Genomic DNA, 72,089 nt, shown 5'->3' with positions numbered 1-72,089 from the left:
ACCTTGGCTATATGGGCATTAGAGGAAGGACCTAGGAAGCCTGATATCAGTGATTTAAACCCCAACTTGAGAGGACATTTAATTATAAAGAGAGCAGCCAATACATAAAGTGTAGAGGCTACAAAATTGAATGTTGATGTTACTAAGCTGGCACATGAGAGTGCAAAAAAGAAAGCTTCAAAGAGGGTTGAGTTGATGAAGAAATTTGACAAACTTTTTAATGACTATAATGCATCTCAGAAAAAATGTGTGGAGTTGCAAATGAGAGTGCAACTCCTAGAGCAAGGACAAATAAAGGTTTCATATCCTGCCCTTACAGGACCGTCTGAGCTATCAACATCCAAGTCACCACCTATGATCCAAAAAGAAGAAACAACTCAATTAAATATAAGTACTAATATCCCTACCATGGTATTAGTCCCTTACGATGATGATGATGAGCCTGATACTTCAATATCGACTGAACAAAATGAGTCTCAGCTTCAAGAGAAGATTGTTGAATTAGAGAATGAATTAAAAGAATCAGAAAAAAAATCAGCTGAGGAGCTGAAGGATATAGTTAGCTTTGTGCTAACTCATTTAAATGAGAAAATTGAAAGTAGGTTAAACAAGATTCATGCTTTATATTCTTTACTTTTTGATGCTATTCAAAAGTTTAATGATGATAAAGAAGTGGCAATTCCCTTGTTTACAGAGTGGTTACAAAGGGGAAATGAGCTTAGAATGATGTCTATGGCCTCTAAATTTCATACCAAAAGGCCACATACACTCCAACCAACATATTTGTTGGTGAAATCAATGCAGGAATCCCAAATTCTGCCAGAAAATATAGAAAGAAAGATAAGGGAGTTGATGAAAAGTTTTAGTGAATTAGAACAAACTCTTTTTCCAGATATTGAAGATAGAGAAGGGGCAGCTAAGCCTTTGCAGTCTTGGAAATAAGAGGTAGTGAGAGTCATCAACACCTAGGTAGAAATGATTTTTGATGGGATAGATATAAATATGTTGGAAGATGGTATGGATAAGATAATTGCTATAGAGCTATTTTTTGAAACTTTTAAAAGAGAGGAAAACCAAGTAGTCGTTAAGTATATTCCATATAGGGAAAAAGTAGATGAAGTAATTAATTTCAATTGGACATCCGATGAAGACTATGACATGTGGAGTGGCATGTATTTGAATGATGAATAGAAAGCCATAAATTGTTTGAATAACTATTTTTGTTTTCTAGTGCAGATATTTTGCAACCCATAAGATAGGATGGGGGTAATTTTCATCATGAGTTTTGAAGAAGGCGGATGCAAATTTTGATCCAATATAGGCAAGTTCAAGGATGATTATTTTGTATAATTGAATGTGGTTATGCATAGTCATCCTTAGATGATAGGTGTCTCCTTTGGCCCGAGGCTTGTTTTACTCCCTTGTTTTTATGAAAGGGAATTTAGGGCTATGAGACGGGGTTTGGAATTTTGGTCCCTTATATGTTCCAAATTTTTGTTTCCAAATAGAAAAGTCTAGGTGAAACAAAAGGATTGTAAGAGGTCATTTTAGAGAGCAAAAAATAGAAAAGAGTCTTGTATCTATGATTTTTGCAGGTTCTTAAAGGAGTTATGTATGGATTGTATTCTTACAGAGACAATGTAATTAATCAATGAACATATGATTCAAACTCATTTCTCTCCAAAGTATTGTTCTATCATGTTTTGAATGCGTATTATCAAGGAATTTATCATTCATTGCACTATTGTGGTGTATGTAACTTTTTGTTCATGCTTTAGTCTGATAGGTCAATTAAATGCTTGAATAAAATTGCAGAGTGATAGAGGTCTTTATAGGGATTTTGATAAGTAGTTTTGGGTGGGGATTACAAATACGGTATATTGTAAGGTAATATTATCTCTGGTTAAATGTTGTTAGATAAATTCTATCAAAAGTACAATCTAATGCAGTATGAATTCATGTACCCAATGGAATAAGGCACTGATCATAGTTAAATGAATGCCTGGGTATTTATTTACTATTCAAAATCACCACTAGTTTGCTATGACTTGTTGAGTATCAAGATACTTTAATTTAATATGAATTTTATCATGTGTTAGTCGTCTCATGCTCCAAACGGGTTGAGGATCACTGAGGAATTGGCCATTCATGAGCATTCTCCCTTATTGTTGAGTCCTTATATGAGATTATCTACTTTATTTTATGAATTATTTGTGAGTGTGGCGTAAAATAAAAAATAAGCATAGGGATGACCCTCCCTGTTATTTCAGACCCTAAAGCATAGAACGATCTAGCGTCATTTTCATTATTGGTCCAAGTCTGAGGAATATTAAATAGTTGGAAGTACCGGATAGTACCGGATAGAGCTCTAGGTGTGACCTTAGGTACTTTCTTCTAAGCCAGTAACTTGATTGTGACCTTTCTAACCGGTTGCTTCTTTTCTTCCACCTTAGGTTGTTCCGGTTTTTTCCTAACAGCCCTCTTGAAGACTAATGGTGTGTCATCCTTTGACTCAATAACAAGTTCAATATAAACTACCAGATCCTTCCTCTTCCTCCCTTTCTCTGGGACAAAATTGATAAGTGCCTTTATGTCCTTTGAGACCTCCTGTACAAATTTGCTTGCCTTTCCTTCTTGTTTTTCCCTTTTCTTCCAGTTTAACTCTATTTCAACCTCTTGAGTTTTTTGTTGTGCAATTACATAGGGCTTCTCCGCCTTATCAATTTCTGCATCAATCAAAATTTTTGCATAGGCATCAAAGATTAATGCATCTACCTCATAGACCATTTCCTCTATCCAATTCTTTTTGGGCTTGACTGCTTACATGAGAGTCACATCCTTCTTAACCATGAAACATATGTTGGCAGAGTATTTCTTTACTATATTCTCAGGTATTCTTACTCTAGACCTAATAGATTTTTTAAAATCCTTGAAATAACCCGATATATTATCATCTCTTTGACTTCCTATTGCACCAATTCATTGTTTTAATTGTCTTCCTACCGGAATGTCAAAAGCCCATTGTTTCCTACCAGAACTAGGTGTATCATTTAGAAAATATAGCATCAAGCAAACTAACAAATTCCCATACTCAAAGGTACCCTTCTTCTCACCTTTAATATTTCCTAAGTTAATTAATAATTCATCAAGCATCCAACTGCAAATATCTAACTTTACATTTTCTCTCATCATCTTATATGCAGCCAAAATACATGAACTGAAAACAAAATTCAATCAGTTTGACTGAGTTACCTTGTATCTTATAGCCATGTTACTGAACTTGATGTCGGTGTCGGTGATAGTGCTCACCTTCATCAATCTCTTGTTAGATGTCGCGTTGGTGATTTTCCTCACAAAGTCATTTGACACTTTCTTATATGGATGTTGTCCTACCAATGAAAAACTGGTAATCGCCCAGATGGCTTCCTTAGTGATTTTATAAGGTCTATGAATTTCCCATAAACTCTACTCAATACATATATTATTATTTCATCCTCGAAGTCTAGAATATCCATAATGTCTGTAAACCCTAGTTCTTCAATGTGTTGATATGCTAGTGAAAGATACCGGATCTCTCTCAGAACATATCCATGCCGGATAATCCTCTCCAATATCTAGAACATCTTCCAGAACCTCTTCTCGGGACATATGCATCATCTTCATGAATTTTTTCTACCCCTAAGGCATCTGTCTTAGTTACCGGACAAGCTCATTGTCGGTGTAGCAACAGCCTCTTCTGCTGGAGAGGTAACCGAGACATTCCCATCTGATGATTGATCTTCAGTCTTCCTAACCCACCTTTGAGTGTGATCATGCCATATTTCACTAACCTTCTCTTTCCCTTTTTTATTTGATCTTCCATTACTAACCGATGGATTTATGTTTCTATGAAACTTAGCAATATGTCCAACTTCATTGCATGCAAAACATGTAACATTGTTCTTTTGAATCGCTTTGCTAAAACTAGGGAAATTGCTTGACCTGTAATGATTATCCATATGTCCAAATTTTCCACAAGCATAGAATTTTACATTCATTCTACAATCCTCTATCTTATGACCAAACTTATTGCATTTAGAACATTTATTGGGAGCAGAATCAGGGTTCTGATTTGCTCTGTTTCTACATTATCTAGCCATGTGACCAAATCTATTATAAACAAAATATCTACCATTGAATTTATAAGCATTGAATTGTCTTACCAGTGCCTTATGGCTTTGATTATCATTAGCAATATTAGAACTCTGTCAATTCTCAAATCCAAGTCCACTGGAACCTCAAATTTTCCTTTGTGTCTTCAATAACTCATCAAATTGTGCTGAGCTAGTCTTGAATTTTTATTTGTATTCACTTGCAGCAGTTAAATCTTCTCTTAGTATCATCATTCATCTCACAAGATCTTTCTCATTTCTCTGGGATTTTACCAAATCAGTTCTCAACATATCATTTTCATGAATCAACCTACCACATTCTTCAAACTTGTTCTTTAGGGATACAACAAGTTTTTTTTCCTTTTTCTTTCTGTCCTCAATCTCCTTGGAAATTCTCATAGTCAGTTTGCATTTCATTCTTCATAACCATGTTCTCCAAACTTAATTTTTGACATTGTTCCTTAAGTGCATTTTTCTCTTCATCATCCTAATTTTGTAAAAGTTCTTTCCTTCTATCCTGAATAGATGATAGCCTCTCTTGTAGGACAAGAATGAATTCCTTGGCATAATTCAATTCATCTTGTAGCTTTAAGTTCTTCAACCTTTCAGCATCATAATCTTCAAGTGCCATTTCAAGCTGCTTCTCTAAAGCTATATTCAATGATTTTGGTATCATGATCTTCGTCAAGCTATTAAACTTCTTGCAAGGCACAAGGCTCTCATACCAATTGTTGGAAACCAATAACACTGGGAGGAGGGGGGGGGGTGAAACCAATTGAAAGAAGTAATGAAACCAATAAGCGAAACACATAAATGAGAATCATAACACATAGATTTATACGTGGGAAACCTCAAAGAAGAAAATACATGGTGGGATTTGTGACCAACAATATCAATTCACTGGCCATATGAAGAGATATTACAGTATATGAGGGGCATGCACTTTCAGGAAGGCTTACAGCCTAGAGCACACTGCTCAATCACAATAGGAAGCTCACTGACTACATAAAATTTCAGACAACAATATGGAGAAGTGTGAACTTCTAAGATAGCGTCTCCTATGCCAAAATACAGTTCTAGTTTAAGCTCTATCTGTTCCAATCTGAAACCCTAAACCCCTTTACCGGAATAACCCTTACAATAAATTCCTCACATACAAATTTTTTTTGATATATTTTACATCATATTACATTCGCATTATGATCCATTACATCCATATCCTTATTCTATCAAAATGATCTAATCAATCTGCCTTATATACCCTATACAATTTTTTTTGCCTTATGTCGGCTTACAAAGATATATACAATATCAGATTACATGTCGGCTAGATAACATAAATATATAAGTATTAAAATTAATTGATGATGCTGGATCCAAGATATGTCGGCCTCCAATATTGATAACCTTTACTATACCATGTTGGTCTGCATTGCCGGTGACCAAAGAAATATTTTGTCTGTTGGTGCCTATGTAGAGTCTATGAAGTTCCTATTCGTACACCATATGAAGCTGGAACCCAAAATCATGTTGTCATCAATGACAACATAGTGAAACCAACCAATAGAGTGTCAATTGCCAACAAAATTAAAATATCTATTAGTCAAAATTCATTTAAACTAAAACTAAATAGTTCTAAATTAAAATAAATCAATTCTTCATAATAAAAATTAAGTTAATAAAATGAGTCTTCAGACATGTAGTGTCGTGGTTAAAAAACTTCATTGATGAAGCGGCCACCATGGTTTAAATCCGTGCTAGGCCTTTGTGCTCAAAAGCGTTTACCCCTTATTTAAAAAAAAAAGGATAATAAAATGACTTTTTAAAGTAAAAAATTAGTTAGAAATTTAATCTATAGAATAAATATTAAGTATGATTTAGGAATTTTCAATAGCATGTCTCTTCATCATTCAAAATAGTTGACCTCTAATAATAAGGAATTTCATGTATTTCAATTAATTAAATTAATGGTTATTCAAGTATCTCAATTTTATAAAATCTAATGTCTATTATAAATGTTAAATCATTACTTTTACATATAATGTTCATAATATTAGAAATGGGATAGAAGTGTACAAAAAAATAAAGCAAGGAGAAAAATAGAATAGAATAAAAGAAAGACAAATTTTTATTCATCAATCCATATTTTTCATTCATTCTAGTTTGATTACAAGTACCTATTTTTTATGGAGGTCTTAAATGTTTCTAGACTTCATCACATGTAGAAATGTGTTGGAGGTAGCTGAAAGAAACTTCCAAAATTATGAACTTTTCTTTAATGATGCATATATTCTTGCAAAGTGCGTGATATGGAGATAACTATATGGTTGGGGTAGTTGGGATTACTATCTCCAACACTTTCCCTTAATCACAACTACCATGGATATTGTAGCACTCATCATTCTTAGATTCATTTGTCAATTTTTCTTTTGTCTTTAACGATGCCTACAGACTTTCCCAAATTATTTCTTTGCAATGGTCTTTTATCATTTGTTGGGTTCCTTAATTGCTACGAAAATATCCCAAACTCTTTGCTTTCAAGTTGTCAAAAACATCATGAAACTTAATGCATCTTCACAATATGTAAATATCTTGCTAGACAATGATTTCTTTTTACTCAAAACACTAGTTATTGCTTTTGAACATCCAAAACTTTCATGACTCCTATTAGTCTTCACACATGAAAATTTGTAGAACCTTTTGAACACACCTATAATATTTTTCCAATTAAGTGCATAAGTCCATGCACAATCCATTTTTATATAACCTGCCATAGATTCTTTCTTCCATTCTTAATTATTTTTGGTGACCTTCTCTGTTAAAATGAGAACATTGATTTTTGTTAGGAATTGCATGCAGAAAATATCAATTATATGCAAATAAAGATTAAACAAATGAATAAAAAACCACATAAATAATACCAGAGAGGAGACAATTTTAACGTGGTTCGCCCAAACTTGGGCTATGCCCACCAAACAGAGAGTCCAATATTATTATCAAATCAATTTCAACTAGCAATCCCTTGCAACTTAATACTATTGTAAAATTCTACAATTTTTTTTGTAGAAAACCCTAACCCTTAACCATTTTATAAAGACATGTCAATTACAAAATTAGTGTTACAATATTTCAACCAATAGAAAAATAAAAATCAATGCCATTATAAAATAATAAGTCATTCAGGAATGTGGGACACTATCCCACGACCCTGCCCTGTATTGTGATAAGGAGCGTGCCCTACCCTGTATTGTGATAGGGAGCGTGCAAGGGGCATTGCCACTTGACCCTGCCTTGGGGCACTATCCCCAAACCCCCATTAAATAATTTTGGGGGAAACAAAATGATAAAAGTGGGGATATTTTAACCGCCAATATGATTATGCTCTATCACAACAATTTTCTCTCTTTCTTTGGACTAATTTGTTTAAACATGTATCATGTTGAACTCTATTTTCACCTTTTCTATATCCAAGACCTACATATTTTGGCCTTTCTATTGGATGAATGGGCACTTTGATTCCTTCTCCACCTTCATAACCCATTTTATTTATGATTTAGAAACCAACATTGTTTTTAAAATAAGCTTTGTTACCAATAACACAATCTACAACCTTTGTATTTTTAGACATACAGTGCCCCTCAACCTCAATTTTTTTTCCAATAAGAGCTTCACATACATTAATTGATTGATCAAAAGAACAAATTAAATCTTTTGTCCCACATGAGACTTCATAATTAGATGGCTTCAATTTTAAACATTCATTCTCTTTTTTCATCAACTCTAGCTTTTCTTTCAGATTTAGATTTTCCTTTTTAATTTTGTCAAATAACTTTAAATATTTCTCTATAACTTCATTGAATTCTTCTTCCGAATCATTCGTTTTCTCTTTCTTTACTATATCAATTTTTCCCATTGAGATTATATTTACATTGCCTTCACACTAGATTTATAATGTTTTAACAATTTACCTTATTAGGCTAGCTTCTATGATTTAGACAAGACCAATTATCCTCTCTCTTTGATTTTATTTAACCAATCCTTCAACTGAATCTTAATCTTTCCAACTTGATTCTATGGCTTTAACTTTCAAATTCAGAATATCACACGTAGATATCAAAGCAGTGCAGAACATTACAAATCTCTTTTTACGCAAGTCACACAGTTTCTCAATCCTCACATAATAACACAAAATGAAACAAAGAACAACATGGAATTATGAATCGAGAGCACCCTTTCCAATAAAAATTAATAACTAAAACCAAATAAATGACAAGCTTATGGATCATTAAAGGAAGATGTGGTCCTTGTAAGAGAAGATTTATGTTGTTCTATAAAATGGCCAAGGATCAGTGCTCCCTAAAACTACCATAAAAAACACAAAGAAAACAAGTCTGATCCAACAATCTCCATAGTGAACATAGTGAACATTCCTCCGAAATTGGCTCTTATAATTGTCATGTAGCTAATCAAACTCTACCTCCCATTGAAAATATGATCTATATCTGGTCTACACCGCTGGAATCACCTTCAGCAACTTCAACATATCCTATAACTTGGGCGTCTCTTAAACAACTTGTATTAAAAAACAACACTCCTTTAGATTCATCTTACTCTCTAGGCATTCTTTACCATAAGCACTGATATCATTGTTAGAAATGGGATAGAACAAAACACAAAAAGAGAGTAGAATGAAAGAAAGAAGAATTTTTATTCATCAATCCATATTTTTCATTCATTTTGATGTGATTACAAGTGCCTCCTTTTTATGGAGATGTTTCTAGACTTCATCACATCTAGAAATGTGTTGGAGGTAGCTGGAAGAAACTTCCACAATTAAGAACTTGTGTTGGAGATATGCTTTCAAACTGGATTATACGTAGTTGACTACGTGGTTGGGTAGCTGGGATTACTATCTCCAACACATAATTATAATATTAATTTCATATATAATATAGTCTATAATTTTATAATAAATAAGATTATTAAACAATATAGTGAAAATAATTTTTTTTATTGGTAAACCACCAGGCTAGAGAAAATTGTATTAAAATTCAAAATCTTTAATTCACATATTCTAGCTTAGATAGTTCAAAAATTGGAGGCAGACTCCCTAAATACACCAGATTCTTGTGCTAAAGAAGAATCATCAAGAGTGGTCATAAAAAATTTAGAAAAGGAGGCTACCTTCCAATCTCGAAAGTCTAATATTTTAACCAAAACACTTCTAACAGATAAGTTTGAACGTATCAACAAAACATTGACTTTTAGTATCAGATTTAAAATAATCTGATTAAAAATAAATATCATATCTGTTTTTCATGGAGTTCACTCAACCCTAGGTTGAAGCTTCTGCACAACCCCCTTGTAGCGCATTCTTGTTACCAGTAGCAACCCACCCTTCACATTCTAGCTTTGACGGAAGGAGACCATTCAATCTGGCAAAATCAAGAAATTCCTCCTGCCTGTCATCATTATCTAGTTCATCTCCCAGTAGCCTCCAATCAAGAAATCTGACCGCCATTGTAACAAATGCCCTATGACGCCTTAAGGCAGGGCCCTTAAGATCCGAAAGCAAAGGGTAATAGTTAATGGTTTCTCACGGAATAGGAAATCATATCATATCTCTAGGGCAAGGAATTCTAGTGCCAAGAATAACATGATTGAGAACAGTATCTGCATTCTAGTGCCAAGAATAGCATGATTGAGAACAGTATCTAGGCCCTCCAAGACATCGTGCTTGAACAACAGTGACGTTAACGGCAACACCTTTGCCTTTGAAACCTTTTTGTTAGGGAGGGACACTACAAATCTTGAAGAAATGTTGGAATTATGAAATGTTGGAATTATCCCTGAGATATTCCACGACCAAGAATTAAATTGTTAAAATTTCTGCAAAGCAAAACTACAGATCTAGCTAGGGAAGAAAACAAAACTTGCATGAGAAAAAATGAAACTCTATTAATTCATTATGTTTTTACATTATGCAAAAGCATGATTTATAGAAACAAGCCACCGCACAGAAATATGAAATTAGTGGTGAAAGATGCTTAGTTAAGCTTATTGATCTACAGTTTGCATGAAAATAGATCCACTATTCTTGGAGATAATGGAGAGGATCATGCAAGCGGTCCATCATTCACGGAGAGTGAGAGAGGATCATGCAAACTGGATGCAAAACTCATGCTAACATAAATTGACAACCAAGATTACTGACCGCTCTAAGATTCGAAGGAGTCTTTTGAACCTTAAATCCGTGATTTCTCTAAGGAAACTTTTAAACTAATGCACAAGAGGGATATTGGAGTATCCACCGGAAAGGAAGTAATTGGCTCTGGGAAAGCTCTAATTATGAAGGCAAAGGGAGATTCTTCCATTTTTATCACAAAAACCTGTTTGAAAAATTCTCTTTGCAACTAAGAAAACTAGAAGCCGAAAACTTCTAGAGCACACAGAATGACAGCTAGAAGACTAGACAAAGGCTAAAGAAACTTCCCAACATTCTCACACTTTTCAATGCTCATAAATTGTACTGTATAATAAAAACAACATTGGTATGACAATTTAAATTCAGATATAATTATAATCTATAATTTAAAATAAAAAATATTAATTAACATACTCAAAAAGAATTATTAAATTGTTATGTGTTTATAATTGTTTTGTTTGCAGAATATGTTAAATAAATAATGAAAAACAACCTAAAAGAATTGTTGTTTAAAATATATATAGAGACATTGATGTTATGTCTAGAGGACTTCCTAACTGGTAAAGAGAACAACAATGTTTTCTTTTGAGGTATACCATAATTGTTGATAGTATGGTATTCAGGAGCCATTTTTCAAGAGGCAAGCCAAACATATTTTTATACCATCTACAACATTTTTAATATCATTTATTATTTAGAAGAGCTTGCTCACTGGACCCGCTTGATGATCTATCTAGCAGAACCTAATGTAAACAAATTATGAAATGAACAATTATTTAAACACAGCCTAAACACACACAAGAAAAAAAAAGAGGACGAAAATGATGCATGTTTATCATTTGTATATCTAATATCAAGATTCAATACTATTTTACAACAGAAACATCTCTTAGAATATTTGACAACCTTACTAATTAAATGCATTTCAATCTCTACACAATTGAATTTCAAACAAGAAACTTTCCAATGCATAAGAGAAAACGCAGAAACTTCCTTAAATAATTCACACTTTTAATATATAAATACTTGTCTTTATTCTCATATGACATAATTTCGTGATGGGCTCATCATTGTATGCTTGCATTCTTATTCTTCTTATTTTACTTATTGTGTATGCTTTAATATCATTTTGGATAGCATGCATAGTGTTTAACAAACTTGTTAAGTATATCTACCGGTCAGTGTTTAAAGTAGTATTTTTTTTGGTGTCACTGATTCACCCTCCCCTCTCAGTGCTTTATAAGTCTATCATATTTTTATACCATCTACAAAAATTTTAATATAATTTATTTTTTCAAAAGCTTTTTGACGCAACATTAAATTTTGAAGAGCTTGCTCACTCGACCCTCTTGATGATCTATCTAGCAAAACCTGATGTAAAAAAACTACATTGAAAATAATTAACACATTTATATAAATACTTGTTTTTATTGTCATTGCATATAATTTCTTAATTTCAAATCGAATGGCAAGAAAAGGAGTTGTGATGGGCTCGTCATTGTATGCTTGCATTATTATTCTTCTTATTTTTCTTTCACCAATTACAATGTTGGGAGATATATTCATACCATTTTACCTTATCATAAAACCTTTTCCATACATATCCTAGTAGTAGTTTCCATAGCTCTCACAAATTCTTTATACTCAACAATGACAATACAAACACCCAAAAAGAAGAACAAGAACAACAAAAGAACCTACAAATTAAACTATGTCCTTGTTCAACAATAACATGTACCAAGATCTCTAAAGTAAGATCTCATCCACCATAACCAAAGTAAAATGATATTAACATGTAACATTCAAATCAAATGCAAATATGATAGTAATAGATTGAAACCTCTCATACCAAAGTAGATCAATTAAAATAGTAATTCTTGCAACAAGGGAATATGCCATAAGCTACAAATCAAGTTTTTCACTTCTCCAAATAAGTCCTCATTACTACATCCAAATCTCAAGATTAAAACTAGGATAATACAGTACTTATTAGATCCTTCACTTATCAGGTACATAAAAGCTTAGAGTGGCATACAAGATTATCATGTATATAAAACACCATGTAATAAAAGCTTACAATAAATGATAATCCTCTCAAGCTAGGTCCAAAAAGAGTTTGCATCCATTATCAAGGGTATGATCCCTTGTATTTTCAAATAAAATCATCTTAAAATGTATCCAGTTGAACATAGGATCTCCAAAAGCCTTAAATGTTTTATCCACCATAAATAATAGTGAAATTATTAGTATGGTACATATTTACATTGTGCATTAGAAGAGTGTGATCTCATAGCCAAATTTATGTAAGAACATGGTACTTAAAAATATGTTATTCTATTGATATTCTAATTTATTTTAGACGATATTATAATTTATTTTAGATCAAAACATAAGAGAAAATCACATATTTATATATTTTTCACCATTATATTCTCCCTAGATTTAATGTTCCTATGATCTAATATATAAATCCATAAAGAAGTAAAAATAATCATTAACATGAAAAATAATATTTTTCAAACATGGGATAGCTTATTTATTAAAGTTCAAGGTTCATGTGTGTTGGTTAATAGATTTGTCTCCTTCTTGAAATTTTAGTTATTATCTTCTTAAGAAAAATGTCACTCTGTTTTACCCTTTAGAAAGAAACAAAAAATACCAGGGCAACTCCTCATATGATTTACAATGAATTAACTGTACAATTGATTTTTTTTTTCTAAAACTTTTAACCAGAAAGTATTGAAAAGGCTTCAACATTTATCCATCCACACAAATAAATGCCTAAATTTTTCTAAGAAATTAGCAGCTTAACTGAGACTCTCTCATGCCTCATAGGGAAAGGGGGATCAAGCTGATTTACAACATGCAAGTCATCCAACAATCTATATAAATATGAACCAAAAGGAAATGTAGAGATAACTGATTATTAGATTAAATTATGCCCACATAACAACCTAAGAAGAATTATGAATCTCAGAATGCACAGATTTAAAGATGTCTCAACATTCCATTAATAATCAATCATTACTTCATTTTCCACAATTCATATCAAAAACTCTTCTATTGTTTCTAAAATCACAATTTCAGAATCCTTTCAAAAGCAAGATTTTTAGCTTAAATAGCCACCAGGCCATAGTTTTTACATAATTGACAAATAACATTTACTTTCACTTCAGTGAAAGAAACCGTTTAGATGACACAAAAAGATAGCTAAACTAATAGCCGCTGAAAGACCGGCATTTCATTGTAGCATTACTAAGCATCTACCGCAACTGAGGAAGTCACGGGCTTGTCTTGTTTTGTCACGGATCCTCGCCATTCTAGGTGTGCGACCTTCCTAAATATGGAAATAAACTTATACATCTTCCTTTAATCAGGCGGGAAAATATCAATAGGGTTGCATACGCTTCATCATGATTTACTTCAAGTGTGCGAAGTAATGGTGAAAAGAAAAACCTGACACCTTCTTAATTAGCGATCACTTCCGCACAGGAAATTTGATATTTTCATGATTACTTTCCACATTTAGAATTTCAAAAAGCCGAATAAGGGAATATTTCTTCTTCTGGTGTTGCTTTTATTTCCACCAAAAAGCTTTTCCGATTAGTTTGAAAAGAACATATGAACCTTGAACGACTTGAACACGAGGTTCAATGGTTCAAGTTCATTTAAGCAATAAAACAATAACGGTTGGCACATAAACAACACTGGGAATGAGCGACAAAGAAAAGGAATAATTAAAGTGAACCATGAACCTCTTGAACGCTTGAAATTTGGTTCAAAGTTCAAGACCACATATCGACTTAACATAAAAAGAAAGACTCGCGCTTGTCATATAACAATACATTTCTGCGACCCACTAAAAAGACATTTTTGAACATTGAACCCTTCAACCACTTGAACACGAGGTTCAATGGGTTCAAAAATTCAATGACCGAAGACCAAGTGAATGCGTTTGAAAATTTGGTGACGAAGACCTTTTTTCCTTTTAAAACTACGCTTTGAACCTTGAACCCTTTAAACCTTTTGAAAAAAGAGTTCAATGGTTCAAGTACGAAGAGAACAAATGACCCCATGGAAACAAAAGGCACAAAAAATAACTCACAAATTGGAATATATATTTTTTAAAAGGTAAACTTACGGGTGGACTAACAATGTGGAATTAGAATTGATAAATGATAAAGGCCATATGAAAGTATAATGAACAATTATAATATGTAAACATATATTATTTATTTAAAACATTAAAAATTTAAATATTTAATAAATAGGCATTTTATAATATAGTTGGTATATATGTTTAAATATATATTAGTCAAAATTTATTTTAACTAAAAAAAAAATAGTTCTAAAGTAAAATAAATTAATTCTTAATAATAATAATTAAGTTAATAAAATAACTTTTTAAAGGAATAAATTAATTAGAAATTTTATCTATAGAATGAAATATTAAGTATGATTGGGATATTTTGAATATTATGTATCTTCATCATTCAAAATAGTTTACTGCCAAACAAATAATTATTTAAATTCAACCTTAAAAAAAAAAATGAGAACTGATGCATGTTCATCATTTGTATATCTAATATCAAGATTTAATACTATTTTACAACAATAGAAACAATAGAAACATCTCTAGAGTATTTGACAACCTTGCCAATTAAATGTATTTCAATCTCTACACAATTGAATTTCAAACAAAAAAGTTTCCAATGTGTTGAGAGAAAATGAAGAACTTTCCTAAATAATTCACACTTTTAATATATAAATACTTGTCTTCAAACAAGAAAGTTTCCAATATGTTGAGAGAAAATGCATAACTTCCCTAAATAATTCATGCTTTTAATATATAAATACTTGGCTTTATTATCATTGCATATAATTGAGTAATTTCAAAACAAATGGAAGGCAAAGGAGTTGTGATAGGCTCTTCATTGTATGCTTCATTGTATGCTTGTATTCTTATTCTTCTTATTTTTCTTTCACCAATGACAGTGATGGGTGAGATATATTCATACAATTTTTCTTTGTCATAAGTTTGCTTATAAACATCTAATGGGAATGGTCTTAAATGTAATCTTTTTCTTCATGAAATATTTCTTCTTTTAATTGAAATGCAGGGTCTTCAGTCACTGCGCAACCATGTGGCAGTTGTACGGGATGCAGTAAAGACACCATGTCGGATTGTTCACAATGCCTTATCACCCCTACCCAAAAGTGTTGTCAGCAAACTGATAATAGCTTTGTGTGCTGCTCTGCCTGCACATCACCATAAACATTACTATTGTACCCAATCATTCTTCTTTCTTCTATAGGAGGTATTCCTAGTATTTTCTCTCTCTTTATTTAGAGAATAAACATTACTATTGTACCCAATCATTCTTCTTTCTTCTATAGGAGGTATTCTTAGTATTCCTAGTATTTTCTCTATCTTTATTTAGAGAATAAGACACTGAGAAGATATCATGGAATGGAATGATAGAAGATGTGGTCTTATGAATAAATACAAATTGTGCTTTGAGATTATTTGAAATCTTTAAAAAAAATACAAGTATCCTACATGTTAAACTTCTAAATTTAATTTTTATTAAATGATAGTTTTGGATGGAAATAAATTATTTTTACTTGTTGTTTTTATTATGCACATATAAAATATTCTATTAATTTAAATTCTATCCAAAAAAATAGTTTTGGAGGAAAATAAATTATTTTTAATTGTTCATTTTTGATTTGTTTTTATTATGCACATACAAAAATCTTATATTCATGAGATCACTAGTTTCCTTAAATGTCGCAGTTTAACAGTTTCTTTTTTGAATTTAAACTTGTAAGTTGAACTACTACAAAATTCATGGAACCACTCGTTTTAAAATTAAAATCTCAGGAACCTAGCATTATACTTTTCAATAAGTAATTTAAGTAATTTTTTATAATTTTATTTTTAAATTTTTTAAATTGTACATGCTTAATTGATTGTTTTGAAAGTATTTTGGTTTATTATTAAATAGTTTATTAGTTTTGAGATTTAAGTATTATAAATTAAATTTAATTAATTTTTTTATAATTTAAATAATTTCAAGAAATGTTAGAATCTTTAAAATATAATGATATTTATTTTATGTTACTTCAAAATAGATTTGTTAATCTAAAAATTGAATTAAGATGATAGAATTAATAGAATTATAAGATTTGTAGAATTATTTCAGTCATAAAGAATTATAAAGATAGAATGTTATCAAAAGAAAAACAAATCTATTTAAATAGCATATATACCTTAAATTATAATTTAATCTATACCAAATAGATATCCTTCTTGAGGTGCCTATTTTTAATCATTTGTATACCCTAAATTGAAATAGGTGCCTTCAGAATGATACCTCTTTGCGTATTTTATATAGAATAAATTAAAATTTAAGGTATATATGCTAGTGGCAGTGGCACCGCCCAACATGGAAAACATAAAATAAATCAATAAATATGTGTTGTATAGTGTTATGGTCGAGGATAACGTTTTGGTTTTGGTTTAGGATAATCATTAGGGTTAGGGTTATGGTTGTAGTTTAATATTAGGTTTAAACTTATGGTTTGGGTTAGGGTATAGTGAAATGGCTAGAATTATGTTTAGGGTTTATGTCAAAGGTAGGATAAGGGTTAGAATTATAATTGGGGGATGGTTAGGATTAGGATTTGGTTGATAGTTATGTTTTGGATAAGAGTTAAAATCAGTATTATCGTCAAGGTAAAGGTTTACATCATAGTTAGGGTTATGATTAGGTTAGGGTTTAAGGTTAGGATTATGATAATGGTTAGGTTTAGGGCTAGGGTTATGGTTTTTGATAGGGTTTAAGATTAGGTTTAGGCACATAGTTGTAGGGTCTACATTATTGTTTGGATTAGGGTTAGTTTGAGGGTTTGGGTTATGGTTACGTTTAGGGTTATAAGTATGGTTATTATTAGGGTTAGGATTTACATCTTGATTAGGGTTAGGATTAGGGTTAGTATTATAATTTATTCAGGGTTTAATTGTAGTTAGATTTATTATTAGTATTCAAATATGGTTAAGGTTAGGGTTAAGGTTAGGATTAGGATTAGGGTTATGGTTTGGGGTTATTGTTAGGTTTATTATTTACATCATGGTTGGGGTTAAGGTTAGGTTTAGGATTATGGTTAGGGTCATAGTTAGGATTATGGCTAGGGTTAGGGTTTACATATTAGCTAGGGTTAAATTTTTGGTTAGTGTTAGGTTTAGGGTTAGGGTTAGGGTGATGATTAACATTGTTTTTAGGGTTAAGCTTAGGCTTAGGGTTAGGGTGATGACTATGGTTAGGTTAAGGTTTAAGATTAAGATTAGGGTTAAGGTTTAAGATTAGGATTAGGATTATGGATAAGATTACATATAGGTTTTTAGTTATGGATAAGGTTAGGGTTAGGGTTAGATTAGTTTTTAGGGTTAGGGCTAAGGATTATTGTTAGGGTTAGGGTTTATGGTTATGGTTAGGTTAGGGTTAGGGTTTAGAGTTATAGCTAGGATTATGGTAAGGGTTATGGTTTACATCATGGTTGGGGTTGGAGTTAGGTTTATGGTTAGGCTTAGGGTTACAGTTATTGTTAGGATTATAGCTAGGGTTAAGGTTTACATCATGGTTAGGGTAAAGGTCAAGGGTAAGTAGTAGGATTAATGTTAATGTTTATATCATGGTTATGGTTAGAGTTAGGATTTGCATCATGTTAGGGTTAGGGTCTAAGGTCTGTATTATAGTTAGTTTTAGGGTTATAATTATAGTAATGGTTATCATTAAGGTTAGGATTTTCATCATGATTAGGATTAGGGTTTACATCATGGTTTAAATTATGGATAGGTTTAGGGTGTACATCATGGTTAGGGTTAGGTTTAAAGTTATTTTTAGGGAAATGGCCATCGAGCCCTTAGGATGCACCAAGATATTAATACCCTTCATATATTATTACGAGTATGGTAAAGCTTAGGTTTTACATCATGGTTCGGCTTAGGGTTAGGGTTAACATTGGTATTATAGCTAGGGTTATTTTTTACATCATGGTTAGGGTTATGGTAAAGGGTTAGTGTTAGGATTAATGTTAGTGTTTGTAATGGTTTGGATTAGATTTAAGGTTAGTGTTATGGTTAGGATTTACACCATGAATAGGATTATTGTGAGGATAATGGTTAGGTTTAGTGTTAAAATCATGGTCAGCGTTAGGGTTATGTTTTGGGATAGGGTTTAGGATGAGGATTGGGATCAAAGTTAGGGTTTACATAATTTTTTAGGATTAGGGTTAGCTTTAGGGCTTGGGTTATGATTAGGAATGGGGTTATAATTATGGTTATTGTTAGTTTTACGATTTACATCTAGAGTGGGGTTAAGATTAGTATTATAATTTATTTAGGGTTTAATTATGGTTAGAGTTAGAATTAATATTCATTTATAGTGTTATGGTTTAAGGATAAAGCATGGTCTGAGGGTTAGGGTTATATAATAAAGCTTGATTTTAAGGTCAATGTTAAGGTTTAATTAGGGTTGTATTTAGGATAAGGCATCATGAGGGTGAGAGTTAGTATTGAATTAGAATTAGGATCCAATGAGGCTTAGAGAACATATTAAGGTTAGATTAAGGTTTAAGTTATAGGTAGGGTCTATTTCTATGGTTAGAGTTAACTTTAGGGTCTATTTCTAGGGTTAGAATTAAATTCAGGGTTAGGTTATGGTTAGGTTTCATTTATGCTTAGATTAAGGTTGATCTAGTTTATGGTTCAATTAGATCTAGATTACGGATATTGTCAAGGTTAGGATTTGATTATCGTAAGTTTAAAATTATATTTAAGGTTTGTATAAGAGTTCAATTAGGGTTAAGAATTAACTTTATGATTCAATTATGTTAGGGTTACATTTAAATTAGCATTAAAGTTTAATTAGGGTTAGGGTTTGGGATAGAATTCAATTAGGATTAGTGTTCAATAAGTGTTAGGGTTTGGATTAGGTTAAGGTTAAATTAAGGTTATATTAATGTTATAGTTAATATTAAAACAAATGTTGATTATTATATACTTTTCCTATGAATATTTTTTGTTTATTTCAATACTTTTGTGAAATAAATACCTTTAAACTTTGTTTTGATGATAAACTAAAGGCATTTTAAAATAGCTTAAAATTTCTTTTAATTCAAACAATATTATTAATATAAATTTAAAACAAGTTAAAGTTTCACCCTAAGGCTACTTAAGTTAAAATCTTATCTGTTTAACCATTATAAAATAATTTAAAATTTTTAAAATTATTTGAATAATAATAAAAATAACAAACCTTATATCAATACATATTTTATCAATAAATATAGTCAACAAAATAAATTTTAATACAAATTCTAAACTTAAAATAACTATAATATTTTTAAATTGTTAAATAAATGAAGAGTTAGTTAAAGAATAAATTTAAAACAAAAAATTATTTATAAATTGAGATTTTCTAAAAAATAATCAACATTTCTATTTTATTTTCACTTTTTACAAGAAAATCATTTCAAGTTTTAAATATCAATTAGTTTTAATTAATTGAAATTCTAAACTTAAAATAAATATAATATTTTTAAATTGTTAAAAGAATTAAGAGTTAGTTAAAGAATAAATTTAAAACAAAAAATTATATATAAATTGAGATTTTCTAAAAAAAACAATTATCATTTCTATTTTATTTTCACTTTTTACAAGCAAATCATTTCAAGTTCTAAATATCAATTAGTTTTAAAATAAATGATAGTTGGAGTTAATTTAAAAGCAGAATCTAAATATAAATAGAATCTTTCTATATTTTCTATATATATGAAAAAAATTTCTATTCGATTCCCCATTTGCATCCAAATGAATTTAAATTCTAAATTTAAAATAGCTTTTTTTTAATAGTTGTTAAATTGATTTTTTAGATTTATAATCGTGACACTATCATACAAATCATACATACCATTTTTGTTCAATAAAAGATGTCAACAGACAACCTGTTACTTATGACTTTTAGTATTTTTAAATTTATTATAAAATTAATTGTTGATTCATTTAACAACATTTAAAAAAAATATTTTAATTTTAAAATGTGAGCCTCTAAAGTATAAGTTTAATTTTTATTTAAAAATATACTAGCATATATACCTTAAATTTTAATTTATTCTATATAAAGTACGCCGAGAGATATCCTTCTTGAGGCGTCTATTTGACTTTAGAGGATGTAAAATTGATTAAAAATAGGCGCCTGCAGAAGGATATCTCTTGAAATTAAAATTTAAGGTATATATGATAGTGGCAGTGGTGCTACACAACATGGAAAACATAAAATAAATCATTATATTATTATATAGTATCTTTTTATGAAAATAAATCATATTATAATATTATTATGTGGAGATCTATGAAATTTTATATATCTATTTGGACTATTTTAATAATATATATGTGTTGCAAGATCAAAGCGAATACAAAACTCTAAGATATATTAAACTTTATTTAATGGCAACTATTATGGTTATGGTTAGTGTTAGTGTTAAGGTTAGTGTTATGGTCGATGATAAGGTTTACATCATGGTTTGGGTTAGGGTTATGACAATGGTTAGGGCTTATATCATGGTTAGGGTTAGGGTTAGCATCAATGTTAATGTTTGGTTTTGGTTTAGGATTATGGTAAGGGTTAGGGTTTAGTGTTAGGGTTACAATTATGTATAGGGTTTACATCAAAGGTAGGGTCAGGGTAAGCATAATTATAGTTAGGGTTAGTGTTAGAATTATAATTGGGGGTATGGTTAGGATTAGGATTTGATTTATGGTTATGTTTTGGATCAGAGTTAAGGTTAGTATTATGGTGAAGGTTAAGGTTTACATCATATTTAGGGTTATGATTAGTGTTAGGGTTATGATAATGGTTAGGGTGTATATCATGGTTAGTGTTAGGATCAAGGTTAGGGTTTGGTTTTGGTTTAGGATTATGGTTCAGGTTACGATTATGGTTAGGATTATGATTAGGGTTAGGGTCCAGTGTTAAGGTTGACTTTATTGTTAAGGAGACAATTATGCTTAGGGTTAACATAAGTTAGGGTTAGAATTATTATAATATTATAGAGTATCTTTTTATTAAAATAAATTATATTATAATATTATTACATCATTATATAGGAAAGCTTGACTTTAAGGTCAAAGTTAAGGTTTAATTAGGGTTATGGTTAGGATAAGGCATGGTGATTGTGAGGGTTAGTATTAAATTAGGATAATAATTCAATAAGGGTTAGGGTTCATATTAGGGTTAGATTAAGGTCGAGGTTGTAGGTAAGGTCTATTTCTATGGTTAGAGTTAACTTTAGGGTTAGGTTAGGGTTAGCATTCAATTAGAGAGATTAGAGTTAAGGGTGAAGGTTATAGTTAATTAGAGTTAGGGTTCAAATATGAGTAGGGTTTGATTATGGTAAGGGTTAGATTGAGATAAGAATTCAATTACGATTAGAGTTTAATTAGGGTTAGGATCAAGTTTAGGCTAGGATTTAGTTATGGTTAGGTTAGGGTTCAAGTTATAGTTAGGGCATAATTGTAGGGTTATATTTAAATTTAGGGTTAGGTTATGGTTAAATGAAGCCTAAAGTTTAGGATTAGGTTACGGTTTAGGGTTCAAGTAGGTCTAGATTAGGGATATTGTCAAGTTTAGGGTTTGAATTAGCTTTATGATTCAATTGCATTAGGGATACAATTAAATTAGGATCAAAGTTTAATTAGGATTAGGGTTTGGGATAGAATTCAATTTGGACTAGGGTTCAATAATTGTTAGGGTTTGGACTAGGTTAGGGTTTAATTAGGGTTAGATCAAGGTTGAATTTGTAGGTAGGGTTTCATTCTAGAGTTAGAGTTATACTTAGGGTTAGGTAATGGTTGGAATTCAATTAGGGTTATATTTAAGTTTAGTGTCAGGTAATGGTTTGGGTTAGGGGTTAGTGTTAAGATTAGGGCTATTGTTTGGGTTTACATCATGTTTAGGGTTTTGGTTAGGGGTTAGATTTAGGATTAGGATTATGTTTTTTGTTTACATCATGTTTAGGGTTAGAATTATGGTTAGGTTAGGGTTAGGGTTTAGTTTTATGACAAGGGTTTAAATAATGGTTAGGGTTAGGTTTAGGGTCTGGGTTAGGGTTTAAATAATGGTTAGGTTTAGGGTTAGGGTTTAAGTAATGGTTATGTTTAAGTTAGGCTAGGGTTAGTGTTAGGATTATAGTTAGGGATATAGTCAACATCATGGTTAAGGTTAGGAATAGGGTTAGGGTTAGAGATACATTTTGAGTTATGGTTAGGGATAGGTATTGGTGTTAGGAATAAGGATTATTATTAGGGTTAGGGTTTTGGGTTATGGTTAAGTAAGAGTAAGGGTTCAATTATGCTTAGTGTTTTATTATGGTAAGGGCTTAATTAGGATCAACATATGGGCTTAAATAATAGTTAGGGTTAGGTTTAGGGTTAGGGTTAGGGTATAAATAATGGTTATGATTAGGTTAGGCTAGGGTTAGCATTAGGGTGTAGGGTTAGTGTTAGGATTATAGTTAGGGATACGTTCGACATCATGGTTAAGGTTAGGAATAGGGTTAGGGTTAGAGATACATTTTCAGTTATGGTTAGGGATAGGTATTAGGTATAGGACTATGGATTATTGTTAGGGTTAGGGTTTTGGCTAAGTAAGAGTTAGGGTTGAATTATTCTTACTATTTGATTATGGTAAGGGCTTAATTAGGATCAAGGTCTGAGGTAGATTAGGGTTAGGATTGAATATGGATTTTAATGTCCAATTATGATTAAAGTTCAGTTAGGGTTAAGTTTAGGGCTAGAGTTCAATTAGTGTTAGGTTTAAATATAGGGCTATGCTTCAATTATTGTTAGATTATAGTTTAACTTGTAATTGGGGCTTAATTATAGGGCTATAGCTAAGTTTTGGGTTAGATTAGGGTTTGGGTTCAATTGGGTCTAGATTAGGGATATAGTCAAGGTTAGAGTTTAATTATGATAAGTGGTTGATCATAGTTATGATTAGTATTAGATTTCAATTGGGGTTAGAATTGTGATTATGATTCAATTACTTTAGGCTTAGGGTTAAAATAGGATAAGGGTTTGGGTCACTTTTAATTCTAGTGTTCAAGTAAAGTTTAGGGTTTAATTAGGGTTCAAGTTTTAGGTAGTGTTTAATTCTAAGGTTAGAGTTAAGTTTCTAAGGTTTAGGTTTCAATTATGGTAAGATTAAGTTTAGGGTTAATATTATGCTACAATTAGGGCTAATATTGTACTATTATGCATTCATAAAAAATATTATCTATTTCTTATGAAATACTAATAAAAATCTTCATGTACATTTTTTCAATACTTCTATAAAATAAATACCTTTAGACATTGTTCTAATAAAACTAAGAAATTTTAAAATAGCTTAAAGTTTTTTTATATTAAAATTATTTGCTTTAACCTTTTAAATTATTTATAATTAACATAAAAATTATTTTTGACCTTTCTAAATTAATAATCGTATGTTATTTTTCAAATATTTTTATAACTCAACTAAAATAGAAAAATCAAATCTAAATGATAAATTAGAAACTTTTAATTTAGAATCTTTGTTAATAGAATTTTTTTTATCTTTTTAAATTGAAACTTAAGATTCTTTCATTCTTTTTTTTTCGTAAAGTTATTGCTTTTATTTTCAGTATTCCAATCCTTTTTTAATCTTTCTAAATTGAATTAGATTCTTTCCTTCCTTTTTTATATTTTTATAGCAACATTCCATGTAGACATCAATATCTGAACAAATTAACAATAGTAACATTCAAATATAATATAGTATAACATATTATATAATATTAATATCGTTATATTGATATTAATATTATATAATAATTCATAACAGATGTTAACAAAATAAAATTTAATAATTCAACATTAAGAAGTAAATAATATTGATAGATTGATGGCTATTTTAATAGTCCCAAAATCTAAAATACTTAATAAAATATCTTTTGACTATATTATAAACTTTCTACAGACCACATGTTCTAATTTGTTATTAAAATCTAAGTAATAAACATTTATTTATCTAAATTTATTAATATTAATTTGTTTTATTAAATAAAAATCTACAGAAAATTATTTGAATTGTGTCTCTGAGGGATGCATTAGCATTCATCACTGGAGTCCCATATTCTTCGACAGTTGGAATGAGACTATTGGGAGACTCCCATATTCTTCGACAGTTGGAACGAGACCATTGGGAGACTCCATTGGCATATCGGTTCCATTCTTTCTTTTCCCATTCATTTGTTTCTCACAGCTCTGCATTTCACCAATTTTATTCATCACCTTGTTTACAGGGAGATGCAAATAATTACCAGTTCTTGTAATTGCAGTCAAATATCAGAGAGAGATCTATTACCTATGTTTGAATCTGCATGCAAATCTTGAAACAATCAAAGAAGTAAATGATTTACAAAATGAAGGAATCTGCTAGTTCAAGGAGATTTATAGCCTACGATAAGAATAAAAAAAAGGGAAGATCTTGCTGGAGATATAGTAGACATGCATACCTAATTTTGGCTAAACTGCAAGGTGTACAGTAGACATGCAACAAATATTCTGAACAAAAAATATAGAGGATAGAGTGGAAACCAAGAACCAATAATGTAACGTAGTACTGGCAAAGAGAATGCAATTTCATTTTAAAAGACAAATAGTGAAGATGAAATATGTAATGCCCCACCAAGAAACCCCGAAGGGATTAGCCATAACACAAGAATAGAGAGCAATTTTTTTTTTTTTAAAGTTACAACACATAAGATGCAACAAGATATCAAAGATTCAGATTACATAGCGGAAGACTTCAACTAACACCTAAAGAGTTTCCCAAAGAGATTACTTAAATTTCACAATTCACTTAACTCACACGATTAATCCAGTAAGCTGATATCTTAAATAACGAGATATTTCATAATCAGGATAATTTCTTTCAAAGGACTGAAATGTAAATCACAAGCAAGGGTTCATCATTAAGATCCATTCATAATCCTCATTCAAGCTTTTCATTTAAAATTACAAACCATACATCTAATATTCTAATACACTAGGATTTCATCATAACATAAGAGATCTTTCCAAGTATATATAAATTCCTTAACAACAACTGAGTATAATTCATTATTCTAAGTTACATTCTTTCAAATTCCAACTTATTGCATTTCAAATGACGATTGCATACTAGCATCTACGATGAATCTCATCTAAACCACTTACGCATTCAATCAACATGGCATTCAAGAAAGTACTGCATAAAAGCATTTAAAGTTAATTCCATTCATCCACTTAGCCATTTTAAACATAAGCTAATCATACATGATAAAGCTGAATAAAGGAAACATAAGAGAATACATCACATAACACCATAATGATCTCGGAGTTCACCCCTAAAGGGCTACATCTCCGGCTCTGCTCAACTGCAAGACCCCTCTGATAAATAATAAAGTTAAGAATACAAGAGGTTACACCAATTACTATCCAGCCATTAAGGCGAAACATAAACAATATACAAACGATCGCATCGGTCAATAATACATAAACGATCCCTGAAAAGAATAGGATCCAGCTGAACATAATCAAAGCTAAAACAAGAGGTCCATGAGAGCATCCATAACACTGAGCCATCACCACCCAAGGTCTAACATGAAACCGACACTCACAAGGGCGGAGACAAAAGGGACGACTCACAAAGGTACTCCTAACAGGACAAAACGACAACACACTAGCGAACGTAGGGACAAGTGTCATCACACAACCTGGTATGGATACCATGGCAAGTCTTCATAGGTCCCGGCCCCATACACTGGGTTACCCTGGCAACCTAATCCGAGCTTCCAGCCCATCCAAGCCTAATGTGGACCCACACATCCTCTCGTGAAGACAAGGATGGTGGTTTTCCATTTCAGGCCTTCCCACAACATGTCGAGTCTATGATAGCACTCATCCCATGTGTGAGGCACATTTATCTTATTAGAGATTACATTCTAATCTACTTAAAGGTTATCACTTATTAGACTCACTTTCGACGGGTTACCCAGCAGCCACTTTGGGCGCGGCCCCCAATCGAAAGCCACTTTCCCATACGACACTAGACTATACTCAGACGAACTCAAAACCAAGGAATACACATGGTCAGATGAACGGAGTTCAAGAAGAGAGAAACAACCATCAGGTCAAATACGAGTCAAAGATGAACACTTACAGACGGTACTCTAACTAGAGACCTAACAAATTAAGGTCAACCATGAATCATCATTCGACTCACACATAGAGGATATGACCGATTACGACATTACCACAAAACCACAGTCAACTCGGAATCGAGGACTGAAACAGGTACCCCAAGTCAATCCATACGACAGGGTCCTACTAAACAAAGCAAAACATGCCATTTCATAATTAAAGGTGAATACAGAAATTAAACTTGCAAGGCAATAATCAGAACGACAATATTTCCTCAAATTGATTTAATCATTACAAGTCGATCAAGTTTTCTACAAGATCTAAATCAGATTACAGTTATCTACCTCATCAAGGGATAAGTTGTTCCTGGTTTTCTAACTCTTTAAGGTTCAAAGCATAGAACAGACATATAAGCCATAATGAGTTTTTTTTTTTTACCAATTCATATTAATACAAATCAGACAACCATTAATCAACTAAAATAAGATATTTAATCTCCAATAAAAATGTCATTAACATACTGGTCTAAAACCGACCTCTATAGTTCGCATTTTTCAAACCCAGATGCATAATACAAATCATGGAAATATAATTATAAAAAGAGAATCTAATGAAGCTAATCATTTCCAAAAGCACATCGTTAAATTTCTAATGATCAATGGTTCAATATTCATTTCGGACCCTTCCAGATAACTTATACCCTTAAAATCTTCAAACAATATATATAGGCAATAAGTACGTTTCAACTCAAAAGGATTTTTCCAATCTAACACATTTGATCTACCCAAAATATTCACAATTTGATATTAAACCTTACATCAGAATCTACATTACATAGTATTAAAAACTTTATATATATTTTTTTTGAGTTAAAAAAATACATTAAAAAAAACATCTTTCATTAAAAATTATACTCATAAAATATGCATTTTTTTTTTTGAGTGATAAAAAAAATACATTAAAAAAAAAAACATTTTTTGAAAAACCACGTTTAAAACAAAAACGCATTTCAAACAAGAGAGGCGAGGGTGGCTGTGCCCTAACCCTAGCCGCAGGTGTAGGGGACTCTCGTGGGCGGCGCCACGGTGGTGCCCGCAGGTGCCGCGGCGCCCTGCGGCCATCGCGGCCCCTGCGGCCACCGCGGCCCCTGCGGCCACCGCCGTGTGCCGCGGCCCAACGGTCTGCGAGGGAGGACGTGCGGGGGATGTGTGGGGGAGAGGGGAGGAGGAGTGGGTGGAGCTCCGCTCCCCGCCCTCCAACCCCAAACCACAGTGAAAAACATACGCCCGGTTCGGTTTTTTTTATGCGTTTAACACAACGCTTAAATAATATAAAAACACAGAACGCACAGTCCCACTAAAATGAACGCACAGGGGGGGGGGTAAAACAATATTTTATTTTTTTTTAAAACAAAATACACACAGTCCGAAAATTACCACAAACGCCCAGCACAGGTAATTTGATAAAAATTCCGATTCATTATAAATTCGAATTAAACGAACTGCGTTAGAAAACATATTTTCTTGATGGATTTTTTTTTTTTCTTCCTTTCCAATAACAGAGGGTTTCAAACACACAAATAGCAATGAGGAATAACACACCTCAATTAAAACACTTCCAGCCAAGCTAGTTAATCTACTAAATCAGTCAAAAGCATGGCGTTCAATGGAGAATCCAAAGCCAAGATAGCATGAAACATTAAAACCCCCATTTCCATTTTAAACAATAACTAAAATTGAGAGTTGGATCCTACCTGATCTCGCGATCCTGGCAAGATCGGCTGAAGAGTCCCAATCTCCAGCTGTCCAAAGCCCTCCTTCTCCATCCAAAATCCTCCAATTTCATCTCCAACATATTTTCCAACCAAAAATTCTCCAAAGTGACCATCCTCTCCAAATTTCCCCAAATTTGGGTTATGTGGAAGAGTTGACCCAAAAATTCCATTTTTGGAATTAAAATTCTTATTTAAAATAATTCCCCAAATTTAATCCTTTTTAAACTATTAGCAACAATTAACTTGCTTTTCAATTCTAAAATCGATTTCTCAATCAACTGAAATTTAATCTTTCTAATTTCAAAAGTCAACAGAATACAATCAATCTATTGCGATAAAATACAAAACTTTCTTTTTCAATAGCATATACAAAATGCATTTAATATTCAAAATCAGACATTTAATCGAATTTACTCCCAATTGAAAATAAGCAATTCATATCAACGAAAATCGCATAACGAAAACCTGATTAATTTAATCCATTAATCTTCAATGCACAAACGCATATATTTAATAAAGAAAATTACTAAGGACTAATTAACCAATTAACCATGCACATCAAGCACGCAAACCGAGAAGGTCAACCAAATAGACGACTCGCAACCCCAAACAAAAGGGATTACCGACGACGACTGACGATGCTCACTTGAGCACGACTAAGGCCGACTAGGGTCTTACGACCACCTAATCCAACTCTAAGGATTAAAAAGGTACACTCAAACCTGCAATCCAGGTGAAGACGAACCTCGCATTCAAGCGGCATTGTACCTGAAATTTCCTGCAACCAAGAGTCATACATGCATACATATATAAAATTTAATGAAAGCGTTAGCTCAATATTAATACCACGGAATAGGTACACTAACAACTTGCATACAACTAGTGTGAAAACCACATCAATAGCTATGCGTTCAAACATCTGACTATAACATCATATTAAGATTATCTAATCAGGATTAAACCAAGGTTAGAGATTGATTAGGGCAAGGGTACTACATTCTCCCCCCTAGGTTCTGACTTACTCCTGGAAGTCGTAAGGCTAGATGGAGAACGTTTCGTACGCATCAGCCCTGAAACTCATTCAACAAAGATCAAATTGCACATAGAAATCTTTCCATAAATAAATGAAATATTATTGCAAAATCCTTTACAAACGCCATCATCCATTGGCAAGATACATCTAAAACCATACATTCCTTAAAATATTCTAGGAATTATCCACAATCATAGCGGAGAAACAAGAATTTTCTTCCTTTCATTACACCAAATTAAAGCATTACAAAGAGGTAAACAACAATTACCATAATCATCTATCGAACATGACCAGAAAACATGCTATCAAGATCAATTTCCTTTACCAATCCATCTTTTTCGTAAACTTAATAACATAGAACTAGCTCAAAATATCAATTTCTACAACCAAATTAGCCTTCGATAAATAAGAGCAACATAAATAACTCAATTGTTTACACTTGCCAGGCATAAGAAAACCTTTCTAATGACTATGTCCCATAACATAGCGACAAGTTAACACAATTTACTCCATGATACAAATATTAACCATCCACATAACTAGAATGCATAACACAAAAGCCACATGTGAGCATGTCTAATGCTCGGTCAAAGATAACATGCACGATCAGCATCTCTATGCCTGATCTCAGAACAACAATATGATCATAAATATCCAATATCTCACTCAAAGGCTTGATGGTGCTAGGCACACCATAGCGGTGCTACCTTCCATACAAGACCTTTGTGAATATCTCTTGTTGAACAAGGTGGTTAGCCTCCAAGAGATAGTCACCACACATAGGTAGGTAGTGGACACTAGCTGCATCACAGCCTCACATACCCCCATCCTCAAGGTTCCTTGCGTCTACTTCCTTGCACACACTCTACCAATTCCGTATCATACGTCCTTGGAGAGGAATTTCACATCTCGACACAAGACCAGCATCCGAAAACAATAATGATAAAACAGTTTAGCCACCAAAGTACAGATGAATAAAGATAATAAATCCTCAATTCCAACAGTAAGGCAAGAAAATAATCTGGAATTTCAACACCAAATCAAAAGTGAAAAAGATCACAAGATCGTGGCTAAACCTTCAAAATCAAAGTAAAAATAAATTGCTGATCCCCAAAGAAATAATAAGAATATCACAACTGCACATAACATCACTGTGTGACTAGCATCTAGCCACCAATGAGGATGGAAGGAACAACTGACTAGCTATTCCATTAGCTCATCATGTGGTGCGACATAGTCACACTATCCACATGGCATGGCGGTGTGCACCTCGACATCACCCCGCATCACGTCATCACGTGGCATGGCAATACCCCAAGTGGAGAAAACACACAATGGACGTATCTCGCATGGTAGTGTACCTCGCAGAAAAAGCATGTGCAGGTCACATCCCGCATAGCGACGTATCTAGAAGGATACTCGCCGTAAGTCAGAGGTATACATGACTCGGGTCCACCCACATGTCCACCAACACATACTAACTAGCAGCACATGTGAATAAACCTACCTTTCATGAAGACAAGGCAAAGGATCCCCCAAATAATACCATCACTACACACAAGAATCACCATCCATATGCTCAAATAAAGGGAGGGAATAGGCTGACACACATAAACCTATAAATAGATTCATCAAAGGGAAAGTATTGAGTACACCTTGATACAGTTTAGTAGTACAACTATATCATTCCTCGAAGTAGAGAAGCTAAAGTCGCTTCGCGCTGACATTACTCGTACGCCAATCCATACTATTCAAGGAACGGTCGCTTCGAATACTACCCCTTAACATACTGAGTTACCCACAACCCGAGGTTGGTACTCAGCAAGGAAACAAATAAGCACCATCACATAAACAGTATGGTTTCCCATACTCATACGCAACATATCCTCCATGGTTGATTACTTCACCAATCCATGGGCACATATAATAAGCACTGGTTTCTTACAATACACACAATTACACCAATACTGGTTTAGTCACATTTACGGGGAGTACTTTTCAGTACCCTAACATCTATACAAGGAAGATTTCAATTATGCTTTCTACATAAATAACTGAATCAAGTTACTCTAGATCCAAGTACTGAATTTATTAACACTTCACAATTATATAAGGAATTAACATCATTCCTATAGCTTTCTCAAATTTCACTAAGCATCCATAACTAAATTTCTAGCTAAGCAAATTCATTTTTAAAGCTTAAGACTTTCATCTATCACTATGAAGCCAAAAAGCAAACACACAATTTCACATGTTTTATAAACATTCTATTTAAATCAATGTACTCTTTAATAGCATTTCTAAAATTCTTATGATTAGGCAAAGAGAAGGGAAAGAGAGTTTGATAGCCAAACTATTTCCTACAAAAATGCATGATCAAACAAGATCACGCTATAATATTAAATTTCTCACTATAAGCCTATCATTTCAATTATACGGTTTTCATTTCGCTACCGTTAAGAAGGATGAAAATTAGCCTAACAAAACACTTCCAATAGTTACGGTTGCAACAAGAGGTTCTAGTTTTCCAAACAAAACAGAGATCAAGAGAGGCAATCTTATAGATAATGCAAGACCTCATAAGAACAATCACTTGTAATAATACGATATAGACACATGTCATAATTTGTAACCTATTAGAGAAAATCACATTATGAACAAAGATAAGCAAAGAGTTATCACCCAAATAAAACATATTAATGCACGCACATCAAACAAGCTTTCCATTTGCACTTTCTAAACACATCAAGGTAATTACATATACCCAAAAGCGAGTTCAATGGAGCATTTGCTAAAATAATTGTTCAATCAACTGGTTTAATGAGACAAATAAGACAATCTTTCGGAAAACACATTAATATTCCCTCGAAGCTACAATAGCATGCTCTTTTCAATACTTCTTCTACAACCAAGCAGTTTCACATAATTCATCTATTCGCATAAAAATGCACCTTACTAAGGTAGAATTTAATCATGCTACTCCTACAACATACACATGGAGAATTCTTTAAACATACACATATAGTTTTCTCCCAAAAATCAATAAGCACACAATGCACATATAAACACTTAAACACCAACATCAAGAAGGTGACAACAAGGTGTGAACACACACGTTCCACACAAGTTAAGGTCTGCTCAATCACTCACATGCAAAAGGAGGACAAGCATACACATAAGGTCGATACACCTCACACAATTAGAGGGCACACGTGACACCAGAGATCCCAACGTTTGCAACATGGGCTCTGATACCAAATGTAATGCCCCGCCAGGAAACCCTGAAGGGATTAAGCCATAACACAAGAATAGAGAGCAATTTTTTTTTTTTTAAAGTTACAACACATAAGATGCAACAAGATATCAAAGATTTAGATTACATAGTGGAAGACTTCAACTAACACCTAAAGAGTTTCCCAACGAGATTACTTAAATTTCACAATTCACTTAACTCACACGATTAATCTAGTAAGCTGATATCTTAAATAACGAGATATTTCATAATCAGGATAATTTCTTTCAAAGGACTGAAATGTAAATCACAAGCAAGGGTTCATCATTAAGATCCATTCATAATCCTCATTCAAGCTTTTCATTTAAAATTACAAACCATACATCTAACATTCTAATACACTAGGATTTCATCATAACATAAGAGATCTTTCCAAGTATATATAAATTCCTTAACAACAGCTGAGTATAATTCATTACTCTAAGTTACATTCTTTCAAATTCCAACTTATTGCATTTCAAATGACGATTGCATACTAGCATCTACGATGAATCTCATCTAAACCACTTACGCATTCAATCAACATGGCATTCAAGAAAGTACTGCATAAAAGCATTTAAAGTTAATTCCATTCATCCACTTAGCCATTTTAAACATAAGCTAATCATACATGATAAAGCTGAATAAAGGAAACATAAGAGAATACATCACATAACACCATAATGATCTCGGAGTTCACCCCTAAAGGGCTACATCTCCGGGTTTGCTCAACTGCAAGACCCCTCTGATAAATAATAAAGTTAAGAATACAAGAGGTTACACCAATTACTATCGAGCCATTAAGGCGAAACATAAACAATATACAAATGACCGCATCGGTCAATAATACATAAACGATCCCTGAAAAGAATAGGATCCAGCTGAACATAATCAAAGCTAAAACAAGAGGTCCATGAGAGCATCCATAACATTGAGCCATCACCACCCAAGGTCTAACATGAAACCGACACTCACAAGGGCAGAGACAAAAGGGACGACTCACAAAGGTACTCCTAACAGGACAAAATGACAACACACTAGCGAATGTAGGGACAAGTGTCATCACACATGGTATGGATACCATGGCAAGTCTTCATAGGTCCCGGCCCCATACATTGGGTTACCCTGGCAACCTAATCAAAGCTTCCGGCCCATCCAAGCCTCATGTGGACCCACACATCCTCTCGTGAAGACAAGGATGGTGGTTTGCCATTTCAGGCCTTCCCACAGCATGTCGAGTCTATGATAGCACTCATCCCATGTGTGAGGCACATTTATCTTATTAGAGGTTACATTCTATTCTACTTGTAGGTTATCACTTATTAGACTCACTTTCGACAGGTTACCCAGCAGCCACTTTGGGCGCGGCCCCCAATCGAAAGCCACTTTCCCATACGACACTAGACTATACTCAGACGAACTCAAAACCAAGGAATAGACATGGTCAGACGAACGGAGTTCAAGAAGAGAGAAACAACCATCAGGTCAAATACGACTCAAAGATGAACACTTACAGACGGTACTCTAACTAGAGACCTGACAAATTAAGGTCAACCACGAATCATCATTCGACTCACACATAGAGGATATGACCGATTACGACATTACCACAAAACCACAGTCAACTCGGAATCGAGGACTGAAATAGGTACCCCAAGTCAATCCATACGACAGGGTCCTACTAAACAAAGCAAAACATGCCATTTCATAATTAAAGGCGAATATAGAAATTAAACTTGCAAGGCAATAATCAGAACGACAATATTTCCTCAAATTGATTTAATCATTACAAGTCGATCAAGTTTTCTACAAGATCTAAATCAGATTACAGTTATCTACCTCATCAAGGGATAAGTTGTTCTTGGTTTTCTAACTCTTTAAGGTTCAAAGCATAGAACAGACATATAAGCCATAATGAGTTTTTTTTTTTTACCAATTCATATTAATACAAATCAGACAACCATTAATCAACTAAAATAAGATATTTAATCTCCAATAAAAATGTCATTAACATACTGGTCTAAAACCGACCTCTATAGTTCGCATTTTTCAAACCCAGATGCATAATACGAATCACGGAAATATAATTATAAAAAGAGAATCTAATGAAGCTAATCATTTCCAAAAGCACATCGTTAAATTTCTAATGATCAATGGTTCAATATTCATTTCGGACCCTTCCAGATAACTTATACCCTTAAAATCTTCAAACAATATATATAGGTAATAAGTACGTTTAAACTCAAAAGGATTTTTCCAATATAACACATTTGATCTACCCAAAATATTCACAATTTGATATTAAACCTTACATCAGAATCTACATTACATAGCATTAAAAACGTTATATATTTTTTTTTGAGTTAAAAAAATACATTAAAAAAAACATCTTTCATTAAAAATTATACTCATAAAATATGCATTTTTTTTTTTGAGTGATAAAAAAAATACATTAAAAAAAAAAACATTTTTTTAAAAACCACGTTTAAAACAAAAACGCATTTCAAACAAGAGAGGCGAGGGCGGCTGTGCCCTAACCCTAGCCGCAGGTGTAGGGGACTCTCGTGGGCGGCGCCACGGTGGTGCCTGCAGGTGCCGCGGCGCCCTACGGCCACCGCGGCCCCTGCGGCCACCACCGTGTGCCGCGGCCCAACGGTCTGCGAGGGAGGATGTGCGGGGGACGTGCGGGTGAGAGGGGAGGAGGAGCGGGTGGAGCTCCGCTCCCCGCCCTCCAACCCCAAACCACAGTGAAAAACACACGCCCGGTTCGGTTTTTTTTATGCGTTTAACACAGTGCTTAAATAATATAAAAACACAGAACGCACAGTCCGACTAAAATGAACGCACAGGGGGGGGTAAAACAATTTTTTTTTTTTTTTTAAAACAAAATACACACAGTCCGAAAATTACCACAAATGCCCAGCAAAGGTAATTTGATAAAAATTCCGATTCATTATAAATTCGAATTAAATGAACTACGTTAGAAAACATATTTTCTTGATGGATTTTTTTTTTTTCCTCCTTTCCAATAATAGAGGGTTTCAAACACACAAATAGCAATGAGGAATAACACACCTCAATTAAAACACTTCCAGCCAAGCTGGTTAATCTACTAAATCAGTCAAAAGCATGGCGTTCAATGGAGAATCCAAAGCTAAGATAGCATGAAACATTAAAACCCCCATTTCCATTTTAAACAATAACTAAAATCGAGAGTTGGATCCTACCTGATCTCGCGATCCTGGCAAGATCGGCTGAAGAGTCCCAATCTCCAGCTGTCCAAAGCCCTCCTTCTCCATCCAAAATCCTCCAATTTCATCTCCAACATATTTTCCAACCAAAAATTCTCCAAAATGACCATCCTCTCCAAATTTTCCCAAATTTGGGTTATGTGGAAGAGTTGACCCAAAAATTCCATTTTTGGAATTAAAATTCTTATTTAAAATAATTCCCCAAATTTAATCCTTCTTAAACTATTAGCAACAATTAACTTGCTTTTCAATTCCAAAATCGATTTCTCAATCAACTAAAATTTAATCTTTCTAATTTCAAAAGTCAACAGAATACAATCAATCTATTGCGATAAAATAAAAAACTTTCTTTTTCAACAGCATATACAAAATGCATTTAATATTCAAAATCAGACATTTAATCGAATTTACTCCCAATTGAAAATAAGAAATTCATATCAACGAAAATCGCATAACGAAAACCTGATTAATTTAATCCATTAATCTTCAATGCACAAACGCATATATTTAATAAAGAAAATTACTAAGGACTAATTAACCAATTAACCATGCACATCAAGCACGCAAACCGAGAAGGTCAACCAAACAGATGACTCGCAACCCCAAACAAAAGGGATTACCGACGACGACTGACGATGCTCACTTGAGCACGACTAAGGCCGACTAGGGTCTTACGACCACCTAATCCAACTCTAAGGATTAAAAAGGTACACTCAAACCTGCAATCCAGGTGAAGACGAACCTCGCATTCAAGCGGCATTGTACCTGAAATTTCCTGCAACCAAGAGTCATACATGCATACATATATAAAATTTAATGAAAGCGTTAGCTCAATATTAATACCACGGAATAGGTACACTAACAACTTGCATACAACTAGTGTGAAAACCACATCAACAGCTATGCGTTAAATCAAACATCTGACTATAACATCATATTAAGATTATCTAATCAGGATTAAACCAAGGTTAGAGATTGATTAGGGCAGGGGTACTACAAAATAGTTAGTCTTCCATCACCGCTATAGTTATGAATGAAACAATTGGTCTTCCATTGTTGCTACAGCTATGAAAGCTAAAACAGCAGGCCTTTCGGTGCCATGACTTCGCTGCAGTTACGAATCTGGCCTTTCACTACCATTCCAGTTAATGGAGACAATATGGCAAGACTCTTGGAATTCCATATCTTGTAACTGTAACTGTCCTTTCTTTTTTGTTTCATAGATGTGCTGACATTGTATAGGACGCCTCTCGACATAATAAATAATATATATTACATAAATAAGTATAATAAAAAAATAGAAATATCAAATTACTATTGATAATATTCATTTATTCTTATTTATCTAATATATTTATTAATAAAGTATATTTTGATACAACCTTTGTTAATTTTATTATTATTCAAATAATTTTAAAATATTTTATTAATGTTTCAAATTATTTCATAAAGCTTAAACCCTTAAATAAGTATTTGATTTTATTATTATTAGGGTTTGATAAAAATAATATAATTTTAATTATAAGAAACTTTAAACTATTTTAAAATGTCTATATTTTAAATTTTTAGTAAAAATATCATTTCAATTAAAAAGAGAGTTTAAGCTATTTTAAAATATCTTTATTTCATAAGAACAAAGTTTCAAGGTAATTATTTCATAAAAATATTGAAATAAGAAAGAAAATATTCATAATAAAACTACATAATAATAAAGATTCTTTTAATATTTTATAAAAAATGAAAATGAATACATTATCCTACAATAGCTATTACCATCAGGATTTGATAAACATTCAAAAGCATACTCTAATCATTTAAAGTTATATAAGTTTTAGTTTTAAATTTATTCTAAAACTAATTGTTGATTCATTTAACAATATAAAAAATAGAAACCCTAACTATAATGAAAACCTTACCATAATCAAATCCTCACCTTGAAAATATCTCTAATCTAGACTTGATTGAACTCTAAACCATAACTTGACCCTAAACTTAAATATAACCCTAACTTCACCCTTACTATAATCCTAAACCTAACCCTTAACACTAAAAATTAACCTATGATATAAACCCTAACCCTTGAAATTATCCTAAACGTAACCCTAATCGTAAGCCTAACCATAATCTTAACCCTATCCCTAACCTTAACCCTAACCATGATATAAATCCAAACACTAACCATTAGCCTAACCCTAACAATGATGTAAACCCTAACTACAATCCTAACCCTAACCCTTAACTTTAACTCTAACCCTCTAATATAAACCTTAAACCCTTAACCCCAATCTTAACGTAGTGATATAAACCCTAACCCTAAACACAAAACTAACCATAATTATAAATCCTAACCCTAATCCTAATCCCATGATATAAAGTCTAACCCTAGAAATAATCATAACAATAACACTAAATCATAATCCTAACAACAATTGTAAGCCTAACCCTAACCTTAACCCTAAATCCAAAATCAAACCATTAACCTAACCCTAACAATGATGTAAACCCTTAGTGGAATCCTAACCATAATCATTAACCTAACCCTAAAAGTGATGCAAACCATAACTATAAATCCAAACCATAACCATAATTATAAATATAAACCCTAACCCTATACACAATCCTAAATATAACCCTAAATCCTAAGCCTAACCATAATCTTAACTCTTTCCCTAACCTTAATCATAACCATGATATAAATCTAATCCCTAACCATTAACCTAACCTTAACAATGATGAAACCCTAACTATAATCCTAACCCTAACTCTAACCCTAACATTGTGATATAAACCCTACCCCTAAACATAAAATTAACCATAATCATAAATCCTAATCCTTCATATTCCTTGTCGGCATCCTTATTCTTATTCTTCAGCCATTGGCATTTCCTATCCTTCAGCGATTGGCGTTTCCTATCCTTCAGCCATTGGCATTTCCCATCTTTCAGCGAATGCTGTTTTATAATTTATTAATTTCATTTCATTAGTAACTTGGTCGGTGGGTGGCATTGTAGGTTAAGCTTAACAAGCAGTAAATTGGTGATGACGTGGCAGAAAAGAAAGTATTACATGTTTGGGCTTATGAACAGTAAGTTGATTGATGTTTGAGTTATCTAACGCATTAAACAACGTTGGTAAGATTAGAAAGAAAAGAAATGGCAGAGGAGTTTTCATATCTTCGCATATGAAGAGCGAATTGATTGATAATTGGCAGATTTTACTGAGGCATTCAGGGAACAAGCCAGCGCAGCAAAGACGGCTCAAAGATAACATTTCCCATTACATAGACTCATTTTCCAATGAGTTCAACAATAGTTTATATACATAATTAGTTTTCACCTAGTGATACACTTTGATATGAATGGCATGGTTCTACCTGCATTAATTATTCATTACATCATTGTACATCACAATGATGTTTCTTATAAATTGTATATCTATTTTTATATATGATGATGCAAATCATGATAAAAAATATTCTACGTCACAAGTTTTCTTGAATTATAGTTATCATGATCATGACATAATTAAGTGGAAGATTTTCATACACCCTCTTATTCATTACATCATATAGAATAGAAACCACAACAAATTGTAACTTATCCAAGATAACCATACATTAAACCAAGGTACACCATCATAGGTATAACTTCATGACATTAACATGTCAGCTCAAAATTATAATTGAGTCGAGCTATATATCCATCCTCCTATCACAAGGTAACATACCAATGCATAAATTACCAAACCAAGGAAAAATAACAAGGTTTGCATTAACTGTAATATGTTCTAAAATAGGTAGCTGATTGACAACCTACATAACTCATCAATCGAAAACCAATTAAACATCAAATCTCATCATCACATTAGTAATGAACAATGTAAGATACCCAAGAGGATCACTAGACATATATCCAATAAATCCCACCACATAAGTAATGTAAGATATTAAAATAGATTAAAACATATCAAGTATATCTATAGTAATTCACAGAGAATAAGGCTTTAACTCCTCTAATACATAGGGTGAAAGAAACATACTATAATATGCAGATCCTATAAAACATTTGCAATACATATCTTAGTAGTAGTTTCCATAGCTCTCACAAGTTCTTCATACTCAACAATATAAATACTAACATATAAAAAGAAGAACAAGAAGGACAAAAACAACAATAGAACCGACAAATTAAACCATATCCTTTTTCAACACTAACATGTACCAAGCTCTCTAAAGTAAGATATCCTCCACCATTCCTGAAGTAAAATGATACTAACATGTAACATTCAAATCAAATGGAAATATGATAGTATTAGATTGAAACCTCTCATACTAAAGGTAGATCAATTAAAGTAATCATTCTTGCAACAAAGGGAATATGCCATAACAAAGGGAATATGCCATAAGCTGCAAATCATTTTTTGCACTTCTCAAAATAAGTCCTCATAACTAGTTCCATATCTCAAGATAAAAATAATGAGAATACCCTAGGATCTATTTCATGAGAATTCCTGGAATTTCAATATTCAAGACTAAATCATATTAGAAGACAAGACACAAAATAAAATAATACATATAATATTAGGTTGGAAGTACTTATTGGATCCTTCACTTATCATGTACACCAAGAGTGGCATATAATATTATTATGTGTATAAAACACCAAGTAATAAAAGCTTACAATAAATGATAACCTTCTCAAGTTAGGTCCAAAATGAGTTCACATCCATTATCATGGGTAGGATCCCTTGTATTTCCTATAAAATCATCTTCAAATGTAGCCATCTCAACATAGGATTCCCAATAGCCTTAATTTTTTTATCAACCATAATTAATAGTGAAATTATTAGTATACTACATATTTACATTTTGGATTAGAAGAATATGATTTAATAGACAAATTTATGTAAGAACATACTAGTTGAAAATATGTTATTCCAGTGATATTCTAATTTATTTTAGACCAAAACAATAGAAAAAATCACATATTTATATATTTTTCTCCATTATATTCTCCCTTAGATTTGATGTGCCTATGATCTAATATATAATTCCATGAAAAAGTAAAAAGAATCATTAACATGAAAAATAATATCGCCAACTTCTTCAAAGGGTGCTGGCACAACTTTTGCTAGTTGTGACTCTATGCCTCCGATTGTTGTTGCTCCCTCTTCTGGCACCCTTTTTTCCACTCTGGAAAGATCTGTGTTGTGCCCTTCACATTGGTCTTGAGAGAAAACGTAGAAACATCCCTAAATAATTCACTTTTAATAAATAAATATTTGTCTTTATTATCATTGCATATAATTTTTTAATTTCAAAACAAATGGTAGGCAAAGGAGTTGTGATGGGCTCTTCATTGTATGCTTGCATTCTTATTCTTCTTATTAGTACTTGTTGTTAGGCAATACTATTGTAATAAAAAAAAAATTTCTAAAAAATTAATTAGACCAATTGTTAAAACAAGAAAGTTTCCAATGTCTTGAGAGAAAACGTAGAAACATCCCTAAATAATTCACTTTTAATATATAAATATTTGTCTTTATTATCATTGCATATAATTTTGTAATTTCAAAACAAATGGTAGGCAAAGGAGTTGTGATGGGCTCTTCATTGTATGCTTGCATTCTTATTCTTCTTATTAGTACTTGTTGTTAGGCAATACTATTGTAATAAAAAAAAATTTTCTAAAAAATTAAGTAGACCAATTGTTAACAAGTATTCTTTTTTTTTTTAAACTTTGTTACTTTTCTTAAAGTCTACATGCATATTTTTTATGTTTACAAATTATAATAAATATGTTTACATGCATATTATATTGTTAATAATAAATATATTAATAATTATATTTATTTAAAAAATTATTATTAATTGTTATAAATATTAAAATAATATGTTAATTAAATTATAATCTACATTACATATTAATTATTATGAAATTAAAAAAAAATTAATTATTTGATTTAGTGAACGATAATTAATTTTTCAACACAAATTTCTTAAAATAATATAATATTTTTAATCTCTATATTTATGACAATTCAAATTATATAAATAAAATTAATTATAAATTATAAACTTTCAACTTTTTTCATTACTCTCTATAAATAGTAACATGGAAATATTGTAATAATTGTTCAACTAAAAATCATATTTATATTGAAAAATATTTCTTATTAATATTATGTAATTATAATTGATAATTCCATCTATATATTTATTTGTTAATAATCAATTCAAATTGACATATTTGTTATTTATATAATATATTATATGTTAATAAATTTATTATATAATTATATTTATTATTTATTATTGAGATATATTCTTAATTATTAAATATTAAATTAATGAATAATTAATTAGATTTATTTATTTTATTATTAATGCTAAATTATTATTTTTTAATTTTTAAATATTAATGTTAATAATTATCATATTATATCAATGTTATATCATAATATTAAATCAATTCTATAATAATTAACTAGATTTATTTAATTATGATTAATGCTAGTTTTCTTATATTTTTATATTAATATATAAAATTTATATTCACAATTATTCTTATATCAATATTATAAGGCAAGTACTCGCCACTATGTAGCACTTGTTTTTCTTGCCAACCGTTCTTATTTCTTCTCTAGGAGGTAATCTTAGTATTCCTAGTATTTTATCTGGCTTTTTTTAGAGAATAAGAGAGTGAGAAGATATCATGGAATGATTTACATGAGAGGGGTTTAAGCTCTATTTTAAAGAAGATGGGGTTTTATGAATTAAAAAAAATTGTGTTCTAAGATTATTTGAGATATTTTTCAAAAATAGAGGCATCCTACTTGTTAAACATCGAAATTTAATTTTTATTAAGAAATAGTTTTAGATGGAAATAATGTTTTCTTGTTTTTATTATGCACTTACAAAATCTTTTGTTAATTTAATTTCTATTAGACAAATAGTTTTGGAGGGAAATAAATTATTTTTACTTGTTTTTATTATGCACATACAAAAATCTTATATTCATGAGATCATTGGTTTCATTAAATTTCGGAGTTTAACAGCTTCGTTTGGGAGTTAAATCTCAGTAGCTCCTTCTCCAACTCAAGCTCTATTTTTTAGGAAGGCCCCCTCCAGCAACCTAGAATTATACTTTTCATTAAGTAATTTATGTTATTTATTATAATTTCATTTTAAATTTTTTTAAATTGCACATGCTTAGTTGATCATTTTTGAAGTTATTTTGGTTTATTATAAAAAAGTTTATTAGTTTTGAGATTTAAGTATTATAAAATTAAATTTAATTAATTTTTTTATAATTTAAATAATTTGAAGAAATGTTAGAATCTTTGAAATATAATGATATTCATTTTATGTTACTTTAAAATAGATTTGTTAATCTTAAAATGGAATTAAGATGATAGAATTATTAGATTTAATAGATTGTAGAAGGCTTATAATAAAAATAACATTAGTTATATTAATAGATTAAAAAATATAATAAATAAAATTTATAAAACTAATTTTTTTATTAATGAGGCAGGACAAAAACAAAGCCCCATTATTTCAGTTTTTAAAAGGTAGAATGTAATCAAAAGAAAAACACATTTATTTAAATAGCAGAAATGAGGCCCCATTATTTCAGTTTTAAAAAGATAGAATGTTATCAAAAGAAAACACATTTATTTTAACCAGTAGTAAATTGGGGATGATGTGGCAGAAAAGAAAGGATTCCATATGAAATAAAGCCCCATTATTTCAGTTTTAAAAAAGATAGAATCTTATAAAAGAAAAACAAATTTATTTAACGAGCAGTAAATTGGGGATGACATGTAATTGTTATAATTGTGTCATTCTTTCACATTCTTTTTCTATTCAATCCCGTTTTCTCAAATTTGAATTAGGTCTTCTTGACATCAATCTCAATTGTCGTTTCATGATCCTGATCAACTCTTAATTTAATTGGACATCATTTTAACCCTAACTGATGTCAATATAGTTGTTTTCAATCATTTTCAATATCAATATTGGGTGTGTGCACCAAGATGGTATGCAAAAAAGTGGACACACCCCCAAAAAACATGAAAAAACATAAAACATAGACGAGGTATTTCAAATTTAAAAAACTCCTTATAGAAGTTTAGGCTCTTTTTGCCAAGCTTGACCGAAGCTAAACTATGTATGGGGTTTAAAGTATACTAATCGCATACGCGGTTTAGAAACTAAAACCCCGTATGCAGTTTTAGTTTGTAAAATACATACGCATTTGTATATCAATAAAATTTAAATTAGTAATATGGACTTGCATGTAGTTCATTTAGCGTTCCATTAGGTTTTTTGGTAGGATATATACATAAAATATAATATTTCAGTATAAGTGGCATTTCTCTTTGTCTTTTATGTTTCTTAGATATTGTCAAGATATTTGAGAGTGGTTCCAGATCTCTAAGAGTTATAATGAATATTCTAGTTTTTTGAGTATTCTTATAAATTTCAAACTTAGTCAAATTTTAGTAATCAGCATGCTCATATCAGTATTATCTCTCTCGTCTCTTCCCTACATTGTCCCTCTCTCTTCCTCAACCCCTACCTATTTGTCTCCTAAACCTGTCTCTCTCTACTTTCTTACCTATCTTATGTATCTCTCCCTCTCTTTCTCATCTTCCTCACCATCTTTCTCTCCCTCTCTCAAATATCTCCATCTCTCACTCTCTCCCCCTCTCTCCGGTGTCTCTCTCTCCCATTATCTCTTTCTCGCTCCCCCTCCCTTTCTCTTCCTCTATCAAGTATTTTGTTCCCTATAACTCTCATTCTCTCTCCCCATCTCGATCCATTCCTCTTTCTCTCAAGTCTCTCTCCCCTCTATCAAATCTCTCTCTCTCTCTCTCTCTCTCTCTCTCTCTCTCTCTCTCTCTTTGTCTCTCTCTCTCTCTCTCATTCTTTATCTCTCTATCTCAATCTCCCTTTATTTCAGGTGTATCTCTCTCTCTCTCTCTCTCTCTCTCTCTCTCTCTCTCTCTCTCTCTCTCTCTCTCTCTCTCTCTCTCTCTCTCTCTCTCTCTCTCTCTCTCTCTCTCTCTCCTCCTCCTCCTTCTCTCCCTTTCTCATTACCTTTCTTTCTCACTCTCACTCTTTGTCCCTCTCTTTGCACTTTTCTCTCTAGTCTCTTATACTATCATTCCATCACTTCCTCTCACTCAGACTCTCTCTATCTCTCACACTGTCTTTCTCTCTCTCTCACCTCCCCTCTGTCTATCTCTTTGGTCTATATATTTCTCTCTCTCTCTCCCCCTCTCTTAGGTGTCTCTATCCCATACTCTCTCTCTCTGAGTCCCCTTCTCCATTCTTCCCTCTATCTCTATCTCTCCCTCTATATCTCCCTCTATCTCCCCCTTTCCATCTCTCTCTCTTTATCCATCTCTCTCTCCCCCTCTCTTTCCATGTATGACATGTGCACGACACTTCTAAATGAATTATTAAGCAATCTAAAGAAGATAAAGGATGACAAAAAGCATACTTTTAAATATGGTACACTCTTTATTTTCCTGGCACAATACTTCTTTTAGGAGATACCCAGTATAAATGGCAAGGTCCAATGGGCCTATGATAGACCATTGGCCATGCAGATCAAGGAAGGTCTGTGGGGAATTAGTGATGGTACTATGAGAATATCTTCCTTCTGGGGATACTTCCAAACCTCCCAAGCCTCAATGAAAAATAGGGAAATGATTCCTAAGCAGGTTGTTGAGAAGTATGAGCAAACCATTTTATTTATGGTGGATAAGGATCAATGCTTGATTGAAGTAGTGGAGCCCCCAATTGTCTAGATCATGTCCATGGGGTATGAATTTGAATCTGTTATACTTGAAGGTTATGAAAAATATCTCTTGAGTCAACCGGTGTATCCCAAGGAATGCAGATTTGGGACATTTAAAGAAAATGACCTTAGTTTGCACCAGCAATTCACTACTCTTGCCCGGAAGAGAAAGGTATCAAAGATGGTAGAAGAAGTAGCTACTTAGATGAGATTCACCAAGGAGGAGGTGAAGAAGGATAGATAGAAATATTCTCAAAAGGAGGCAACTAATTAAATTCTTTCTTCGATAGCACAACCTGCAAAGCTTACCCCATCCGGATAAGGTGTGTCAAAACAAAAAGAAAAACCTAAAAGAACATATGTTGTTGTATCTTTGGTGGACTCAAAAATGTAATCTAAGGAAGAGGTAGGAAAAGAAAAGAAAAGAGGTAATTTTGTCGAATAGGTGAGAAATGCCCAATCCGGTGGAGCTTAGCCCACCAAAAAGATCAAGTCAAATCCTGCTCCCTCCAGAAGACCCCAAAGAAGTAGATAGGTCAAAAGTCAATTGGACAAGGACCTCGAATTTGGAAATATAGAAGGTAAGAATACAATAATTCCTCCACTATCAGCAAACTAGTTGATAGATGAGATATCAGTGGATGGAAATTTGAAGAATCTTCATGCAAATTTTGACAGTTTTGATGGCGGTCATCAAAGAAAGGTAGAGGAAGCCATAGTATTGTATTTACACAGTTATAGTAAGACATTGATTGACTTAGAGAAGTCCACTCCGAAGGACCTATATAGTATTATAGATGCTAGAAGTATGAATGCAAGTAAAATGGATAAAGAGATGAAGGAGAGAGCACTTGTATATAGATATACATGTATAACTCATGATGAAGTTAACAAATTGCTTGAAGAAGCCAATAAAAAGGAATTCAAAAGTTAAAATAGAATAAATAGGATAATGATTGGTAATGTTGAGGAGGTGAGAAAAGAGAGAGGAAATTTGGAAGAAGATAATTGAGAATGACCCTCTATATAAGGATGCCTTTAAATCATCTCATTCGAATGACAAACAAGGTGATTCCAGAAGTCAAAAGGTTGAAACTTATCTTGAGGATCAACCAAAAGACCAAGGTAACACCACAGTTGATGTTGAGACTAGTGACAATTCTCTGGTGACTGACAGCATTGCAGGCCCTGAGATTCAACGGAAGGATGCTAGGTTAGGAGAAGTTGAGATAGCTAAGGTGGACATAGGAAAAGGTATAGTCGATCTGAAAATTGCCACTCCTCTAGTAATAGGGATTTCACCCCAGATCAATCTTGATGGGCTAGTTGATCCTAGTAAGTTATCTCTTTTGGAGAAGCTTATGCTTGCTGCTACAGTCCAAGCTCAAGCTAGCCAAGACTAGGTGAAATATGAAATTGAAGATAAAAAGCTAATTTTGATGTCTATTGATGTTTCACAGAAGGTGGCTACAAATGTACAACTAGATTTAGATAATATCCCCTTCTATAAATTGATTCAGTTGATTAACAATGTAAACAACAATTTTGACACTTTGGAGAAAATGGCTACACATAAAGTTTTGGACAGATTTAAGGAAGTGGGAAAATAGACATTCTTGAAAATGATTGAAGATGAAATGGTGACATTGAATAAGAGACAGCAGACCATTTCAAATACATTGTCAAAAGATGGTAAACTATATAAATCTTGTCTCATTTTTCCTAAATTCACCTTTGATATTGATAAACAAATAAATGACTGCTAGCACAAGCTCACAAGTACCTTACAATCTTTTGATCTAATATATTTATATATTTTTCACCATTATATTCTCCCTAGATTCTATGTGCCTATGATTTAATATATAAATCCATGATAAAGTAAAAATAATCACTAACATGAAAAATTATATTTTTCAAACATGGGGTAATTTATATATCAAATTTCAAGGTGCACATCGGAGTAGAATTTATAAATGGTAAAGGTTATATTGAAGTATTATGAACAATTGCAAGATGTAAAAATACATTTGTATTTCAAACCTTAAAAATTTAAATAATTAGTAGAAAAGTATTTTATAATATAGTTTCTATATAAATTTGTTGGAAACCAATAACATTGAGATGGGGGGGTGATTTAGTGTTATACCAAAATAGTAGATTTTAGCCTTAACAAAACAATCATACACCAACCAGTGTACCAGTATAAACAGAATTGAAAGAAGTAATGCAAAAAATAAGCCAAACACATAAATAAGAATCATAACACACAGCTTTGTATGTGGAAAACCTCAAAGAGGAAAAACCACAGTGGGATTTGTGACCCACAATATAAATTCATTGGCCATATGAAGAGATATTACAATATATGAGGGGCCTGCACTTGTAGGAAGACTCACAACCTAGAGCACACTACTCAATCACAATAAGAGTCTCACTGACTACATAAAATTCTAGATAACAATCCGGGGAAGTGTGAACTGCTAAGATAGCATCTCCTATGCTAGAATAAAGTTCTAATTTAAGCTCTTCCTCTTTTGGTCTAAAACCCTAAACCCCTTTACCAGAACAATCCTTATAATAAATTCCTCACATACAAAATCTCTGATATATTTCACATTACATTACATTCACATCATGATCCATTACATCCATATCCTTAATCTATCAAAATGATCTAATTAATTTGCCCTATATACCCTATACAATTTTTATGCCTTATGTTAGCTTTCAAATATATATACAATATTAGTTTACATGTTGACCAGATAACATAAATATATAAGGACTAAAATAAATTTCCGATGTGAGATCTAAGATATGTTAGCCTCCAATACCAATAACCTTTACTATACCATGTCGGCCTGCATTTTCGGTAACCAAAGAAATCTTCTATCTACCGGTTTTGGTGCCGGTGTAGACTCTGTGAAGTGCCTGTTGGTACACCATATGAAGTCAGAACCCAAAATCATGTTGCCATCAATGAAAACATAGTGAAACCAATAAATAGAGTGTGAATTGCCAACAATCTCCCCCTTTGGCATTGACGGCAACACTCATGCAAAAAGGTGGTCATGGTCTAATCTGTCGGTTTCATCGAGCCCTGCTCCCCCTGAGCTGAATTTGCAAAATACTCCTTATTTCCAAAACTCAAAATACTCTATAACTCCACCTAATGTATGCAATTCTTTTTCACATATGTACTATTCCCCCTTTGACATCAATTCCAAAAAATTTAAAAAGAATGTCAAAGAATAAGAACTATACATTGAATACCTCCAAAATTGTCTTACCAGAGCTTGCCCAATTTCAAAATTTTTGGATAACCTTTCTCCAGTAATTCCACATAAGTATCCCAATTGGTTTTGAATCTCCTCTGATTATTTATCCTTTATTACCTCCTCACTTGCACCGGTGGCTTCGCCACCTGGTGCAGTTTGTGCAACTGTCAGTTTCTCTCTAAGAATAGTATCCTCAACCTATACATTACTGTCCTGTACAATGTTATCTTGTTCATTCTGTAGTACCCCTACCCTAATCTATTTCTAACCTTGGTTTAATCTTGAGTAGTTAATCGTAATATTATATTATAGTCAGATGTTGATTTTACGCATAGCTATTGATGTGGTTTTCTCACTAGTTATATGCAAGTCGTAAGTGTGCCTAATTCGTGGTATCAATATTGAGCTAACGTTTTCATTAAATTTTATGTATGTATGCATGTATGATTATTGGTTGCAGGAGATTTCAGGTACAATGCCGCGTGAGTGCGAGGTTCGTCTTCACCTGGAATTGCAGGTTTGAGTGTACCTTTTTAATCCTTAGAGTTGGATTAGGTGGTTGTAAGACCCTAGTTGACCTTAGTCGTGCTCTAGTGAGCATCGCCAGTCGTCGTCGGTAATCCCTGTTTGTTTGGGTTTGCGAGTCGTCTGTTTGGTTGACTTTCTCGATTTGCGTGCTTGGTGTGCATGGTTAAATTGATTATTTAGTCCTTAGTAATTGTCTTGATTAAATATGCATTTGTGCATTGATGATTAATGGATTAAATTAATTTGGTTTCCGTTATGTGATTTTCGTTGATATTGGGTTGCTCGTTTTAAATTGGGAGTAAGTTCGATGAAATGACTGTTTTCGAATATTTAATGCATTTTATATATGCTGATGAAATGAAGTTTTATATTTTATCGCAATAGACGTAATTGCATTCTGTTGGATTATTAAATTAGAAAGGTTAAATTTGATTATTTGAGAAATCGATTTTTAATTGAAAAGCAAGTTTAATTTGTTGTATAGTGAGAAAAGGAATTATTTGGTGAATTATTTGTAAATAAAAGTTTTAATTCCAAAAATAGAAATTTTGGGTCAACTCTTCCATATAACCCAAATTTGGGGAAAAAAAATGGAGGGAGGGACATTTTTGGAGGAATTTTTGGTTGGGAAAGATTTTGGAGATGAAATTGGAGGATTTTGGATGGAGAAGGAAGGATTTGGGAGCTGGAGATCTGGACTCTCAACAGATCTTGCCAGGAACGCGAGATCAGGTAGGATTTGTCTCTCAATCTTAGTTTTGTTTGAAATGGAAATGTGATATCAATCTCAATTTGTCTAAACCGAATTGGTATTGAATCGGAATTCTTTATCAAGCCTGTTAATGGGCGTTTTGTTTTAATGGTTCGAACTATGCTTTTTTAGGGAAAATGAAAACATTAATTTTTAATCCCCGAACAATATTATAATTTCTTCGAGCTGGGCGAACTGTTTTTATCGAATTTATGTTCATTATGAAATTGGGTGCTGGGCGTCTATGTTATTTTCGGACTGTGTGGGTGTTTAAAAAAAATATAAAATGTATTGTGAGGCGGACTGGGCGTTGTTGTTTTTTGTTTAAAAAAAAAAAATGTTGGGTTGGGGTTGGAGGGCGGGGAGTGGAGCTCCACCCGCTCCTCCTCCCCTCCCCTCTCCCCCCGCTCCTCCCCTTTTCTCCTCCCCCATCCCCGTGCCTTATGCTCGCAGACTGTGTGTAGTCCGCAGCGCATGCGGCTCACGGCGGTGGCCGCAGGGGCCGCGGTGGCCGCAGGGCGCCGCGGCACCTGCGGGCACCACTGTGGGCGCTGCCTGCACAAGCTCACCCTGCGGCGAGGGTTAGGGTACGGCCCGCCCTCGCCCTAACATTTAAAATGCTTTTTTGTTTAAAGAAAAATTTATAAAATGTTTTTTTTTATGTGTATTTTTTTCATTCAAAAAAAAAAGGGGCATATAACATTTGTAATATTATTTTAATGATAAGATTTAAATTAGTTTCTTATTTAGGATTAGGGAGGCAATATCATCATATTTGTTGTTTGGGTATTGATTAATTTCATAACGGAGTTATTGGTTTAATCATTATCCAACCTCATTTCATGACTTATGCTCCCTACCTGATTAAAATCTAAACTGTGAATCTTCGCAATTGAATATTATTGATTACTTTCCGATTGATCTTGGATTAATTAGTTATTATCTTACCTTCTAGCTGATTTGAACATTTGGCTAATGGAGGCAGTTTTGTTTAAAAAAAAAAAAAACAAGATAGAGAGTAATATGTTTTGGAAAATCGTTGAAATACGATGTAATTACTGCTTGATGATGTTAAATTTTATCGTAGAACATATCATTTGAGTAATTGTAAAGTAGTGAAATAATTATCATTGGGCATTAGAAATTTAACGATATGCATTGGAAATTATGAATCTGTAGAGGACGGTTTTGAACCAGTAAAACTATGATGTTTGTTGGAGATTAAATATCTTATTTTAATTGTTTAATGGTGGTCTGAGATTTAATAATATGAATTGGTTAAAAACTCATTATGGCTTAATTTTCCTGTTCGATGCTTTGAACCTTAGAGAGTTAGAAAACCAAGAACAAATTATCCCTAGTTGAGGTAGATAACTGTAATCAGCTTTAGATCATGCAGAAAACTTGATCGATTTTAATGTTTAAATCAATTGGAAGAAATATTGTCTTTTCTGATTATTGCTTTGCGAGTTTTATTGTTGTATTCGCTTTTAATTATGAAATGGCAAGAGTGCTTGTTTGTTAGGTCCCTGTCGTATGAAATGATTTGGGGTGCCTGTTTCAGTCCTCGATTCCGAGTTGACTGTTGTATTGTGATGTTGTCATAGTTGGTCATATCCTCTATGTGTGAGTCGAATAATGATTCGTGGTTAACCTTAGTTGTCAGGTCTCTAGTTAGAGTACCGTCAGTAAGTGATTACCCTTGAGTCATGTTTGACCAGATGATTGTATCTCTCTTCTTGAACTCCGTTCGTCTTACCATGTGTATTCATTGGTTTTGAGTTCGTCTGAGTTTAGTCTAGTGTCGTATGGGAAAGTGGCTTTCGATTGGGGGCCGCGCCCAAAGTGGCTGCTGGGTAACCCGTCGAAAGTGAGTCTAATAAGTGATAACCTAAGTAGATTAGAAAATAATCTCTAAATAAGATAATGTGCCTCACACATGGGACGAATGCTATCATAGATTCGACATGCTGTGAGAAGGCCTGAAATGGAAAACCATCTTCCTTGTCTTCACGAGAGGATGTGTGGGTCCACATGAGGCTTGGATGGGCCGGAAGTTCGGATTAGGTTGCCAGCGTTACCAGTGTATGGGGCCGGAACCTATGAAGACTTGCCATGGTATCCATACCAGGTTGTGTGATGACACTTGTCCCTACGTTCGCTAGTGTGTTGTCGTTTTGTCCTGTTAGGAGTACCTTTGTGAGTCGTCCTTTTTGTCTCTACCCTTGTGAGTGTCGGTTTCATGTTAGACCTTGGGTGGTGATGGCTCAGTCTTGTGGATGCTCTCATGGACCTCTTGTTTTAGCTTTGATTATGTTCAGTTGGATCCTGTTCTTTTCAAGGATCGTTTACGTATTAATTGACCGATGCGGTCGTTTGTATATTGTTTATGTATCGCCTTGATGGCTGGATTGTATGGTGTAACCTCTTGTATCCTTAACCTTATTATTTATCAGAGGGGTCTTGCAGTTGAGTAGACCCGGAGATGTAGCCCTTTAGGGGTGAACTCCGAGATCATTATGGTGTTATGTGATGTATTCTCTTATGTTTCCTTTATTCAGCTTTATCATGTATGATTAACTTATGTTAGAATGGTTAAGTGGATAATTGGAATTAACTATTAATGCTTATATTCAGTTCTTTCTTGAATGCCATGTGGATCGAATGCATAATTGGTTGAGATGCGATTTATCATAATGCATGTGTGAAATCGTCCTTTTAATGCAATAAGTTGGAATATGGAATAATGTATCTTAGAGTAACGAATTATATTCAGTTGTTGCTAAGGAAATTTAGTATGCTTGAAAAGATCTCTCATGTTTATGATAAAATCCTAGTGTATTAGAATGTTAGATGTATGGTTTATAATTTTAAATGAAAAGCTTGAATGAAGTTTATGAATGGTTCTTAATGGATGAATCTTTGTTGTGATTTATATTTCCATCCTTTGAAAGAAATTATCCTGATTATGAATTATCTCGTTATTAAGATATTCAGCTTAATGGACTAATTGTGTGAGTTAAATGAATTGTGAAATTTAAGTAATCTCGTTGGGAAACTCTTTAGGTGTTAGTTGATGTCTTCCGCTATGTAATCTGAATCTTTGTTGTCTTGTTGCATCTTATGTGTTGTAACTTTAAAAAAAAAAAAAATTTTGCACTCTATTCTTGTATTTTGGCTTATCCCTTCGGGGTTTCCTGGCAGGGCATTACACATTCCCAGTATTAAGCAGTGTCTCAGTGTTTGTCTATACAATTGTGTTTATTGGTGGCTCAATTTCCACTATCTTGATATTTTTCAAAACTAAGGATGGAGTACCTAGAATCCCTTTTTCTTTACCTTCAATTGGTGTATCTACAGTATCAGTTTTGGTCTCTGGTGAAGTAAAGAGTCCTCTGTATTCTCCCAGTAAATTGATCCATTCTTTCTGTGTTTCCTTTATTACTTCATTCATTCTCTCTAGCATCAAGCTAGTTACTCTATGTTTGCTATTGAAGACCTTTCTATCTACAGCCGCAATTGTCTTTTCCATCTCATCTAAAGCTATAGTAACACATATAGCTAAATGTTCTTACATTTTAATGTTTTTTTCTTCTTGCATAGTAGATAATCTTCTAGCATCTAACATTTTATATAACTCAACCGGTATTTGATTTTCTATCTATATTAATGCTTTCTTATAGATATGTAAGTATAAAGGACTGCTTCCTCTACCTATCTTTGTTCATCAACCTCTAATTTATCATAATAAAACTCAACATTCTTCAACATTCCATCATTAGTTATTTCATCAACAATTTCTAAAGAAGTTTTGGGTGGTGATAGGACCTTCAATTTATGTCTTGCAAAATTTGGTCATCCTAGTTTTATTTCACCCTTGGTAAAGTTATCAGGGTTTAGGGCTTTAAGGCTTGTGTATTTTATGATTAAAAGGTGGTTTGAAAGTGAGTTTTTGGTCCTTGATATATGTTGCTATTACCTTTTTCTCACTTAAAATTGAGGGTACCCTTTCCATGAGCGGGCCCATCTTATTCTCTAGGCAGAATGTTGGTTAATCGGTTCATAAAATATATTTCCCTAAGTCAAGTGCATAAATTTCCTACTACCGATCCCATTCTAAACATTTATGCCTACGCTTATATTTTCCTAAGTCTGAAAAATACTAAATACCCCGACTATCTGTTAAAGAAATGATAGATCGAATGGCTAGTGCTTCCCTATGATGAAAGATACGAGGATTTTCATGACCGCAACATCACAAGATTGTGTCATGTGTTATCAGCAAAAACCAGCAGAGTTAGCAGCACAATCAGTTGAAGGCTTTTTAATACCGGTTCATAGGTGGTAAAGGTCGGTCTACTAACAGTCCCATCAATTTGTACGTGCTCAGAATGGACGAGGATGTTTTATCCTGAGGAAAAAGCTGCTCGATTTTTAATTCCAAGAAGAGTCAATGGGAAGTATGCTAGGTGGTAAAATTTAAGTAGATTGGATGACCCTTGTATTCCCGCAATGGAAGTTGCAGGGTGGTTACAGACCGTGGCATTATGCAATGATGCCACATGTCTTGAATTTGCCAGAAAGACCTACAGTGCGGCCACTGATGGAGTTCGATAGGAAGATGAGGTGCTACCATTGATACAGATGAAAGAACAAGTGATGAGTCAACAAGGAGATGGTCGTTGGATTGGCCAACTAGGAGGATGATCAACTGCTACTTTTCAAACATCTTAATTACAAAGCTAGGAATCATTGTCTTGCTCGCATTAATATTAATGGCGGACAAGACATTTGTGTCTTTTCCTGGATGATAATTAAAAGACTCTTAAAGGTTTTTCATTCACAAAAGATTTAATAGAAATTCTGAAGAATTTCTTGTTGCTTAAGGAGACTGAAGCGACCCTCTGCAACACAGAATTGTCATTTCTAGCAAAAAAAAAAAAAAGTTTATCTGAGCTCTCCATATGTTCTTGAAATAGATTTATATTACAAATTGTAAAACATTACCAAAGGAAAATTCAATTTTCTCTAGGGTTAAGAGGCTAAGTAGCAAATAGTGATATTTGTTTGAATTTACTCTAAATATTTTTAAAAACTTGTGATAAGACCTAGTTCTCTTTCCCACACTTGGAAATATATTAGAAAGCCCTAGTAGTAGAATATGGATCCCTCATGGAAACATTCAGTGGAGGTGGATATGAAAATAAATCTTTATGATGATTTCTTGGACCAATTAAAGCCTTCTACAAATGATAAGAAACAGGGGCAAAGGTTTGGGGTGAACTCACAATAATGGTTCCCACTTTTTTGCCACTTTTGACACTGAGATGTACATTTTTAAAATAATCTTCAACTTCCGAGAACTATAACTTTTAAACTATTAAAAATTTGAAGATGATCTAAATTAGTGATTTCTAGCATTTTGTTTGTAGATTCTATATACATTTTTTTCAAATTTTTTTCTAGGATTTTTAAAAAAAATTTCCATCTCCCTCAAAAAGTAGTTTTTTACAACAAACTACACTTTTTAAGAGTGATGTGCCTCCCGAAACACATAACTTTTTTTCTATAAATGATAAAAACTCAATTATTTTGAATTTTGGTTTGGAACATCAATATCCAAGGCTTGCATTTGGTTTTATAGTGATATGTTCAATATTTTTCATTTTATAAAGTTTTGAAGTCCGACTAGTCATAATTCAAACATAGGTTTACGTTTGAACACATAACTTGTTCTATATAAATCGAAATTCAATTTATTTTTTTTGTTAGAAAGGAGACATCAATACTAGCGGCATAGATATTTTTCAGAATTTTTTTGAGTTAGTTTCTTATTTTTCCCAATGCGTTGAACAGAGAAGTTCATGTTCGGTGAAAAACCAATTTTCCATAAAATTAAAAAAACAAGAACATAATAAATTCAAAATATAACAAAATTATACTCGTTGGAAAGCTTGCTTCGAGTACTACCATCTAATATTTTTGGGTTATCAAGATTATTTCATTCGTGCTTTGAACCAGAGCTCCGAAGTCATTAATTCTTCAGAACTCTAAAATTTTTTGGGAGAAACCCTTAGTTTGCGGGTTCGAATGAACACGAGTTCGAGCGAATTGGGTTCGCTCAAACCCAAAAGGGTTCGAGCGAACCCCCATTCACTTGAACCAATGAGCTCGATTTTGGCACGCAAATTTTTGTAATTGTCATGTTCGAGTGCACCCAACAATTTTTAACTATCAGCTTTCGTTCGAACTCTGGCCGACGCATTTTTTTATTTTTTTTTCATTTGTGGAATCATATAAATGTCCATAATTTTTTTTCATTTTTTATCACCCAAATGATTAAAATAATTCGCATTTTTGGCTGAGAGAAGACATTTGAAAATTATTTTGAAGGCAATAATTTGAAGGTTTTTTGTAAAAGCATGGGGAACAAGAAGAGAAGGCAAAATAAGACTTCAAGGAATTATTCTCCCGAAATAGAAGAAAGATATCGAGAACAAAGAAGACAAAGATATCATGATGCAAGTATGTATTTTTAATTTTATTTCTATTTAATTTAATATGTATTACGTATCAATTAATTAGAATTCAATATTTTTTATCTAATATTTTTAATAGGATTAAAAATAATTTTGTTTTAATTGGAAAGCATAATTAATTTGAGATAATACATGTGTATTTGCAAATTTCAAATTCCATCAACTTGCTTGTTGTGTAATTGCATTTTTCTCCTATATAATTAAGTTCATTTATAATAGATAAGACCTATTAAGTCATAAAATTAATAAGACCTATTATGTCATAATTTCTAGGTTCTAAATTATATATATTGAATATTTAATCTACATGTACAAGTAATTTCATGTGATAGGTCCTTTAATATCACATAATATATCTGTCTTAAGGGTAGTTAAGTATATTAATTGTGAAATGTTTTTTCAAATGTGGTCATATTGATTTTAATAATAAGGCCTATTAGGACTATTACATTGATTATAGGTCTTAAATGTGACATAAATTTATAACCTATTAAACATTTTGAATAATTTAGGTGAACTATTTATATTCAACTTCACGTACATGCAAAAACATTTCAGATTAGGAGGTCTATTATGCAATAAAAGGTCTTAAATATACACACATGTGACAAATTATAGTCCACTTACATTATGGTCCATAAAAAATTAATATGAGGTCACCTAAGTTATCGTATGCATGCATCAAAATATTTGTACTTTTAATTTTCAAAATTGGAATTTCTAATTTATCAAAATTTTATTTTATGTGTTAAATTAGTGCTCAAAATTAGAGATTGAACTTTAATCCTAACCTGAGAACAAATTGAACTTTAAACCTAAATAGGTAATTTAATTAGAGTTATAACAATAAGGTCCTAAAAGTAATTAAATTTAATAAACCAAATTGAATGGGCTAATTTTAACATGTAAAGCTTTAAGCCAAATTCACCCCTATTCTTAATCCTAATTGAATAATCTCTGATTAATTCAAGAACCTTACACAAACTCTTAAATTATGTGTGGAACGGGCAAACGAACTTGTTGAAGAACACAATATACTTGATGAACATAGGGAGGAGATTTTCCAAGTTGAACCAATGGAGACCTTTGAAGGAGAGGGGTCAGGCTCCTTACCTCCTACCACTGATATGGATGAGCATATTGTGGATCTAGCTAAATAGGTGAAGAGAAATATTTCTTATAAAAATTTAGATCATTTACTTGAAATGGATGTGGATGAGTTGAAACATCTCAGTGAAGAACCTAGACATACTAAAAGGAGGTCAATGAATAAAAGTGGAAAATAAATAATGTCGCATTTCAACAATCTTGATACTACACTAGAAAAAGCTCAATTGTTATCAATTGTACTTACTCATAAAGACTTAATAGATCCAATGAAATTGTTGGGTATAGATACAACAAGTCAAAAGAGGAAATCTTCTCAGCTACAAAAATCTATTGTTGATAATGTTAAGAAAGGTTTGGTGAACATTGGTAAAAAATATTGAAAACTAGATAACACCATTTCAAGAAGAGTGATGTTGACATCTTTAGTAAATGAAAGATTGCCTCAAAAAAGACAAATCTCTTCACTATCATTTGAGTTTGGTTTTAGTAGAAGGACAATATCTAAATATGTTGAAAGGAGAAAGATTTTGGATGATACTACCTCAGAAGGGAATTGGGCAATTATGTGTAGAGCTCCTCATTCTGATAGAATTGAAGATGTTGTTAGGAACTTTGTGACAAGTTTTTGGAATGATAATACTCGCCCTTCATCAAATAGTGGAGATGTTATCAAGCAAAGGATTGGTCCTGATCGTTATGATCTCCATGTAAAACATTGGATAGACACAACAAAAACATGAATTGTATGTATTGTTTACTAAAACAAACCCTCATATAAAGATTGGACAAACCATGTTTGAACGGTTAAGGCCATATTATGTGAAGTTAAACAAAGTTTTTGAAACTTGTTGTTGTCATTATCACATCGAATTTGACTTGTACTATCAGGTGTTTTGAAAGATTAGAGAAGATAATGATGGTTATGAAAATGCTCCTCCTAAATGAACAAGTCAATTCATAGCATCCATCTTATGTGATAAATCAGATGATAATGCAACCGGTCAAATAAATTGCATAAGAGGAATTTGTGGAACATGCGGGGACTTGGCTAAATTGCCTTTGAGAGATGAAGATACTGACATGAGGAAGATGGTAAATTGCAAGAGTTACAAGTACAAAAAATTTGAAACAAAATTTGGAAAGGAATCTACAAGACTAGATTATGTAGAAGAGGAAATACCGATTGGAACATTTATGGAAAATTTTTGTAAGTTGATAAAACCATACAAATGCCATGGTTTTTTTGCCAAGTGGCAAGTAGAACAATTTAAAAGATTAAGAGAAACTTTCCCACTTGGAACTATTCTATCTGTAGTTGACTTCGCAGAGAATTACTCTTTTGCACATCAAAAAGAGATTCAATCAGAGTATTACTTTTCAAAGAAAATCACTATTTTCGTGCATGTGTGTTATCGACATGCACAGATGAATTTGGATGGTGTTGATAGTACATTTGAAAATCATGTCATTAAGAAAGAGTACCACTTCTATATCAGTGATGATAAGGAGCATGACACACTTTTTGTACAACATTGCTTTAAGAAGTTTGTTGAATATTTGAAAGATAGAGGCATAACAATAGTTAAACATTTTGTTTGGTCTGATGGATGTGCAGCACAATTCAAATCTTCAAGGCCATTTTATGCACTATGTAGATATCATCGAAATGACAAAATACCACATGTTTGGAGTTTTTTTGAGAGTGGTCATGGAAAGGGTGAACATGATGGTGCAGGAGCTTGTATCAAACATGCTCTAAGAAAGCATCAAATAAAGTACATAGGAGAACATATAGAAAATGCACATGATGTTGTTGAATGGTGTAAGAAACACTTTGAGCAACCTAATTATCTCGGGGAATCATCATCGAGAACATATAAGCCCATTCCATATAGAGTGTTTTGGGAGATAACCGGTACGTGTTCTCTTTTAGTATTTTATTTAATTTAACAACTTGATCTACCTGTACATTCTTGTACACATGTACATTTTGCAGATGTGGATAGAAAATCAATGCATGGATGCAAGAGTGTGGAGAGGACAAGATCTTTGCATTGTGTCATGAGTACAGATAATCGCCCATGGACATTATACACTAGGGATTATTCATGTTTTTGTTTTGAATCCATTTTCGAAAACTATGTTGATTGCAAGAACCAAGAGCTTGGATATGTTAGTGAATGGAAAATGGTGCCACTAGATGTTTCTGACACATACGAGGATTCAAATGAGGATGAAAACTTTGAAGACATTCCTTTGATTTCTGGTGATTACGATCATATTTTAGGATTGATTAAAAAAGGTACATACATGACGTACACATGTAAACATTTCCTTAAAAATGACATATAACTTAGAATTTATTTAACTTGTGTCAAATTGTAGAAGATATTTTTGCAGTCATAGCAGAAGATGGAAATATAGAAGGTGTTAGTTATTATTTATTGCGTTGCACAGAAGAGAGAAAGAAGTTATCAAAATCTAAGATGAGTGATGGAATGTCATTTCCCATAGGTTTGCGTTCTGATTTGAATATGTACATGTACAAATCGCTTATGTGAAATTTTTTAATTTCTCACGTTTCTTATATACATGTACATGCAGGATCAGTTGTAGTGCAAGGGACATATTTCAAACAAGTTAAAATTGTTCAACATGGGATTCATTTCACTAAATACCAAATTGACAACAAGGTATATCAGTATAGTCACTTGGTCATTGCTATTGGCCTAATTCTTCAAACAGTTCCACGTCGAGGGTGGTCTCAAAAGTGGAGACTAGATAGTGAAGATCATGACAAAATATTAAGTGTTATTGAAGAGCGTTGTGAACCACTTGATGTGGTATGAACTATATATACATTTAGTAATCCACATGAATTGAATTTTAATGTAAGTTCAAGATAAATTCTAGATCTCAAGTAACTTGTTTTGAAACTAAAGGATAAATATTTTTTAAGTTTATTTATACATTATATCAAATTAGGATGTATTTAAATGTGCATGTTTAATTGTATGTAATTGTATTTGTATTTAATTAAAAAATGCATATTTAAATTAGAATGTAATATGTACATTTGTAAAATTGATATTTAATATGGAATTAGGACATGTACATGTTGTGAACTATTTAACTACAATATACATACCTAGAAGCTCACATACCTACAATATACATACCTATGTAATATACATGTATTGGATGTGAACTATTCAATACATGACCTATTAAGTTTAGTTTGTTCATTTCATACATACTCTTTTGTTTGAAAATCTTGAATCATGTATAATCATACATACTCTTTTACATTTGAAAATCATTTCATGTATTTAAATCTAATCTAATCAAACATGTATAAATGTAATTAATACAATCAAGATAAATTCTAGATCTCAAGTAACTTGAGCATTTGAAACTAAAGGATAAATAATTTTTAAGTTTATTTATACATTATATCAAATTAGGATGTATTTAAATGTACATGTTTAATTGTATGTAATTGTATTTGTATTTAATAAAAAAGTGCATATTTAAATTAAAATGTAATATGTACATTTGTAAAATTGATATTTAATATGGAATTAGGACATGTACATGAACTGTGAACTATTTAACTACAATATACATACCTAGAAGCTCACATACCTACAATATACATACCTATGTAATATACATACCATGTGAACTATTCAATACATGATCTATTAAGTTTAGTTTGTTCATTTCATACATACTCTTTTGTTTGAAAATCAAACATGTATTAAAATGTAATCTAATCAAACATGTATAAATCTAATATAATCAAACATGTATAATCTGATCAAACACAAACCAGGTATAAAGTATAATCTAGAGTCTAAACAAGTCGTTGTACATGCATGAAATATACAATCTAATCAAACATGTATTTAAATCTAATTTAATCAAACATCATGTACATAAATCTAGAATATAATCAAACATGTATAAATCTAATATAATCAAACATGTATAAATTTAATATAATCAAACATGTATAAAACTTATAAAGTATAATCTAGAGTCTAAACTCCATGTATAAAGTATAAAGTATAATCTAGAGTCAAACACAAACCAGGTATAAAGTATAATCTAGAGTCTAAACTCCATGTACATGCATGAATATATATAATATGAAAGTATATAAAAAGATAAATGTAAATGAGCTATAAAGTCTGGAGAAAATCAATAGGGATCATGTCAGCTACGAACTGAGCGACCATCTGAGGGGGGGTCCTGCAAAAGTAGAATTTATTTAAATATTAAATATAATATATCTATCTCTCTAGATGTGCATGTACATCAAATATATGTACCAAAAACCATAACTAACTAGTACACTAATAGCATCTAAAGAATCTCTCCTACGCACATGCTCAGAGCTCAAGGAAGGAGTGACATGAGCTAACTGTCAATTTAAGGATTAGTCTACAATCAATTTAAATGATCTACAAATTAAAACTTAGAAATCTATATTATTTATTAAACATGAGATCTATATATATAGATTTATCAGGTACAAATTTGCAATGTATGTATACATATCTTCTAAAATTTTAAACGCACATGTACATGTACATACCTGTGTATCACCTGGAGTAGGCTATATAGTCTGATCCTGTCTCGTGATCATATCAACAACATCACTCATGCCTGCATATCTCTCTCTAGCTGTATGTATCATTGAGGAGTGCAAGGGGCTAACTAGATGAGTGGGCATCGTGGATGAAGTGTCTAACTATAGTAGCATGTCCATAAATCCAGTATGGCTCAAATCTCTCAGCTAATCCTCAAATGAGTCCAAACCCTCATCTGTGATATGTACCTGATTAGTTCGTATCTCGTCCTCAAATGAATCCAACCGGCCCTCATCTATGATATGGAGCTGATAAGCTCGTAGCTCCTCCTCTGCAACAACAGAGTGATCTGTAGGTGGGTCAGTGCCTGGAGCATACGTAGAGTGATGAGAATGCTGTGACTGCCTCAGGGTATGCATCAATGCCACTGTAGCCTGACCATCTCTGAGAATCTCCTCTCTAACATCACCCAATGGTATCCCGAGTCAAGATGAAATAAAACTATAAGCATGTAGTAGGTCCTCGGCTAAATACTGCGACATCTGTACATGTCTACTACCTCCGACTATAGCTATTACCTCATCTAGGGAGGGGATGCCAATAGAAATATACTAATCATTTGAATCTAAAGCCCCCCCATGACTAGAAGATGCATGATCTATGGATGATCGCAAACGTGGTCGATTCATCATATCCCTGTCAGAAGATATGGTGGCTGCTGCTGATGTAATCTATCCAATCCTATCAATTGCTTCTCTTTGAGAAGCAATCACAACGTGATCCACTACGGGTGCCATGGCTGGGACTATTACAGGAAATCTCTAGCCAAAAAGGTCCCTGTGTCTAGGTGGAGCTCTATCACGCCTATGATATGCATCTCTATCAGCAATCCTGCCCCTCCCCTGTCCATAATATCCTGGAATATCAAGGTAGTTTGGTTTTATCTAACAATGAACCTCAGCAAATACCTATTGTACAAAGTATAATGGAATCTGGTCGTTATTAGGATAACGACCATGGGCTGCTAAGAATCGTGGGTAAATCAGTGATGCAACCTGTGGGTTGATACATCTGGTAACCTGATATCCCCTCACCTTACTCTTCTCCTAATATTGTGGGAAGCATCTCTCCATGATGGTCTCCTTCAAGACCACCCCCACCACATCAGAAAAAGAATGAGGACCCCTCACCTCACTCCTCAATTGTCTATATATATCCTCTATAACCTCAGGTGAGAATGAGGTATGAGATACTAAGTGGTCCCTCAATGTCCACAAACTATCAAAAATGGACATGCACGTACTCTTGTACACGCCATTAGTATGAGGGTCATCTAGTATGGCCCTCAACCTATGCAACTATTGATCACTGTAATGAAAAATAGTAGCAATGTCGGGCAAGGGGGGATCCTACTGTGGAGGATCCTACTGTGGTGGCTCCTAATGTGCAGCCTACATAGGTGGATCCTGATGTGGAGCTTGCGCAGGTGGATCCTGATCAGGAGCCTGTGAAGGTGGATCCTGATCAGGAGCCTGTGAAGGTATATCCTGGGATGCCATCTATCTAGGTACATGTCATAAAGTTAAAATAAATACGTAAGCAGAGAGAGAGAGATAATTTTCATGAGAGAGAGAGAGAGATTATATACATATAAATCTTCGTGAGAGAGAGAGATCATTTTCATTTTCAAAAAATACATGTAAAAATTTCAAATATTTCAATGAGAGAGAGAGAGAACATATATTTCAGAGAGATAGAGAGATCTAACACGTGTACATATTTAAATCTTTGACATACACATGACCCCTTAGGACACTATATGATCCTAAGGGGAATGTCATATGTACAGTAGGATGTTATAAGGGGTAATATGTGACCTACTAAGGGGTCATGCATGTGTTAATGCATGTTGACCCCTTAAGACCATATACAACCCCTTAAGATACTATGTGATGGACTAAGGGGTATGTCATTCACACTAGGATTTTATAAGGGGTCATATGTGGTTCTAACCACATATGACCCCTGAGGACACTATATGATCCTAAGGGGAATGTCATATGTATAGTAGGATGTTATAAGGGGTCATATGTGACCTACTAAGGGGTCACGCATGTGTTAATGCATGTGTGACCCCTTAGGACAACATACGACCCCTTAAGACACTATGTGATGGACTAATTGGTATGTCGTTCACACTAGGATTTTATAAGGGGTCATATGTGGTTCTAACCACATATGACCCCTTAGGACACTATATGATCCTAAGGGGAATGTCATATGTATAGTAGGATGTTATAAGGGGTCAAATGTGACCTACTAAGGGGTCACACATGTGTTAATGCATGCGTGACCCCTTAGGACAACATACGACCCCTTAAGACACTATGTGATGGACTAAGGGGTGTGTCGTTCACACTAGGATTCTATAAGGGGTCATATGCGGTTCTAAGGGGTCATGCATATGTTATAACACATGCATGACCCCTCAGGACCACATATGACCCCTTATGACACTATGTGATCCTAAGGGGAATGTCATATGTACAGTAGGATGTTATAAGGGGTCATATGTGACCTACTAAGGGGTCATGCATGTGTTAATGCATGCGTGAGCCCTTAGGACCACATATTCAACCCCTTAGGACACATAGGAAATGTCATATGTACAGTAGGATGTTATAAGGGGTCATATGTGACCTACTAAGGGGTCACACATGTGTCAATTCATGCGTGACCCCTTAGGACCACATACGACCCCTTAAGACACTATGTGATGAACTAAGGGGTATGTCGTTCACACTAGGATTTTATAAGGGGTCATATGTGGTTCTAACCACATATGACCCCTTAGGACACTATATGATCCTAAGCGGAATGTCATATGTATAGTAGGATGTTATAAGGGGTCATATGTGACCTACTAAGGGGTCACGCATGTGTTAATGCATGCGTGACCCCTTAGGACAACATACGACCCCTTAAGACACTATGTGATGGACTAAGGGGTATGTCATTCACACTAGGATTTTATAAGGGGTCATATGCGGTTCTAAGGGGTCATGCATATGTTATAACACATGCATGACCCCTCAGGACCACATATGACCCCTTATAAAATCCTAGTGTGAATGACATACCCCTTAGTCCATCACATAGTGTCTTAAGGGGTCGTATGTTGTCCTAAGGGGTCACGCATGCATTAACACATGCGTGACCCCTTAGTAGGTCACATATGACCCCTTATGACACTAGGTGATCCTAAGGGGAATGTCATATGTATAGTAGGATGTTATAAGGGGTCCTATGTGACCTAATAAGAGGTCACGCATGTGTTAATGCATGCGTGACCCCTTAGGACCACATACGACCCCTTAAGACGTTATGTGATGCACTAAGGGGTATGTCGTTCACACTAGGATTTTATAAAGGGTCATATGTGGTTGTAATGGGTCACGCATGTGTTAAGACACTATTTGATGGACTAAGGGGTATGTCGTTCACACTACAATTTTATAAGGGGTCATATGCAGTTCTAAGGGGTCACGCATGTGTTATAACACATGTGTGACCCCTTAGAACCATGTATGACCCCTTAGGACACTAGATGTGATCCTAAAGGGAATGTCATACATGTACACTACTATTTTATATGTGATCCTCTACGACCTCCTAAGGGAACGTATAGTGTCATATGTGGTCTTAAGGGGTCATGTTGTGCGTGTAATAGGATGTGAAAATGGGTCACATTGTAGAGGAAATTTATTTTGTCTAATTTTTTAAAATTTGTTATCTAAATTTTCTAATGTTTATTTAAATTAATTTTTCTAATGTTTTTCTTTTTTTGCTAATGTTTTTCTAAGTTCTGATTTACTACAAGTTAGTTTTCTATGTTTTTCATAATAAGTTTTTAAAATGTTGAAAAAAATATACATCTATACAATTATGTAATTTTAAAAACAAATTGACACATTTCAATCAAAACATTAAATTATCAAACATTTTTCTAAAATAATGAAAAACAATAAATTATCAAACATTTTTCTAAAATAATGAAAAATAATAAATTATCAAACATTTTTCTAAAATGTTGAAAAACAATAACTATATACAATTATTTAATTAAAAAAATAAATTAACAAACAAATTATTTATAAATTTAATAAAAAAAGACATTATTAAACCAAACAAAGGGTTATTTTGTGCACCTGATATAACAAAGGTCAAAAACTGAAATAGGAAAGATGCTAACTGCTGCAGACAAAGCTCGGTGACGTGATGCTGACGACTAGTTCGATCCAACCCCCACCAGATAGAAAAAGTCAAATATGATAATGACCTTTTAACTGAAATTTTTAAAAAAAAACCCTAACTGCAACGGGTTCGAGCAAATGGGGGGTTCGAGTGAACCCATTAAAATATTAATATTTTAATGGGTTAGCTCGAACCTAAAACTCGCCCGATGTTCGAGCGAACCCAAGTCAAAAGTTTGGTTCGCTCGGACTCCCAGGGGTAGTCCGAGCAAACATTTCCATTTCGCTCAAACACGGGCAAATCCAAAATTCCCACTTTCGCCAAATTCCTTCGTTGGCAAAAGTGGGAACCAGCTTTGTGAATTCACCCTTTGTTGATGGGAAAACATTAGGGTAAGGGTTAATTGACAAAAATTCCATTTAGCAGATACTAATATACCGGTAACTGGGTTAGAGATTTTAAAATTGTGGTATGGACAAAGGAAATTAAATTCCCCATTATCTAGTCCTTGGCAGTATGACTTGGGCAAGTTAGTAGTACCGAGTGTTTCCATGGATGTCGATTTGTTTAAGGTTGTTGTAGATAGATATGACCCAGTTTCAAGGGTTATCGGGGGAAACGATGGGGAGATTCTATTAACCATCAGAAGGGAGGAGTTTCAAGAGATTTTTACTTATATGAACCATCCCCTAGCCCAGTACGAGTAGATTTAAATGAAAAAAAGAAAGAATATAACACGATGAAGGAATTCATTAGAAAGAGTTTCCTTCTAATGCGCTTAGCCAGAGTGGGAAGTACAACATACCATATCGGTCCTAGTTCAGAAGAGTTGTTCCCAATTGGTGCTTTCGCTCCTTACTTCCAGGCTACGTTCTTCTCTTTATGCCAAGTATTGGGTTTTAATCCCATTACAGTGATGTCGCCTGATTTCATGTACATGTCTATGCAGATACAACATCCAGATTTTACAATAGTTTTTGACTTTGCCCCTTATCTTGAGGAAAAGTTCCATGAGGGGTTATTAGACATTTAGAGTTGGGTTGTTGGTGTTAAATTCTCCTAGTATTATTAACTTATGCATATGTTCCTTTCAAAGAATTCAAATTATTTTGAGGGTACCGTGAACCTCAGAAGGACAATAGATAATCAGGAGATTCCAATACAACTCTGGAGCACAGACATATCATGGGATAAACAAGAGGCTAGCTATATAAGATTTGATAACAACTTTGCCTCTAGGTTAGGACAAAGGTTGACAGTGAATTCACCAAGGATTCCTAAAGAATTGCATGATTTTGTGAGACCCAAGGAAAGGGTGCCTCTTCCCAGAATTGAACATGATTGGGAACACTTTATCTCATACTCTGTTAGTACTATAATCAGAATTTATGGCTTTTCTAGACAACCTCATGTACTGCCTTTCAATTTTCCTCTAAGAATGGGTTTTACTGAGGTAATGTGGCAAATTGGATGTATTCGGGATAAAGAATTGAAAAATAAAGGACAGGGGTAACTTTTCCCAGATTACACCATTATCCCTTACTTTGTGATTATAAAGGGAGGACATGAGCACTTTGACAAACTATTTGCTCCATACCATTTAGGGGTAATTATAGCTAAAAACAATGATCCTAAAGGTTTTTACAACATTTTTAGAAAGAGAATAAGATGATCTATGTTGCCCCATGTGCATAATTTTCCTGAGGACTTAATCAGGAATGAATTTGACCCCACGATGTGGGATGGAGAAAGGAGAAATGGATAACTTTTAGAAATTCATGGGCTACTATTCAGAAGATGGATATAGAATATGATCCATTAAAGAATTTTTCTCCATTCTATACCAAGATTGAATATTTTATGAATTTTTTTGATGAATTAATGAAGGTCTTAAGGGAGAAGCTAGCTAGACTTGAAGAAGTTCATGGCCGACAACTATTAAGCTCACAAGATCCTATATCCTAGAGAGCAAGTGTTGTGGTAGTAGAGAGGCCTATTCAGGAATCTCCTCACACAAGAGTTAGAGAAGAAATAAGTGAGGAAGAATATAGTAGAAATGATAGTGGGAGATTGATAAGGAGAAAGGGTAAGAAAATAATGAATTCAGAGCCTTTCCCCAAGATACCAACTGAACCTCTTCAAGGAGTCAGGATCATTGATCTTGAAGATTATAATAGAAGCCCCTCGCCATTAGCTATATCTGTCTCACCAGTAAGGCAAGATGAAGCTTAGGTGGAGGGAGACAGGTTTGTTGCGACAAGTGTAGAAATGCAAATGGGTAATTCCTGTATTTCCTCCTAATTTGGAGTTGGATCTTACTCCCTTGAATATTCAGGGTAAAGCCTTCAAATATGCAAGAAAGGAGGCATGTGATAGCTTCTTTGAGGATGATACATTTGTAGAAAGCCCAACCTTTTTACAATTAGTATGGAAAACAAAGGTTGAAGAATACAAAGGAAGGATTGTTGAGAGGAAGGCTGAAAGGCTAGATAGATTGGACCAAGAAATCCAAGAGGAAGTAAAAAGTTAAATGAAGGAAAAGTTCAAGGAAATCACTGCTGATGAGGGAAGGAAAATTATAAGTCAAGATGGAGTCTTGATATTGCCAAAATGGGATATAGTAGATGCAGTGTCATTTGACGCTACTAGGAAATCAAAGGAAGAAGAAGGAGGGTTAGCATTAAGAGGATTAGGCTTTGCAGATGATTATGCAACCTTGGCTATATGGGCGTTAGAAGAAGGACCTAGGAAGCCTGATATCAGTGATTTAAACCCCAACTTGAGAGGAAGTTTAATTATAAAGAGAGAAGCTGATACATCAAGTGTAGAGGCTACAAAATTGAATGTTGATGTTGCTGAGCTGGCACATGAGAGTGCAAAAAAGAAAGCTTCAGAGAGGGTTGAGTTGATGAAGAAATTTGACAAACCTTTTAATGACTATAATGCATCTTAGAAAAAATGTGTGGAGTTGCAAACAAGAGTTCAACTCCTAGAGGAAGGACAAATAAAGGTTTCATATCCTACCCTTGCAGGACCGTCTGAGCTATCAACATCCAAGTCACCACCTATGATCCAGAAAGAAGAAACAACTCAATTAAATATAAGTACTAATATCCTTGCCATGGTATTAGTCCCTTACGATGATGATGATGATGAGCCTGATACTTCAAGATCGACTGAACCAAATGAGTCTCAGCTTCAAGAGAAGATTGTTGAATTAGAGAATGAATTGAAAGAACAAAAAAAAAAAATAGCTGAGGAGCAGAAGGATATAGTTAGCTCTGTGCTAACTCATTTAAATGAGAAAATTGAAACCAGGTTAAACAAGATTCATGCTTTATATTCTTTACTTTTTGATGCTATTCAAAAGTTTAATGATTATAAACAAGTGGCAATTCCCTTGTTTACAGAGTGGTTACAAAGGGGAAATGAGCTTAGAATGATATCTATGGCCTCTAAATTTCATACTAAAAGGCCACATACACTCTAACCAACATATTTGTTGGTGAAATCAATGTAGGAATCCCAAATTTTGCCAGAAAATATAGAAAGAAAGATAAGGGAGTTGATGAAAAGTTTTAGTGAATTAGAACAAACTCTTTTGCCAGATATTGAAGATAGAGAAGGGGCAGCTAAGCCTTTGCACTCTTGGAAATAAGAGGCAGTGAAAGTCATCAACACCTAGGTAGAAATGATTTCTGATGGGATAAATATAAATATGCTAGAAGATAGTATGGATAAGGCAATTGCTACAGAGCTATTTTTTGAAACTTTTGAAAGAGAGGAAAACCAAGTAGTCGTTAAGTATATTCCATATAGGGAAAAAGTAGATGAAGTAATGAATTTCAATTGGCCATCCAATGAAGACTATGACATGTGGAGTAGCATGTATTTCAATGATGAATAGAAAGCCATAAATTGTTTGAATAACTATTTTTGTTTTCTAGTGACAGATATTTTGCAACCCGTAAGACAGGATGGGGGTAATTTTCATCATGAGTTTTGAAGAAGGCGGATGCAAATTTTGATCCAGTATAGGAAAGTTCGAGGATGATTATTTTGTATAATAGAATGTAGTTATGCATAGTCATTCTTAGATGACAGGTGTCTCCTCTGGCCTGAGGCTTGTTTTTCTCCCTTATTTTTATAAAAGGGAATTTAGGGCTATGAGACGGGGTTTGGAATTTTAGTCCCTTATATGTTCCGAATTTTTGTTTCTAAATAGAAAAGTCTAGGTGAAACAAAAGGATTGTAAGAGGTCATTTTAGAGAGCAAAAAATAGAAAAGAGTCTTGTATCTATGATTTTTGCAAGTTCTTGAAGGAGATGTGTATGGATTTTATTCTTACAGAGACAACAGAATTAATCAATGAATATATGATTCAAACTCATTTCTCTCCAGAGTATTGTTCTATCATGTTTTGAATGCATATTATCAAGGATTTTATCATTCATTGCACTATTATGGTGTATGTAACTTTTTGTTCATGCTTTGGTCTAATGGGTCGATTAAATGCTTGAATAAAATTGCAGAGTGATAGAGGTCTTTATAGGGATTTTGATAAGTAGTTTTGGGTGGGGATTACAAATACGGTATATTGTAAGGTAATATTATCTCTGGTTAAATGTTGTTAGATAAATTCTATCACAAGTACAGTCTAATGCAGTATGAATTCATGTACCCAATGGAATAAGGCACTGATCATAGTTAAATGAATGCCTGGGTATTTATTTACTATTCAAAATCACCACTAGTTTGCTATGACTTGTTGAGTATCAAGATACTTTAATTTAATATGAATTTTATCATGTGTTAGTCATCTCATGCTCCAAACGGGTTGAGGATCACTGAGGAATTGGCCATTCCTAAGCATTCTCTCTTATTGTTGAGTCCTTATATGAGATTATCTACTTTATTTTACGAATGATTTGTGAGTGTGGCGTAAAATAAAAAATAAGCATAGGGATGACCCTACCTATTATTTCAGACCCTAAAGCGTAGAAGGATCTAGCATCATTTTCATTATTGGTCCAAGTCTGAGGAATATTAAACAGTTGGAAGTGGATTTCCATAAATATTTATAGGAGAAAACAACTTGGTCTCTACCTTTGAGTCAGTGTAAACCTATTTTTGGGCACTAAAAAATGGTATGATATTTACATTACCAGTCTCAAGTGCTAAATCAATTTCACTCTTCTTCTTCCTCTTGGTAGTACCGGATAGAGTTGTAGGTGTGACCTTAGGTACTTTCTTCTGAGCCAGTAACTTGA

The sequence above is a fragment of the Cryptomeria japonica genome, chromosome 9 (assembly GCF_030272615.1).
Source record: "Cryptomeria japonica chromosome 9, Sugi_1.0, whole genome shotgun sequence".
Classification (NCBI taxonomy): Eukaryota; Viridiplantae; Streptophyta; class Pinopsida; order Cupressales; family Cupressaceae; genus Cryptomeria; species Cryptomeria japonica.
Note: the sequence above shows the minus strand (reverse complement) of the source record.